The sequence below is a fragment of the Manis javanica genome, chromosome 1 (assembly GCF_040802235.1).
Source record: "Manis javanica isolate MJ-LG chromosome 1, MJ_LKY, whole genome shotgun sequence".
Classification (NCBI taxonomy): Eukaryota; Metazoa; Chordata; class Mammalia; order Pholidota; family Manidae; genus Manis; species Manis javanica.
In genome coordinates, this window is record NC_133156.1 from 11,145,235 (window position 1) to 11,217,323 (window position 72,089).

The 72,089-nt window shown below is 42.8% G+C and overlaps 2 protein-coding genes and 1 pseudogene across 2 annotated transcripts; all 3 read right to left on the minus strand.

The window, feature by feature from the left end:
* Positions 1-631: 631 nt before the first annotated feature.
* On the minus strand, positions 632-9,008 carry LOC118967682 (uncharacterized). Its single transcript, XM_036994727.2, has 2 exons — positions 2,800-9,008; positions 632-1,443 (listed from the first exon to the last, which is right to left on the minus strand). The coding sequence occupies exon 1, from the start codon at positions 6,626-6,628 to the stop codon at positions 5,606-5,608; it is 1,023 nt and encodes a 340-aa protein (XP_036850622.2). The 5' UTR covers positions 6,629-9,008; the 3' UTR covers positions 632-1,443; positions 2,800-5,605.
* A 14,084-nt stretch (positions 9,009-23,092) lies between these two features.
* On the minus strand, positions 23,093-36,390 carry LOC140843079 (uncharacterized). The gene is made up of 4 exons (XM_073211232.1): positions 36,230-36,390; positions 35,320-35,372; positions 34,009-34,761; positions 23,093-27,671 (listed from the first exon to the last, which is right to left on the minus strand). The coding sequence occupies exons 1-4, from the start codon at positions 36,388-36,390 to the stop codon at positions 27,571-27,573; spliced, it is 1,068 nt and encodes a 355-aa protein (XP_073067333.1). The 3' UTR covers positions 23,093-27,570.
* An 8,248-nt stretch (positions 36,391-44,638) lies between these two features.
* Positions 44,639-46,021, minus strand: LOC118967706 (dual specificity protein phosphatase 12 pseudogene; annotated as a pseudogene).
* Between the last annotated feature and the right edge of the window lie 26,068 nt (positions 46,022-72,089).

Consider the following 72,089-nt stretch of genomic DNA (forward strand, 5'->3'; position numbering starts at 1 on the left):
CCATCACCTTACTGTGTAACCCAGTATGGTGGGCTCTCTGTAGCACGGAACATGAAGCCTCACTGGTCTACCTATTCCAGCACTAGGACACTCTTGTCGGCGATCTGCCTTCCGCTCCTGAGCCCTGTTGCCTGTACAAGCAGTCAGTATACTGGACACTGAGCTGAATGATGTACTGGAGCTGTGACAGGGTCCCTCAGACATCACTCTGCCTACTCTCACTCTAAGCCAATGAGCTGCTTGCCAGACGACCAGCCCCTCACACCCCACATCTCAAGCAGATAGCAATGCTGTCCCAGAGTGAACCCACACATGGAACTTTCCTTTGGCCACTGTTGGAGTCAGTCTCTCAATCCTGCCCATTCCCAGCATTCTCCCTCTCCCTACAGCCACAGTGCCATTTGGTCAGGGACTGTGACCAAAGGTTAGAATTATTGAATTGGTACTATTACAGGAATACCAAGGTAAATGATTAAGTAGGGAATAGTTGTTGTTGGCCAGTGTAATTGTGAAAGAAAAGTAGTATTAGGTCAAATTAGTAGCTTTTTCTATTCCAAAGTTCTTTCCCTGAGGACAGAAATGAGATGGCTGGTGAAAGGGCAAAGCAGGTGAGTTGCCTTCCCACTGCTAATTTCGAAAGAACTATTAACCTTGACTTCCCATAACAATGAACGTTTAATTTCATATTTATTACAGATCTGTCATTGTTGGTTATATTTATATAACCTTCCTCGATCTATTTATATTTTGGACCTATACAAAAATTCAGGCTTAATACTGGGTATTTCTTTACATCTTGTTTTTTATTGAACCACCTCCTTCTGATGCTCTAACATCTAATGAGTAAATCCTTATTCAACCTAAACATAATCCTTCTCAATTACAGACAGTATTTACAGCTCAAGAATAACAAACATGAGACAAGAGTCAGGATCGAGGGTTGGTAGATGTTCACTGCCTAGATTCTGGTGTTTACCCATGAAAGTCGTAACTGAGTTAAATTCTGACCAAGGTCGAGAAAGGTGTAAGTACTTAGGGATTTGGTCTGCGCAGGGTGGAGTGCCTGGGTTGGGGAGTCTGTACAACTTGGCTGGGGGTGGGACAGACAGAAGAACAACCAATTTCATCTGCTTCCAATTTAGCCCTGAATCTCTGTCTTCAGGATGGCATGAGAGAAATCCACTGGGTGCTGGGTTTGTGATGTTAGCAGAGGCTGCTTTAGCTAGGATTTTGCAAATGGCAACCCCCGCCCCTTCCCACGTTGCAGTTCCGTGACTGTGGGCCAGGGCTAGCCTGTTTCTGGGTCTGCCTGCTGCCGAGGGTCAGAGCTTGTCGGAGTTTGAAGGTTGACAGTGCAGGCGCCATTTCTCAGCGAATCTTGGAGAAGTGGCTTCCCTGGGGCTGCTCACTGGCTGCAAGCTGCGGTGTGCTGGCAGTTGAGTCCTGTTTGAAATAGTGAGGAGGGGAACAGAGGAGGTAAGATGTTACAATGGACCCTTCCTGGCCGATGGAAAGAGAGGCCCAGGCTGGTGATGCTGACAGGGGCTGCTGTGGCCACAGCCAGGCACCTGCTGTCACCCTCCATGCATGAGGCACTTCTGCTTTTGAGAAATATCTCTGCTTCAGTGGGCAGTTTAAAGGCAGCTTTGTCCTGAGGGCCCAAAGTGGCAGGTCTTTGGCCTCTGATTTAGTGGAAAGGATCCTGGGGTTGAAACCTGAAAACAAAAGCTCTGAGCTTGCTAACCCTTGGCTGCATGACTGGGCAAATAATTTAAATTCTGAATCTGTTTCCTTATCTGCAAAATGGCGGAAAGAATACTTTTTTCCTAGAACTTTGATATGGACCAGTGAAACAGAGCATGTGAAAAGTCCACAGGTGACACACGTGGGTAGGAATGTGCCCTATTTAAGTCACCAACCTCTGGTGGGGACGGGAGAGGGGTAGACAGATCCAACCCATTCTGGTCATAAATTGACTACCTTAACTAGCCACTACCGGGGTCTATTTGTAAACTACAGGTAGATACAGGTATCATTTTAATAATACATAATAAATACTGATAATAGACTACACTTATTTCACACATACAATATACTCAGCATTATGCAAAAAAAAGCTTCATGTGCACTATCTCATTTAATCCATAGAACAACCTCATGAAGACCAGTCAGTATACTCTCAAATTTACCTGTGGGAAAATTTAGGCTCAGATTGCTTCAAGTGGTCAAGGACCACCCAAGTTGTAAGTGGCAGAGCTGAGATTTTGAACCCAAGCAATCTGACTCCAGAGCCCATACTTTGGAGCTTAGAATTATTATTTTGTTAAATGAGCTGAGAACAGTGGAAGTCACAGCACCGTGAAAAGAAAGAACTACGCATGCTTTACCTGACTATTAGCTTCATAATATACACGAAAAACCATAAATTCATAAATATACATGAAAAACCAAAACAACACCCTGTGTTTCTAGTGTTAATCCTATCCTTTTCATCACTAGAAATAGCTGATATTTTTAGCTGGGTGAGGCTTAGGGAATGGCTCTCTCCCCCCGTGGGAGGGTCTTGTGTACATGCTGTTTTGAATAGTCTGTTCAGTTCCCCGTGTCTGACTAAGACCTGCTCCAAGGCAAGACTCTGGTTCAGTCATAGGCGACATTATTTCCAGACCTCGGTACTGCTCTCTCGAGGCTGCAGCTGCACAGAACTGTGCCGTGCTGGAGCCCAGGCGGGCTCAGGACCCTCCGGTGCCCGCCCTGCCTCCCAGCGCCCGACCCGTGGGGAGTTAGAGATCCCCTCACACTAGGCAGGCAGGTCTCGGGTCCTGGGTTCCCGTCTGAAAAAGTTCTTTCCTTCAAATGGAGCCACGATCCACTGTCCGGAGGTTTTGCTGCATGCTTCTCTGCTGAGGTACTGTGAGCTTGAGAACTTAGCCCCCTATCTGGGCCAGGACGGCTCCTTCCCAGGGGAGAGTGCGGGGAAGGGGAGGAGCCCCGGAGGTTGGCCCGAGATAGTGCTGGAAGGGTAAGGGAGCCCCGAGGGAGCAGGTGTAGGGACGCCAGGACGGCGAGCCCGGGGGGCAGTGGCCGGGGCAGTAACTCAGGAAGGCAGCAGAGGAGCAGCCGCTTTGTGACTGGGTGGCACACAGCAGAGCAGGCTTCTCTTTGGTTTTGTTTGACAAAAGGTGAATAGAAGCCAGGGGAGCGCTGACCCCTCCTCCTGTCCCTCAGTGCTGAGGACCGGGGACAAGGGGACAGGTGAGCGGGCTTCAGGGAGGCGCATCCCCGGGTGACCGCCGGGGCTTCGCTCGGGCACGGAGGTGGGGGCGCACTAGCAGTGATGCCGGGGGCTGTCTTCTCCTGCCACGAGAGTCCCCGAGGGTAGAGCAGAGGTGTTAGGGAGGGAGGCTGCTGGAGAGGACGCCCAGACTAGCCTGGGGTCAAGAAGAGAGGACAGTGATTGGCCAGCGGGGCTTACATCTCGGGCACAGATCAAGAATTACAACGATGCACTCGTTCATCCTGTGAATATTCATAGTGGTCCCGTGCCAGAGGGTGGTTTGGCAATGAGCATAGGTGAGTAACACCAAGTCCCCGCCATGTGAAGCGCGCCTTCCCGTGGGCCAGGCCTTGGGCCTGGGGCCCGCGGGAGGACGAGTCGGCAGGGCCAGGGAGGGACTGCCCTCCATAGGGGGGCCGTCAGGAAAGCCCTGTCTAGGGACGGCGTCTGTGCACAGAGCTGACGGGGCACCGCAATGGGGAGGCTTCCCGCAGAGGAGAAGGCAACCCCCGTGGCGTGTGGAGGAAGGTTCCAGAACGGAGAGTCTGGAGCACAGTGAGAGGGGAGAGGTGGGGCAGGAGGGAACGAAGGGCCAGAGCAGGCACACCCTTGCGGTCCTGGCTGGTCTTTCAGCTTTACTCCGAGCGTATTGCCGGGCCAACCACACGCTGAGCACAGAGTGTGGTGACCTGACCTCCGGCTAGGTGGCGGCCGGAGGCGTGCTGTGCTTGGCTGGCCTAAGGCTTTCTACAGCACTGTCCCACCGGCACCCAGGAAGACAAGCGCTGCCCGGGCCTCTCAGGCCCTGGCTGGGTGCACAAGTGAGCTGGCAGGAGGCAGGAGTGGTCTTTGGCTTCCAAGACTCACAAAATGAGGGAAACAGGAGCGAGGTCTGGAGAAGGGACCGTTGTCTCTGGAAACGGGCAGCCTCATCTAAACAGACTCTCAGTACCAGGTGCTCTCCCCCGTGGGCCCAGCAAATGCCCGCCCCTCTGGAAGAGTCCCACCAACCTAATGGATTACACTGGCTGCAAAGAAAGGACGTCAGGTTCAGGGCAGTGGTGGGAAGTGGTCTTCTCCCCTGCTGGACCCTGGGATCCTGCCTCCAGAGCACTGGGCGGGCCTGGCATGTTGATGTCAGTTTCATAACCACATCAGAACAGCATCAACAACTAGGGCGCAGTCAGCAGCAGCTTCCAGAGCCAAATCCATCCAACAAGCAAGGGTGATAAATTCTGATTCTTCCCTTCCTTAACCCCAATGAAGGGCGATGAGGGATGGACAGCAACGGCGAATAGGAGTGTGCACACACCCTCTTGTCCGGTACAGGTACGGTAGGATTGTCCACTGGATCCCTAGGCACTGTTCCAGCCAGACACTCAAGCCTACTGTTTGTAAGAATGTGAAGAGTCAGAGCTGGAGACAAGCTCTGTCATCACTCCATCCAACACCCTCTCCTCTTTTGCACGTAAGAAGATGGTCTCCAGAAGTCGGGGTGATCTGGCCAAGGAGCACAGCCCCAGGGAGGGCAGAGCTGGTGGGGGGCAGAGCCCCTCTGCAGCTCAGTGTCTTGCATCTCCACGCCCCTGTCCTCACTGGAGGTCAGCCCATGAGAAGGAGAAATCCATGAAACCAAATGCCCCAAGACCCCTCCGTCCTGATTAACCCCTCCCTGGCCCCGCCCCTCAGCCTTCCCCCAGGAGCTCATAATCTCTCCCAGGCCCAGGACATTTGGGGGAATGTCCCATCCAAAGAGCTTTGGGCCCACGAGAAGGGGGCATGGGGCTAACAGTTCAACAGCTCTTCCTAGAACAGCATTGGCATGAAGATAGAGTATGTGCCAAGGGTCACAATACAGCAACCTGAGATGTAAGCAAGCCTGTTAGCATTTATATATGCAAATGAGTGTGCAGTCCTTCAAAATACTCCCACTGGTCGTCTGTGTCTGTCCAGTGATGTTTCCATTGTTCAGAACATCCCCAGGCCGCCCTTCAAGACAGAACAGCAGTGCAAAGCAGGCTTCTGAGTCAAAGGCACCTGAGTTACATCTTAGTTCTAAAACATAATAGCTAGCGGTGTGATTTTGGATGAGTTACTTAACCTCTCTGAACCTGTTTCTTCAGTTATAAAATGGATATGATTATACATACTTAACAAAACCAGGCAGTGGGATGTGGTGGGCACAGCAGGTCTAGGGACACAGAAAGCACAGGAGGGGACCTGGTGCAGTGTGGCTCCATCTCACTTCTCTCCTCAGGTCTCTGGGCCCTGGGGCCTGGCGAGGGTCAGCCTGGGAGCCTTCTCTCCCACACCAACTGCAGTCCTGGCTTAGGGCTCTGCGTTCAGGGAAGAGGAAAGACAGTGGTGACAGTAGGCATGGAGATCCCGGAAGGCGACTCCTGTCGGTCCCTGGGACTCTAAGTCTCTAGTGACATGACCACTGCAGGTTGGGGCTGAGTCGAGGGGGGCGCGCAGAGGGAACTGGGAGAACAAAGGGGACTTATGTCCCAAGGAGGCCCACTGCCCATCCTGGCCAGACCTTAACGCCTGTGGTCTGCAGACCCCCGTGCAGGATGCCCTGCAGCCACTGGGCCTGCTGTGGAGGCCACAGACCTCCGAGAGCCCTGGCTTCACCGAGAGCCTCTCCATCTGACAGCATCGGAAAACGGCCTCATGGGACATGCAGTGGGGGACAGGACGGCGCCAGTGCCGAGGAGCAGGCTGGCTTACGAGCTCCGCTCCCTGTCCCCAGGCCGTGACAGACAGGGACGGCCGCTCTCCTTCTATCTCAGCACAACCTGAGGAGTGACTTGGACCTGTGAACAGATCAGCTTGGGTTTCTGAGCCAGAAACACACAGCAACTTGCTTATTCTCTTCGTGACTCCGGCCCCGAAACAAAGCCAACGAAACACTCGAAAACAGGTGACAGTCTCTGAAGACGAGCTCAGAAGATGAGGGACTCTCCGTCCCGTTCCCTCAAGAAGAAAGGCCCACACACATCTCCCCCTGCGTGCAGGGCCCTGGGTGGACCACTGATGCCCTGGCCACACCCCCCTGCTCCGAGCTGGAAGGCAGCAGGAAGACAGCTCCCAGGCCGTGAGAGCAACAGTTAGGCCAGAGCAACAGGCACCGGTGCGCATGGAGGAGGCTTTAGTGCGACAGACACCTGGGGTGGAGAAAGAAGGTGACTCTAAGGCTGTTGGTTCTGTCACTGCTTTACAAGCCCGGGGCAGGTCCACTTGGTTAACCAGATGTGCCAGCTCTGCCCGCCTGCCCCTCTCTAAAACGTCCAGAGCATCTCTAAAGGGCCCCAAAGTGCTCTCAGCTGGGGGTACCACAGACATGGCCATGAAGCTTTTTGGGCATTTTCTTCTGTTCCTTCATCACTTCTGGTTTAACTTTCCCTATTTATTCATTTGGCAAAAAGTGACTAATTTCCTCTATTTGACCGTTTCAACAACCATGAAATGCCAAGGAGCTCGCCCTGTGCCCATCTTCCTATGGCAAAGACGAGCTACTGGGTCTCAGAGGGCTCCTCACAGAGCACGTGCTGGCTGCCCACACCAACAAAACCCCGTGTAACAAACTCCCTAAAGTGTTCAAGCCGCTGACACAAACATGTGCTCTCGCTCTATCTCCTCTCATCCCAGACACCCAGAACCACTGTGCATAGTAAGGAATGACACTGCCAAGGTCATTTAGCTAGTATATCACAATGGCTTTATTCTGAATCTGAGGGAATGGATACACTAAATTCCACAGCCACCTGAAACGAATTTCCAGAGCCTACATGGCCTTGTACCAACACATCCAAGAATACTGAGAGTTGGAAAGTTATTCTGAGATTATTGACTCCACCCTTTTTTGTGACTTGACAAAAGAGAAAACTGAGACCTGGGTGGGTGGGTGACCCGTGCAGGCCAGCGGCGCCTGTGGGCTGGTGTGGGGGCGCTGGGTCTCCAGTGCTCTTCTACCCACCCCCACTGCCTCCCACAGCCCAGCACTGCACCTGGGACGCAGCTCCTGCAGTGCTGCCCAGCCCCCGCACTGCAGAGGGGTGATGGTGACGGCTGACGGGGGGGTGGTGGGGTGCACTGTCCTAGGGCCTCTGCCTGCATTAACGCATTTATTCCTCCCTCCGAGGAGGTAGGTGCTGCTACTTCCGAGGCACACGGAAGTTCAGATGTTTGCCTAAGATAACACGGAGAGAAAAGGAATCAGGATCTGGACCCAAGCCTTTGGACCGAGCCAGTGCTTTTAAACCCTATGCTGTACCAGCGATGAAGGGAAGGATACAGAACAATCTACATAACCCTGTCAGGGGAGGAGAGGGCTGGGGGAACAGTTAAGAACAACCACAGAATGGAAGCTGAGTAACACACGAATGCACACTATTAGCAGAAACAGCTATGCTTTATACTACATACACACATAAGCTACAGTCCAACATCCCGTCAGACTGCTGGACACGCTAGCTTTCTTGATCCGAACCTCAAGGACCATGTAAGACAGGACAGGGCACAATGTTTGCTTTGTTGGTATTGACAATTATATCAACTGGCATAAAGCATTTAAATAATAAATATAAAATTGTAGTCATAATAACTACCATCTGAAAGGCAGCTGGCTAAGTCTACTTTTTTAAAAATGCCAGAGGACATACTTCCGCAAGAAGTTAGGGCCACTATTGCACGATTTGTCAGTGTTACGGTTCTTGCGCCATCGAGCGATTCCCCTTAACACCAAACTGGCAAGGTCTCCCGGGTGCGCTGTTTGTTATTTCTAATGGCTCCCCGTTGACACCTCCAGTAGTAGCTTGGCTGTTATTCCTTGGAACTCTCCTATAAAAACCCACTCAGATGGAGCTAATTTTGCCAAACAGTTGCTTATCCAAGATTATTGCAGTTCCCCTTCAATCTCCCCTGAAGGATTTTCCCTCCTTTCCCGGCTAAGGGAACCAGGGCCCTGGGAGCCACACCAGGGCTGCTGTGGGGTGTGACGGGGACTGTGAGGTGTGATGGGGAGCGCGGGGTGTGACGGGGACCGTGGGCTTTCCCACACCGCAAGTAGCCTGGGAGGGGTCTGTCATGCTGTCCTTGAAGTGATTACTCTCTGGGCTCTTCACACCCTCCTTCGCATCTCCCCTCCCCCTCCGCACGGCTGCCCCCACACAGGGTGCCTATTATGCGGAGTGACCCCACTCCGGTCCAGCTGTGCAGGAGCCGCTGGCTGGTGGCAGAGCCGGACCGAAAGGGGAAGCCTGTGACTGTTACTCATTGTTAAGGATGTCTACATTTTAAGCATATAAACAATCCACAATAACTCTTCTATTGTTGATTCATTTATGTCGAGAAAATCCTATACATTCCTATTCCACGGCACACGCAACAATCCACTCCTGAAAGCATTACCGCTCCCAGCCAGGTTTCAAACGGGGACTGGCCGGTGTCTCTTAAAATTCTTGTCTGATTCTCGGTGACCGAGTCACCAGGCCCCAAACATTACAAACGAGAGCCCCAAACACTGCCTTCCTCTCACGGTCAGAGCTCGAGACGACCAAGCCAGCGGGAACGGCGGCAGCAGGCAGGACCCGCGGACCTCAAACACCAGCGGGCAGGCGCGTGCTCCCGGGACACCTAGTGGCCCTAGTGAGAGGCAGCATCCTCAACCTGCCGCCCACCGCAGGACAGCCCTGCAAGGGCGCTCTCTCTCAAGCTGGTTCACCCTCCTCCTTTCCAGGTGAGAAATTGGAGGCCCAGGACTAGAGTGGCTCACCCAGTTTCACATCCCTAATGGGTGGTGTTAGTACTTAATTCCCACAGGTCATTTCTACCTGAATCATTTACACGCAGAATTCTAGACAAATCACCCATGCAATGGGGAGTGGTTGAATTTCACTGGCTTATGGTTCACTAGGTATTTGCATCTAAATGCAATGATTTTCCAAATTCTATTATTCATCCTTTATTAATCATTGCACTGCTTTATAAAAGAAAAAATTTAAACTCACATCCCAGTCTAACAGAAAAACAGGTCAAAACACAGGAAACTGATCAGGCAGTGCTGCAGCTCTCAAACTATGCAATCTTAATTCACACAGGACCTTTTCTGCATGTCATGGTAATAAAATGCAAGCAGACAAAATCATCTTGCTTCTCAAACACTGGATGTTTTATATCTAAAATAAAAATATCATGGAGGTAAATGCGCTTGTACTGGAGGCACGGATCGTTCCCATAAACTTGAAACAGGATGCTAAATGAGACTTGCTATTTTTTTAGCCTAAAGAGCAGCAGGAGAGAGAAAATTCAAAAGAATGAAGAATCAGAGCTGTTACACAAGGTAGAGGAGGGGGAAAAAAATCAGAAGCCAAGCTTCTTAGGCCCAAAATATCCCTGCGGGAAGCTCAATGGAACAATTTTCCATGGAAAACAGGAGACGGGTCTTAGAAAAAATCAGCCGGGCAGGGCTATGAGCAAGACAAGACATCTATGGAGAAGGAGGGAAGGGCTGACGGGCAGGCGCTGCGGTGCTGGCTGCCCCCACCACAGGAAGGCTGTGGGGTCCAAGGCCAAGGCCTTGAATATTCATATTCTTCTTATAAAATGTGCCTTTTTATAGACAAATTTAGTCCCATTCTACTGTGTCCAAAGGGTTGCTTAAAGCAAGATCCTTTTACACTTTCTATCTGTCCTTGTCCTCAAACCAGCATACGCGGAAACTGGTCCTCATTTGGAAATAGGGGAGTCAGGCAGAGATGCTCTGGGGGAGATTCTCAGCCATCTGCGTGGAACATTTATTTCTCATATAATCAGTTAGAAATAAAAGTAAAACCCAAACAACAACATCCATCTCTCTTTCTCTCTGTTCTGCGGACCTGAACAGAAGTGCGGCTCCATTCTGAATTTAAATATGAGATCGATTCTTAATGACAACCAAGAAACAAAAGCTTTAGGATCTGACTGTGCCCCAGACGGAGGAGCCTTTAGAACTGTGCTTGGCCCACCTACTCTTCCGTCTGGAATTGCATTAAGCACCGAGCCCTGAGCTGCTTGGAATGCCCAGTACAGGAGTCCGTGCGAAAAGCCACCCGCTGCCTGCGGGCGAACTGACTCCCCAACAAGTAGGATGGTTTGAATTCACAGCTGAGAACCTGGGCCTCTAAGGAAGGGTGCCCCAGGGAGCCCAGGCAGGAAGCCGCCCGGCAAGAGGGGCAGGCAGTGGCTCCCGGGGCACCAGGGTGTGGCTGCTGAGCACACTGGCGACCAGGTCGGGTGGCTGCCCCGGGGAGCTGCCCCGTGCCCTCCCCGTGGTCCCGGTCACCCACCTATCAGCATGACCCCCACGATGTTGATAGCACTGCCTTCCACCATCCCTATCCACCACTCCCCCCGACACTGCCCACTCATCCTGAGACTCATCTCCTCCATGGGGCCTTCCTGACCTCCGCTTGCCCTGACCCACCCCAACAGGGGCCATTCTCCTCCCCACCCCGGGCTCCACTGTGCTCGACACGTGGGCATGCAGTGTTTATTCCCCCCACCCTTCTTCCCAAGATCCTCTGCGGGTAACTCCCCCCACCTTCTGGGTTGCCGCGTGAGTGTGCCCCAAGATCCCCACCCGCACCCCCCTGGAAGCCCATGCCCGGTCTTCCAGGAGCCCTAGGGCAGGAGGCCCCTGGCGGGTGGACTTGAGGCAAGAACCTGTCAGTTGCACCTGGTGAAGCTGAGGTGCTTCGAATGCACAAGTAAGTGACCAGGGTGTGGCTGCTGTGGGACAGGTGGGCAAGGGGACCCATCCCCGGCTCCCCTCCTCTTTCCTGGCTGTTGCCTAACTCAGAGCAAGTGGTCCCTGCGTGAAGCCGCACAGTCTGGGCAGGCTCAGATCCTGTAAAGCATAAGGTACCTCAACGATTCTGTATGGGGTTTTTTGTTTTTTGCTTTTGTTTCTACGTTCTCTCCTCCTGTAACCGTCATGTGTGCTTTCCTGGAGGACTGGTCGGGCAGGTACATTTGGCTCTAGGAAGCTGACCAGGCGGCATGATCAGATTTCAGGGAACTAACGTGCAGGGAGATCCGAGTCTTCCATTACCAACTGAGATCTACTTCATGGCTGTTTCCTAATATGTACAAGTGACGTAACAATTCCTCACAACATTCATGGTTAATCTCAGTCGTATGTCTTCCGCAGATGGTTCAAAAAGAGTCTGCAAGCATTCGCAAACAGCAGTAACCAGACTTACCTCCTCCTGGCTTGTAAAGTCCCCTCAGCTGACTATGTTGGCTCCACAATCAGAGGGACTTTCAGTACTTCCCTCAGAATATTCACACATGTGCTGCAAAGGCCTCCATGATAAACAGAACTTCCTCTCTGCCTTTCCCAGTACTTCAATTTTGTGCCTTCCATACTCTGAACTTAGCCAAAAGCAGATACACCCAGGAAATCTATATGGCCTAAATTGCACTGCAGCAATATTCTATTTTTAAAACTCAATATGAACATTTACACTGTCTTAGTATTATGGCTGCTACTACAGTTATCTTACAGTGAAGGAAACTAGATAACCAGAGAAGTGATACATCTGTTTCCAGCCCCCTCATCTGGTGCAGAGTTAGAATTCAGACACTTCTGATCCATATACTGAACTTCAGTAACCAAAGACTTAATAGGCCCTGTGTCCCGTGTGTCTACTTCACTCATATCAGCTTCTATCGTAATTCCATCTCTTTTCCTAGGTCCTTTAAGTTTCTTTTGTTATTTTTTCCTTCCAATTTCTTAAAATGAATTCTAACCTATATTTTAGAAATCCCTTCTGTACTGAAGAAGGTATTTAAGGCTATTTCCTCTAAGTACAACTTTTCCTGGATCCCGTAGTCTTGGAATAAGGTTTATTGTCTGCTCGATAACTTGTAATCTCATCCTAGAATTCCTGTTTGCTCTACAGATAAAGTGTGGATATTTTTTCCAAAGAACCCCCTAATTTCTAAGTATTTAAGATTGGGTCTTTCTATAGTTACTTCATTTTATTGGATTTTGATCAGCTACGGATGGCTCTGAAATATCTATTTTCTTGAACTATTTGAAATGTCCCTTCATCATGAAGCACCAAATAGGATTTTCTAAATTTTATGAATTTTTAAAGGGCAAAAACATAAGTTTACAAGATCTGCTGAATTATGAAATAGGAATATTTAAATCATTTATTACATTTGTACTTTATCAAGTTTTGTTTATATTTCTAAATACCCTTTGTGGTATATGTTTAGGTCCATGTTTTGTGTATATAGGCATATTATTTTATCTGAACAATATAAGGTAAGGTTATCAGTGCAACAGATGCATTAGTCATCTGGGAAATGCAATGTAGCATAAGGAGCTATTACTGCACAGTTGTGTGGTGGGAATGCCACAAGGAAGGAGACACTGCCAAGCATTGATGAGGATGCAGAGAGACTCCCACACTGTGCTGGGGATAGAAATTGGTGCCACCGGCTGGAAAACTGACAGGGTTTACAGAAGCTGATCAATATGCACATCAAATCCACACTTACATCCCTACGTATACATCTAATAGCACCATGTATATACATTTACTGTATGACACGTACAGGAACGTTCATGGCACCTTTAGCCAGAATGTCCTCAAATTGGAAGCCCAAATTTCTGACAGAATTAATCAATACATTTTGGTATTGTATGATAGACTTCTATATAGCCACAAGGATAAAAAATCTATAGCTTTATTTATACACGTTATGGATGAATCTTGCAAATGTTACATTGAATGAAGGAAGCCAGACACAAAGAGTACACACTAGATAACTCCATTATTATAAAATTCCAGAATAGGCGACACAAACCTATGGCATCAGAAGTCTGGATAGTGAACTTGGCCCTTCCCAGGGTTGGGTAGTGACCAGTAGGGGCCAGGAGGAAAGTGCCTGGGGCTATTTCTTAATTTAAATGCTAGTATGTGTGTGTGTTCACTTTGTGCAGATCCCAGCAGCTGCCTGCTCACTTAGGGCTTGGGCAGTTTTCTCTGTGTGTGAGATACTCCAGCCAACATTTTTGGTAAAAATTTATTATAAACAGAAAATGCAATGGTCTATCTTTTTTGCAACGTAGAATTCAAATGTCAAGACAAAGCGTATCAGACACTGCAAATTTCTTCTCATAAATCACTGTTGAATTGTCAGCACTGCTCATTGAGGTGAGTCTATGATCCCATAAAATCAGCAAAATGAGGCTCTAAATGGACTCAGTTTGTCAAGAGCACACGTGTGCTAAATGGCTGGTCACTTGGACGTGGAGGCACGTGTCCTTAGTTCTGGGTAGTCATAACAGGATAACGAGGGCTTTACTGGAGCTGGGAGCCTGGACTGAGGACAAGCCACTTTGACCCGCATGTAGATCTTCCCTCACAAGACGTCATATGAAGTGCTTAGAAATAACTCAAGCTAAAATCAAACTTCAGCATTCTCCGATTTAATTTCTGTTTCCCTTGCACATTGGTTTTATTGCAGTGCCCTTGGTCATAAAGCCTGGTATTCTTTATAGTGTCACTTTATACACCAAATTTATTCCATAACAAGATTTACTCTTACAATATTTGTAACAAAAAATATATATATATATATATTATGTGATCCACCCAATTCCATTTAGTAATAATATTATAGCTTTATGTAGGGCATTTGATGGTTTTGCTCAGTAACAAATTAAACTCAGATCAAAAAATTTTTATTCAAAACGACCACACCCTGCCTAGTTCCAAAACACTTTGGTTCATAATAAAAGGTACATATAAAATAAGGCTGAAAAACACGATTTAAAACCTCGTGGGAAGAGAAGAAAGGAATTTAGGATACTATCAAGGCCACAGTCAAATATTAAATTAAACTCTTTGCTTTCTAACAGACAAGAAGTACATAAATTTCCTAATCTGATAAAAGAAAGTAAGTTGGTTATTCAAAGACAGTTTTCCAGATATTAACTTTTAAGAGGCATGCCAAAGAAACTTATGCCAAAGGTTTGATAGTAAGTGATAGATATTACATGTAGATAGATGTAAAATGATATTAAAAAGTGTCATTTCAGGAGGAAAATTTTTACAAAAAACAGCCCTGGATTTTAGTTTTAGAGAACAAGTTCCAATAAAATACAGAAGTACACAGAAATAAAGTGAGATTTGGGATTTCAGCAGCAGAATCGCACTGGGCTGGCCAGGCAATGTGGCTGGGTCGGCAGGTCAGCCCCTGAGGCCACTCGCAGTCACAAGTCAGGGGTGCCCTCCACCTTTTATGCCTTAGTGTTCCTACCAGGAGAAAAATGGAAATATCAGTACTTTGCCTGCCTACCTCACACTACAGCCATGTGTGAAATGCAAAATGTTCTTCTGATGTAAATCAAGGGTAATTTCTAGCAGTGCCATGAAAATGCACTGACCCTCCCCCTCCATGTTTCCAAAGTTGAAAAGCAGTTAAAATTTGTCATTTTCCTTTGTCTTGAGGGTGAATTCATCTGTTCCACTGACTGTCCTTTCCAATTTTGTTGGGAAGGGCATTTGTTAGAAAACCTCAGTGTGTGATGAATCAGCACAGAATTACAAAAATGTGACCTTTCACTGTCAGCTGTGCTTGCCCAATATTCTGTCCTTTCCTTCCCGCACAAGTCTGTAAACAAACAAAATTCCCCCACTTAAAGTTACAAGAGACAGAAAATGTGGGAATAACTTCACTGAGGACCTTTTCCTCCAGAAAACCATGCTCTTTCCCTCCAAGCTGACAATCAAGGATTCCAATCTCGAAATTACCAATGAGCCCAACTCTGTGTGTGTTCGTGTGGGACGTGTATGCATGTACCTGTGTGTTCCCATACATGCTGCGTGTGTAACCATCAAACAATGAAGGCCCTGGGGGCGGGGGTGGGGGGGGGACGGAGCATTCTCTTTTCCCTGAGTAGACCAGTGGTTGCCAAAAACCCTTTCCTGAATCTCCCGAACATCCATGACCACTGCTGTTGACACTGGGAGAAGTGGGTATAGTGTTTGATTTTTAAAGACAGCATTATTCAAAGCTACTAAGACAGTAGATCTTAAAATTCTTACCACAAGAAAAAAATGTCAGTTAACCATGTTAAGTAGACTTGCAGTCATCATTTCACAATTTGTCAAATGATGGTGTTGTATACCTTACACTTATACACTGTTATATGTCAACTATATCTCAATAAAACCGGAAGGAAAAAAAGAATCATTTCATCACTGAAGTACCTCTACTCCTATGTCCCATGTGTGCCCCTGCCAGAGCAAGTGTCCATGGTGGGGCAGCCGAGGTCAAGCAGGAGGGTGGCATACCGCTGAGTAAGAGGGAGGGACTCCTACTCAGTAAGTGGGGCAAGTTCAGCTAAGATACTGATATCTCTCTGCCCATGAACGTGAGCTGAAGGACCGCGCCAGCGGTGATTTGTGAGAAAGATCAATAATTTCATCTGGCAAGCTGGTGAGCTGTGAAAGCTGCAATATTATAAACAAACAGCATTTAAGAATGTGGCTCAGCAGAACTCATCATTGGCTTCCCATTTGTACTGTTTAATTTTATGTTACTTACCCCTTCTTCTCCCATTCAGTTAGTGTTTACAGTTCTCGCTGAGACCAGTGTTGCATACCCATAAGGCTTCAGGGCAAACCCTGTGAATCTAAAATCTAGGAATAACGATTCACAAAACTGCCTTCTGAACACACCTTCTATTTCACAGTCTGGATGAATCCCCTGCAGCCCAGGTGCCTGCCACACAGAGGATGCCATGGTTTTTCAGCAAATGTACCTGGGGAAAGATTCACCCCTTACTAGGGATAGTCCGCATACCTAAAACGTGAGATCTACGCGGCCTATTTTGTGTCCCACACATAATTCCATAAGCAATTCGCATTACATTTTCCAGATAAGATGATGAAAAGGTGAAGGCTTTGTGTCCAATACACAAATACTGACCTTCACGGCTCATTCTGATGCCACCTGGCCTTTGCGCAGCTGTGGCTGGCCCTCAGGCCTCTCTGCCTATCCTCAGACTGAGAGCTGGCTTCCTTTCTCCCTCCCTCCCTGTGGCACAGTGTGTGTGACCACCTCCTGATGTGAGCGAGGCCAAACCGATGTCCCTGACCCACCAGCCCTCCCATGCCAGGCTCTCCACACCCAGCCCTCACCCCCATACTTTCAACTCACCCACATTTGGAGGCATGAAAATTGGAGCATGCACTATGGGGAGAGGGGAGAATAAAAACACTAAAAAGAAAGTCTTTCTTAAAAGCACCACGATTTCCTAACCTCCTCCAGACTTGCGTGTTCCTACTATCTTTAAACCTTTGACCCACAAGCTACTTGATAAAACCGATACTGAGAGTTTTGTTTAGTGTGTATGACATACAACAACATCCTTTACACCAGGGCTATTTACACGTGGGTGTCTGATTCTGCAGCATTTAACTGTGACATAGGCACCATACACCATGCTAATCTGATCCAGGTCAACATTTTTCAATTGGGAAAATGAACTTAAAAAGATGTTTTTATTGGAAAGAAAAAAGAAAAGAAGAAAAGAAATTTTTATATCCAAAAGTCAGGTTTAAAACCCCTTCATTTAAAAAATCCAAGCAACTATATGACATTGAAATTGTCAGGAGATTCTATGAAGAGAACATATCACTTGTATTATAAAAATCAGGCTTTCCAAGGTTTCCTGTGCATCTTGAGCATACTATGTGTTGAACCAAGCTACATGGGTAGATTTGAACCATTTCCCCTCCATCTTACAATGTTCCTATAGATAAGCTGGCACTTGCAACTTGTTCTGTTTGTTGTTTGCAAATAAAACTGCCTCTGTTGCTGTGTCTACGTGAGGCTATAACTACTGATCTAACAGCACCAACTCCAACCTCCCCTCTCTCTGCTCGCTGCCACCATGGTCCACAGCTGCAGCATTTTAGTTTGTATTTTGATCTAATACGAGCAAAAGTTTCCTGTGATTGGCCAACCACAGTCTCTAGTCTCAAAAATCGAGGAAGAGTTTTATAAAGGAATAACAATAAACAATTAGCAAAAGCCAGAGAGAAGAGGTTTAAAGTACTCAACGGTTTAAAATTGGAATTCCTGAAAGCTCTTCTTTTCCCTTTCAGTTGGCAAAACTTGTGTCTGCACCAGAGGCATCCCAGTTGGATTTTCTCCAGGTAATGTCTCCTCATTAACACGGAGCCCTGGGCCCTATAACATGGGTCTGCTCGGGCATTGCTTTCTGCCTTCCCTGGGGCCTGGTGGCTCAACCTACAAGTCTTCCAACATCCTCCTATTGGGGCGTTTTCAGCCTCCCCAGCCTCATCCCACCTTAGAACACAAAAGTGGGGCTGCACCTGGCTTGGCTTCACGGTGCTATCGTGAGTCTCTGCCTCACACTCTACTATTAAAAAGAATACAGATTGTTAAAAAGAAGCTGGGCAGCCACAGACAGGCTTTGTTTCCAATCTTGGCTCCACCACTCAACACCTTGGAACTTGACTTCTCAGAGCCCCGATGAAACTGGGCAAAGTAAAGTCTGAAGTCCTTAAATAAGAAAATAGCCTTGTTCAGAACGTGGCAGAGAGTGAGCTCTCACAGGGAGGGCTACCTCCTCCTCCTCCCTGGTTCCTCCCCAGGACCAGAGCCCTAACCTACTCTCGCCATCCAGGCCAGCGAGAGTAGTGGGCACCTGCCACATGGTCTGCCCTCCAGGTATCTCAGCCCGGTCCAAATTTGGGGAATTCCGCCTGAACAGCCTTTAGCACAAGTTTAGAATTGCTGTGAAAATGCTACTCCAGAAATGCTCATATAATCAAAAGGAGCTTGGGATCCGCCAGACATAGGCTAGGCTCCAGTGTCCCTGCTTCTGGGGCAGCAACATGCAGCCTGGCCTCCACTGATCAGAAGACTGTCATCCTACTTTGACACAGGATAGCAGCCCAAGAAGGAAAGGCCAGGGCTCAGCTTCTCCTGCATGGGGACAGCACCCAAGGTAACTGGAAGGGTCCTTTCTTGGGGCATTGATGACAACAATAATAGATGCCAGGAAATCAAGTTCTACTAGAAGACACAGGACCAGAAGCAACTACAGAATTTCCCCCCATCCCTATCACATGCATGACTGGGGGCAGAAATGACAACTTACTAAAGGCAAAAAAATAAATGCATGACTTAGCGATCCCTTGATGGAGCAGCAAGAGACAAAAGAAGGTGTGACCGAAGCAAAACGTTGACTGCTTCGGAGATCTAAGGCTTTCTATTGAGTATAAACAGAAAATTTCCTTTTATGAAACCTGATAATAAAAAGGAATCTAAATAAGTCTAAGCACTTGCCATGTTTTGAAATTCTAATTTGCAAGCTGAACTGTCTAAACCCCTTCAGATCATTAAACTTATAAGAAGTTACGAATCAGTTTCCACTGCTGTGTTCTCTGAGCAATGGGCTTCTACCTACGATTTCTACTGCCACCAGGCTTTCCTCCTGCCAGGAAATTCTAGAAGAGGGGAGCTGACAAAGCCAGTTTGGTAAATTAGTAGCTGGTAGATGACAAGCAGCTGCAGCCACATCTGAGTGCAAGGGCAGACTTGAACATGGAACAATCGGGAGATTGTTTTTAGATCTCTGGCGACATCATACACCATGAACCTTTTATTCATCATCTGCATGGAACAGAGAAAGGGCCACTCATGATGCACACAGCCAGATCAGGGAGTGATCTGGGTTTTATAGCAGGAGCCTGCCCTTTCCTTGTTTGCAGTGGTGTAAACAATAACTTTTTTATTGTCTCTGATAAAGGGTGCATGAGAAGCAGACACAGTCACCCCTATTCCCCTGCCTAGGTCACTGGGCTGCCTGTCTGGACCATTACCTGGGACAAGCTGGTTCCTTTGTGTTTGTAGGTTGTTTTTAACCCAGATGAGAATTACATGCTGTTGGTGAAATGCAGAGTGCTGAAAGCCCACCTAATCATTCAGTGTTGTACTTTTTGATGGTAATTGGGATTTCCTAGTTCCCAGAGAGCCATGATGTGGGGGAAATTGAAGTTCCTATGGCCAAGATCCTCACCTGACGTGAAACTACTTGATGATGTAACTGGCCTGCTGCTTCCACACCCACAGGCAAGAAGCTATTACTGACTCAGTCACTGTATAAAGAGCTCTGCCCAGTGTTCTGGGCAGAGGCAGAAGATAGAGAAGGATTACAGACCTGCAGACTGTTGGATGCAGACGTGATTCTAGTGCTCGATCTATCACCGGAAAAACAAAGCTGGCGACAGTAAACCCTTTTACCCAAAGAACGTTCCATTGTCATTCCTCGGTCTCACGGAATCACAGTGAACTTGCCCAGGACTAAAAGCCATTGGCAAGACACATGAATTAGATCAAAGGTGAGCAAACTCTGGCCTGTGGGCCAAATGCAGCTACTGTGTGACTTTAAATAGAGTTGTACTTGGATACAGCAACACCTATTGTTTACCTGTGCGCTGTGCTCATGGAGCAATGGTACAGTGAGTAGTTGCAAAGAAACCATGTGACTCTGTCTTGCCGATGGGCTCCAGCAACTTCACTCTTGTTTTAGTGAGACTTAAAAATGACAATGGAACATTATTGGGGTGAAAGGGTTTATTCCCAGCTTTATTCTCATAGTGGCAGACCAAGTACTAGAATCCCGTCCACCTCAGAGCGAGTCTGCATGCAGCAAGCTGGTCTCTGCCTCTGGGCCTCTCTACCTGCACCCATCTCAGTCTCTGTTCTTGGCACTACCACCACTCCAGCCTCTGCTCTCCTGCAGCGGTGCAACCCAGGGCACCAGGAGGAGCTCTTTACATAGAGTCAGTAATAACGTCTTGCCCACACGTGGGCAGTGACAAGCCAACCAGGGCCAGGTGAGAAGCCTGGCCAGAAGAACTTTCATTTTTCTCTACAGACCCCCAAAGCCTAAAATATTTACTATTTGCCCTTTACACAAAAGGTGTGCTGGCCCCTAGTTAAGTTGCTTGTATTGCTCATCACTAAGGACCCAACTTGCTAAATGTTGTAATCACATGTCCTGCTTCACTGGCAACAACTACAGGCTTGCAAGGGGCCAGACAGAATCGAGGGGGTGACCCAAGGGCTCCCTTCCAAACACAGACCCCAGTGGGATTTCAAAGGTGATGAGATGGTTGAAATTCCAATGTGAACACAACAGAGAGCAGGAAAAGCCCACTGGCACAGTCGAGGAAGGACCTGCTTTTGTAGTTGAGGCTGTGAGGAGGGACAGTGTGTATGAACTTTCCTCACCCTGTTGTAGCTCATCTTGGGTTAAAAATCTCCAAAAGACCAATCAGTGTATACTTGTTGAGAATATAGTTTCAGTTGTGATTTACTCTTTTGGGGAGCAGGGCGGAGTGGTAGTACTTCTGGAAAATGACATATACTCATCTGTGACAGATTTCCACAATTTCATTGATAATTTCTGGGGATTCTTAGATCCTCAAGAAGCGAATCCATGAGCCCCAGGTTAGAATATTCTGATCACTTTTTTTGCTAGTTGTGGGTAAAACAAAATTTTCAGAGCATCGTCAAAGAACTGGTTTTCAAATAGCTTAATTAACAATTAGCAATCACGTACTTGGCAATTAATTTAAAATTGGCAGCATCTACGAAGTGCCAAATAAGTGGTACAGGCATTAACATTATAGGAATTGAGAGAAGAGGTTGTTGTTTAAGAGATTATTGAGATGGCTTCAAAACAGCAATGTGATTTGTCTAAGATCTGAAAGGACAGTCAAGTTTTCGATGAGCAGCAAGGAGCAGGGAGAGGCAGGCTTCAAGAGCCTCCAGGGCTTTGAGGGGTCTCAGTCTCTATTTCTTACTATGGGCCCCAGGCGCCTAACATTTCCCTCCAAGACAGCGACCTAAAGAATGTCCCAATGTTGCAGCTTCAGAGCAGACCTCTGGAAACAGCCCTGAGCCTCAGACCTGGTCTGTCACCACTATCCCAGCGTGCCTTTGGGTCAACAGCATATCCTGGCCAGAGTACTTGGCCTCATGCTCTGCTCACTGCCTTCTTTAAGTTTTCAAATAAAGGGGCAGTATTTTCATTTTTGCACTGGACCCCACAAATTATGTAGCCAGTCCTAGTCCTAGGGGAAGAATGGGCCCAACAGTAAATGATCAAACATGGATGGGAAGAAAATAGACTCCCCACCCCTCCAAGCTGGAACACCAGTCTATAGGGTGAGATAGCTCCAGTTCTTTTATGTGCTGTACCAGGACTTGTCACCAGTCTTTATGAATCGATTTAGTCTCCTTTGAATGAAGCATGAAGCTAATGATAATTTCTAACTTCTTATCTAGCAAAAGATGTCTGATCTTTCATTTGTACAATTAAAACATTCATTACTTGTGTCTTTTCCTTTACAGCTTGCTCTGTGTTTACTTCTGCACATTGCTAAAACATTTTGCGTTAGGCCAGTTCCCAAGTGGAGTCTTTGATTCAAGAGCTCAAATCCTTTGACAGGCATGAAAAGCTGGCCCTTCCCCCATTCTTGAGCCTCATGACTTTCCTTGCATGGATGATTCAAAGCAATTTCCTTGCTATTGGAGACTTTGTTTTTCTTCTGAGAACTAAGAACCTTGAGTTTGAATACAGTGAAAGCAAGCTTGGCTGGCACCGGCAAGGCTGGAACTGGGTTTTGAGGACAGGCTAGCACAGCGTTTCCATTACTTGAAGAACAAATTTGAAATCTTCCTTGGGGTATATATGCAAAATGTGAAACAGATGAGCAGAAGGAATATGATGCTAATAACCCATATGTTTTAATGATACCTCATTCAGGGGAGCCGACTGTTTGCTATAAAACATCTAGTATTTGAATCTGACAATTAGGAAATCAGAGCTTGGCTAAGCTGAAAATGGGTCGGAAGTTCTAGAGTCCAATTCAACTTGCTTTGATGGGAATGATGAGCCATGTAATTTAGTCATCCAGACTAGATGAAATGGGGAAGTTTGTGTGGTTCTAAAAGATTAAGAATTGAGATGTCTTAAGTCAGTGATACTGAGAGGCCCTTGACCTGCATCAAGGCCCCAACTGTACCAGCAATCTCATTAAATGTGTCACTACCCTGTACTTGAAGTTACCAAAAAAAAAAAAAAGTCAGCTTCACTTAGAAGTGTCCATGATGATGTAGTAAACCTTTAAATCTCAACCTCTGAGTGCACATCATTTTAATATTCTGTATGATGGAATGGAAAGTACTCTTAAAGCACCCTCACTGCATACAGAAGTGCTATGATCTCAATAGTTTGAGTTAAGCCTTTTGTTTTCAGGGGACACTATTTTTCCTTGAAAGAATGAGTGACAGGGCGGTGTGGTGGGCTTGCCTGCGCCAGCTGAGGGCGCAGGCCTCTGGGGCTCGGGGCTGGCCGCTGCCGCTCAGGGCAGGGCAGGTGCGCCTACAGCGTTTCTAAAGTGACCTGTTTACACCAACTTCATTGGCGGTGGTGAAGACACCTGTGAACGCTCTGGTGACTCTCCTTGCCGGGGGCCAGAACATCGGGTCAGAAGTTGAGCTTTCCACTATTGAGAGGGGAAAGAGCTGCAGCTGCTCACTGGAGAACTGAAAGATCGAGATAAAGGGCTCAATGATATGGTCGCAGCACATCAGAGACAACTTCTTTCATGGGCAGACGATCAGCAGAAAGTGCTGAACGTTGCAGCAAATTGGGAGGTGAACTATGTCAAAGAACTGAAATAATCAGGTCACTCACAAAGAAGGTAAAAACCTTTGAATCGAATCAAATTTAATGCCAAACGGCTCTTCACAAGACTCAGCTGCAGCTTCAGGAAACGGCTCAAAAGGCAACTCATTCCTCTCCTCTCTGAAGACCTTGAGGCTAGAAATGAAAATCTCAGCCGCACAATAGTGGAACTTTCTGCTCAGGCAGGACAGTTGCAAGCTGGAGAACAGTCTCTCACTACAATGATAAAGCTAAGGAACAAAGATTATTATTGAGGCAGTCAATCACACTGCAGACTGTTCAGGTAAATTGAAATGTTGGAGCATATCTTGAGCGATGCTAAGATGGTGAAGACTTGTATCGAGAAAGAAAAGCAAGATTATAAGCAGAAATTGAAGGTACTTAAGATTTAAGTCAATAAACTAAAAGCAGAGAGAGAAAAAGGGAAGATGAGTTACTGGATATCGCAAAGTCAAAGCAAGAACGCACAAACACAGAACTGTGTAATCTGATACAGAGTTTAGAAGTCTCAGAAGAGTCAGCTCAAAAAAATACTTGTTTCAGTAATTGAAGAAAACAAAAGCCAACTTTATTGTTCACTGTGATCATGGAAGCCAATTTCTCATCTGTGTGGAAGACAGGAAGCAGACGTCAATACCTAATACTTAACGTTGAAAACAAAAAGAGGACTGTAATCCTTCATAAGCAACATTGAATACCAAAGGGAAGCAGAAACTGAGTTAATTTTTAAACATCTATATTTTGTTTGCTTTAAGTTAACCATTTTCACGTGTAAGAAATCAGACCTAACTGTGTAGTATATACATACAGACTTGGAATTATGCTAAAAGAGAAAAAGACTTCTCTGTAAAGATGCAAGCTATGGTTAAATACTAGAGAAGCTCTTTAAAAGTGTGAACATCAAATAGAGAACCCTTGCATATAAAATGCTATTTTCATTTTCTTGTTTTTTTAAACCTGTGCATACATTTAAATTATAACCAAGAGTTTATCAGAGTCAGCTCCAAATACATGAGAAATAGTATTCTTTTGAGGTTTTAGCTCTGGTTTTTGCTGTGTGAAATAGACATAAGATGGTATAATATAACATTTTTAACTGGAAAATACTCCTCAGTTACTGACAATTGAGGTCCTTCTGTCCCAGAGCCGAGCAGAGCCCCATCTTGTCTGGGTCTGTGATAGTCCCATCTACTTATACAAACAAAAGCTTTATGGAATATCAAGTTTTATATGCACTTTTTTTATCATTAAAGACTAAAATAAAACACTTAAAAAAATGACTGACAGTTAACTGTGGTTATTCAGATTTGGGTGTTTGTTGGGTATTTGCTTAAAAATCTGGTCACTGAAGGAAAACAGAAGGTATTTGTTGCCAACACTAACATTCAAGTTTAAAGTAAAAATTAGATTATTGAAAACTTGTGGCCAACACCATGGACTTGATAGCTTCTCAAAATCTCAAGGCTTTTCTGATGAGAGAGCTGGTGATATTAACATGTGCTCTTTGGTTCTGCATAATAATGAAATGCACCAACATTTGGAGTATCTGCATAATTCAGTGAAGAATTATTACTTAATTCAGCCCATTTTTTTTTAGTAATCAATGCATGTTGCCACCAAACCATGCACAGGTAAAAAAAACACCCAGTGAGAGAGTTCAAGTAGGACACTGGATTTTCTGTAACAGTATGAATCTGAAACCAATGTGGCTTCAGGTTCCACTGCAACTCACCTGTAAGAAACTATGCTTGTCAAGAAACTCAAACCCACCATTGAAAGGGCTGTATAAATACTCCCCCTTTGTCCACTTACATATCTCTGTAAAGCCAAACTTCACAATTTTATTTTGTAATGTTGTAAATATTAGTAGTCTAGCACATTCTGAACAAAAGCTCTTTGGGATCCTCAATTTTTAAGAGCGTAAAGGGGTCCTGAGATCAACAGAATTGAGAGCCCTTGCCTTATATGAACTAGACACAGTTAGTGATGGTGCATCTCATGCGTTTGCTTCCCTGGCATGTTTACCTCATGTCTGCTGCTTATTTTTTTCTAAGTTAGGCTGTGTGCTCAGGAACTCCTGGCTTTAAAGGTTCCTTCCACTCTGTTCCACATCTCCATGGCAGAATCTAAGCCATGATAACTCAGGAATATCAGTTAGGGAGAGTGTCTGGACTGATGAAGAAGGGGACCAGCATTCCCAATCACTGTACCTATCAAGATCTGTTAAGAGTTCACTGGGCATTAACTGCCAGGCAGTGCTACAGGCTCTGAAGTAAGCATGTAGCATGATATGACAGAGTCCAAACAATTTCCTGGAGAATACTTGATCCAGAGCAGAAAGGATATTAACTTTTTTTTTCATTCCTGCCAATTGGCAGTAACTATATTAAGAGGAGCAAATGAATAGTTTCCCGTGGGTTTGAATTTAGATTGTTATGCTACTTGATTTTCCCACTCTTGAGTTCCTTGCCCAAGACCATAAATCCAAGAATTTCCCAGCATCATTTCAGGAGTCTAAACAGTGTCTTAACCAGCTGCTGAATGTTGATGGTCTCATGATTCCTTCAAGGAATTTTTCTGTGGGTGGGGGAAACCACCGCCTATGACTCTTCATTGAATATTGAAAGCTTGCCTGCAACAATGAAAGGAATAGTGTGGAATTCTCAGAATCTCAATACAGAGAAACTGCCTCCTTTCCCATAAATAAGGATGTGACAAGCGAACTCTCTATTGCCTTCTTCCTTTCTGTTTAGTGAAATGACTGTTTTTGATAAATGAGAAAAGCAAATGGATGGTTCCAATGACTGCATGCACTCAAGTCATTTCTCCCAACACTGACTTCCTGGTTGAACTGTGGCACTTACCTGTTGCATGATGGTTAGAAACAGAGCCAGGGTAAAGGTAATTTTCTCTAGCGACACACTAAGCAATATCCTGAACGTAGCTTCGCTTCATGTGGCATGACCCTGGGGAAATGCCAGGCATCCACAGGTCCTCAGCACTACTGGTCCCTGCTGCAGGCAGGTCAGGTATCCAGGGCTTTAATGAGCCCCATGAAACTGAAGTCAGAAACAATGAATTTTGTGTTCAGTTTATCCTTACTCCCTTCTGCATCAGGGTTAATTAAAATAGTCAATTGACTAGGTTGAGTGGAAACCGGTGGGTTAGCAGAACACTTTGGACTAGAGAAGACACCAGAAAGACTTCTGCATACAGATCAAATTAGCATACTCATTAATGGAAATAGTTTCTCTCTAATATTGTGAGCATCTGGTCATCAATGAGAGAAACCATGTACACTTCTGGCCCTATCAAAATACCGATATGAAGGAGCTGCTTTTTTCTTGCCTCTGAACTAGACTGCTTTTGACTTTCGTTTTCATTAGGTTTTTTTAAGTTCTATTTTCTGAGCAGTTCTGTTCAATTTAGTGACTTCACACATAGCACAGAGGTGAGGTGAGTGTCCCTGCTCTTAAATGGTATGATCAAAGCCTGCAAGTCCAGGGACTTCCATCAGTTACCCAACATCAAAGGATTTGCTGCAGGCTCCTAGGAGTTAAGTATCTTTAAAGAGTTAAATTAATATCTTATTTATGAATAAGGTTAAAATGTGAATTTCTTCTTTCTTCCAATGAAAAAAAGTATCTATGAAGCTTACCTTTCCAATCTATTCAAACTGAGTCAAAGAAATGAGTCAAATGCTCCCTGGCCAAGATTATATCAAATGCCCCAGTATTCCCAGTTTTAGTGACCCAGAAAACCAAGGTGAAGTCTCAGACCTACTGACGCAACTAAACTGAATTCAAGGATGAAAACCAGACCCTGCACAAGGGCAGTCCTGTGGGGCAGGGCCACCCTGATGTGGTGAGTGTAGCACTCCTATTTAAAAGTTTGGTTCTATTTGGGGGAATACTTAACTCTCAAGTGTGAATTGTTTTGAGGTGATATTGCTCATGAAGGTTCATGCTCATAGCATGAAGTTATATTGCTAGATTCTCCCATGTTCCCAAACTTCTGATGCCTTATTCGCAACCCAAAGCCTCTGTACTCTCCATTACTACAGGAAGGAAATGAGCAAACAGCCTTTCCTCACAGCCCCCATGGATAAATGCAAAGCAAGGTATTTGTAGCCACTCCCTGCGAAACCACTGGCCGATGCACAGACAGACTGATTCCGGCCACACTGCACGTCCGCCTAGGGCCATGTGGTGGCTCTTAGGAAACAACAGGGCCCAGAGTACTCAGCACAGAGGACCACGTGGGTGAAGAACCACGTGCATATGGAGAAGAGTGACCCAAAGAAGCACCTTGCCCAGAGACAGCATGTAAATACAACACAGAGTTCCTTGGAGACCTAGAAATCTAATCAGGTTAGAGTTGGCGTCCAATGGCAGTTTCCTCAGGTCTGCAATGAACTGAAGAACATTGCAGGGAACATAAAATAGAATTTTCAGTTGTTGACTGAGCATCACCTGAGAGAGAAGACCCAAGACGATCAATTCCTCAAGGGCAGGTCGTATTCATCTTTGCATCTAGTGCCTGGCACAGTGACCGGTATGTAGCGCGTGCTCCACAGCTGCTCACAAGTGGTCTGTTCTATGATAGAAACCTCAGTTATCAGAAACTTTAATTTTACCAGATGTCCCATAGCCTGTAAGTCATTTATTTTTCCTTAGGTCCTTTCATCTTCCTTTTTCTAGTTCAAATGTTTCAAGCATATGTCTGGTCACCAATGTGTTTCGCCCATTGTCCTGATACCTGCAAAGGCCCCAGAGAATGCCTACAAGTATTCTAGTTACTGAAACAGACTATTTCCCCAAAATTAACATACTGGAATTCTGGCTGATGAGATTTGTTAGCATGACTTAGTACACTAGAGTCAGGGCAGCTCCAGGTAAACTGATGTAATTCAGTTTCCAAACCAGTAAGCTAAGGACAAGACCTTGGTCTGTATGAAATCCCTCAAGAGACCAAAGCAAGCTGAGGTGCTGACCAAGGGAGGCCAGCCTCATACAAACCAGTGCGTCCACCGAAGGACTGCCCACCAGCAGCGCTTCTGACTATAATTAAATAAGCAAATTACAGCTATAAAAACAAGTAAAATGAGCTTTAACACTTTTTGCCGCTTTGAACGGTACAAGGTATTGAGAAATGGAAGAGAATGTAGCAAACTGGGTGAAAATATAGGTTTATTGATTAGCAAGGATTGAATTTGGTTGTTACTCTGTGAATGTAAGCAAATTTTTTGAACTTTCTAAATCTCAATTTTCTCTGTGAAAGTGAAATAATAATATCTGTCTCATTAGGTTGTGAGGTTTGAAAGAGAGAATCTACATAAAGGTTTTAAATTTCTCACTGCTGGCAGTATAGTGGACTAGAGATCCTAACAATCCTCCCACTATAGAATACTTAAGAATGTTTGATTCGATAAATATTTTTTTAATCTTTAAAAGTATATGGATAAGGTAGCAAGAGAGTAAAGCATTCCTCTGAAATCAGGAACGTAGCTATAGAATGAATCCAAGGAAATAAGAGATGATTAACATTCAGCTATCCTGGTAGCATCTTCAGTCCCAGAGGACCTAGAGCATTAATCTTAATGGAAACATGGGTGTGCAGATTACCAGAGACTACTACAGAAGGACAACACAGAGAAAAGCCTGTGCCCTCCGAGAAATGTTAAACAAGGGAGAATGTAAACACCTGATCCAAGCAGTAGACAAGGAAAGTTATCTGTCTCGGTCTTGGCTTTTAGTAGAAGGAAAAAAGTCTCCCCTAAATCAGGTTGTCAGATTTAGAAATAGGGAGCTAGGTTTTCTAGGGAGGAGAAACTATTACACATGTTACTATAATGGTGGATACATGTCATCATACATTTTTTAAGATCCACAGAATGAACACCAAGAGTGAGCCCTATGCAGACTGTGGTCTTTGGGTGATGATAATGTGCCAGTGTTGGCTCATTGACTGTCACAAAGGTACCCTTCTGGTGGGGATGGCTGTGTGGCTACAGAGAGGAGGGGGTCTGTGAGAAATTTATTTTTGCCCTGAATCTATAGTTGCTCTAAAAAATAAAGTTTATATACACAAATATTTGGCACTCAGTTAAATCTGAATTTTATAAAAGTAATATCCTTATACTAAAGCATTATTCATTGTGTATGTGAAACTCAAATTCATCAAGACTATTTCATATGGCAAACCCACTCCTGAGAATCCATGACTCTGGGCCAGCCTTCACATGGATTTGGGTGCTGGATTCACATTATCTGTCTTAAAACCTGTCAGCTAAAATATTTATATTAAATAGATCCAAATTTGTATTATCCCTAGGTGTCTGGTAAAGGCAAACATAACTTCTACCTGTAAAAATGAATATTTTCAGATGTCAAAAAGTTCCCACAAATACATTTTAAACAAATACAACTTAAAAATTTTTTTTAAATACAAGGAAATTAAAGAGCCACAGGAAAAAAATAGTGGACCAGACTCACCAGGCTTTATCAAATACAGGAAATAAAGTCTGTACATGTTTAAAGAAATAAAAGAGGAAATTGAAACCCTAAGCAAGAAAAATTTCTTAAATGACCAGAAACTTTAAAAAAACAAACTTAAAATAGAGCAATATAATTATTAAAATGAAAGCCTCAAAGCAGCTGTTCAATAGCAGGTTATGCATAACGGAATGAAGAATCAATGATCTGTAAGACAGAATCCATCACAGAGAGAGAGAAAACCATGAAGGAAGGTAAAGAACACTGACCCTTGAATCAGAAAACCAACGAACACTCACCTGACATTCCATCAGTGGGCAGCAATGGCCGCAAAGGAGAGGAAATCAGAATTTTCCAAACCAGATAGAAGTTATCAATCCTCTGAATTAAAAAGTCCAGAGAATACCAAGCAACATAACTTTTTAAAAATCCACTCCTAGACACATTACAAAGAAACTTAAGAATGCCAAAGTGAAAGAAAAGATTTCAAAGCAACCAACAGGAAAAGAGAGATTACCTTGTATCTCATTAGACACTCAGCTGACTTCACAACAGCAAACATCGGTGTCAGAAGGACGTTATCAACAGAGTACTAGGGCAAACAGCTACTAGTTGAGAATTTGCACCCAGCAAACCTATCTTTTAAGAATGATGGCAAAATATGGACATTTTCAAATAGATGCATTCAGATAAATTGTAGTCAGCTTACCAGTAAGCGACCCTCCCCAATAGACTTCTAGAAGAATTTACTAGAGGAGGAAAGAAAATGAGCCCAGATACAAAAAGGAATGATGAGCACAGAAAGTGGTAACCACATCAGTAAATCAAAACAAACGTTAATAGGATAAGATAACGGTAATAGTCTGACATGTAAGAATAAAAACAAAACAAAACAAATATTTACAACAACACACATTCGACCAAAATCAGGTCTCACAAATTTTGATAAGTTGTGCACATATTCCCCCATCTTCATTTGTCCCACTCCTGGACGTCCTCCCATCCATTCCTAAATGCCACCTCCCCGTCCTGCCCTTCCCAATGCTGTCGCTCTCTTTTGAAACACCACAGCATTTTGTTTCCATCTACAGCTCTTGTATGTCTTGTTCTGCTCTATAATGCAAATGAACTTACACACAGACATACACACCTATATGAGCCATCTGAATCATCTGTTGATATCCCCTCTTAGAAGAAAGTGCCTTTTCAATAATATGGACCTAAAAGTATTGAGTTTAACTGCGGGATATCTTAATTATATGTGTAACTTTTGTTTTAATAACAATAAAAACTATGCTACTCCTTATTACATTGCATTATATTTTATATATCAGATTATCTATACAGTTTACACCAAGGTTTGTTGAAATTCAAATATTTAGTTTAAGATTCAACAGCTCCCTCTCGTGGCCCTTGAGGGATTTGGACTTGCTGGCTGCAAGAGTTAATAGTCAAGCCAGAATTTCAATTTATTTTTGGAACTTAAATTTCAAGTGGTTCTCAACAGATTTCAGTTTTGATGTTATTAAGCACTTACTGGTGACTAGTAAATCTCATTTAGCATAAAAGTGTCATTTTTACTCTAAGAATAAATATAAGCAGTTATTCAAATTTACTTAAAAGGTTTCCATCTCAAATGACTATAAAGCTGCATGTAAAAAATAGTAACATATTTAAGGGTTAATAAATATTTCATTAAGGTTAGAAAGCAAGTTTTCAAAAAGTCACATACAGTTTTCCAGTGCATGAGTGAGTATATCTGAGAGCTCAGTGACCATACACAGCACTGTATTTTTGCTTTCTTCATAATTTGGAACAATATTAATTACAAATCAGTTAAAAGATTAAGTATTCTACCTATACAATCAAATGTTCAAGCTTGAAATGGAAAGACTTAAAGCAAGGAACTAAGTAAAATTCCAAAACATTAAACCCAAAAGTATAGCTCTTACCAAGGCCCAAACCCCTCAAAGCTATGGGCCGGGCGTTGGGGGGGTCGGGTTCATGCCAACAGGGAAAAGCTATTTGGAGGAGGCCTACTTCTGGCTGTTGGCAGGTCTCTGTGCTCCAAAGGGGGCTTCTTAAGGCAGGAGATGGGGGCAGCCCATTGCACAGGAAGGACTTATGCTTCAGTAAAAGTAACGTCTGAATTCTGACGTGCGACAAAGCTCCAGCCGGCCAGAAGACTCTAAAGAAGGACTCCAGCGGGAGGGAGGCGGATGTCGTGAGCTCCAGCAGACCTCAGAGGCTCCACAGATGACAAGAAGAAAGACAGGGGCTGCACCCATAACCCTACCTGCGGTTGCTAAGGCAGCACCATTTGGAAAAATTAAAAGTCTGTGTAATAGAAGCTTTTCCTGTATGAGGACTGTCTCTTTCCCCTGGGTTCCCACTGTTGTACAGACCTTCTCAGCTGCCTAGGATTCCAATAATCATTCCCAAACATCATGATTTTTATGAACAGATCTATAGTTTCCACCCTATAGTTGTATTTCTCAATAAAATCTGACCTCAGAGAAGCATTTTCATGAAGGACATTTATTCTAATTGTGGAGGATGCACAAGAGAAGGAAAGAGAACTTCCTGTTTGGTCAGTTAGATACCCATTTAGCATCTGACATTAGAAAAGGTTTAGAAAGTATATAAATTATCACTAAGTAAAGAGATTTTTAAATAGTAAGTTTACCAAAGAGCAAAATGGAACAATGAAAAACATGTAGGAAATGGAACTAATTCTACAGCTGTGAAACTTGCAGTGATTACACAGGATGTTATCAAATGCATTATACAGCTCTTTTCTTTTTTTCTTTTTTTTTTTGGTATTATAACATTCATTAAAATAATGCTATGGGTTAATAGAAGCAAGCAAAGAACCAAAGAGTTAAAATACACAGCATGAAACTACTAACGTAATAAAGAATAGACAAAAATACATGACAGCTGTATGGCAACATACAAGCAACACTCCCATCTACCCATGCTAAAACAGTACATAATACTGTCAGAAAAAAAAGGCTTAAAAACTACACATTTTAGTAAGAAATAAATTCAATAAAGAACGATAATACTGCGAACCAAGGCATTCAAAAATTTCAAAAGTCATGCTTGTTTTCAGTTTGATCCAAAATTTTGTCAACTAAATTTTCAAAAGTTTGTTCACAGCTAACATTACTCAGAAATGTCACACATTTATTTCATACATTTACTTCCCCATAAAAGACCTTTGATACACATCTGAAATGTGCAGGTTTAACATAGATGAGATGAAACTGGATCAAATATCACCTAAAGGGGTTGAATGTCACATATTTATTCAACCTACCAGACAAAATTAAAATCAAAATGGCACAGCATATATTGTAAGTATATCAACTGTATGTGTAACAGAAACACACAGCAGTGGCACATTAAACCAAAGCTAGCTGAATACAAGACAGTGAGTGTCTATTGCCTAGTAAATAAACTGAAAACTTTTCCAAGTGAGACAAGATGATGGAAGTCACCACGCAGGTGCTCCCTGAACTTCCTGCTGACCTCTGACTGTGAAGCTGTGCATGTGTCAGAGGGAGCGAGCTGATGAGCTGGGGACCCACTGCCACTTGAGATTTGCCACATCTGGTCCCGAGCAGTTACTGATTATCTACTTATGTGTTTAGATGTAGCTCTGTGCACAAACTGCTTCAACTACAAAACCGAACTTCATGAGAAACTGGAAGCTTACAACTCACATGTAGTTGAGTATCTGTATGCACAATGATGCTTGTTTTTCACATTCTTTTCAAGTTAAAAAAAAGTATGTGGGAGGGTGGTGTGGGGGGCGTGGGGGCAGCTTCAGTTAAAACCAGCAGAGATGGATTACCCAAGTGATCTGGTGTATGACAGAAAGTCTGATTAAGTTTGGGTCATTTAAAAACACTGTTTTCCAGAATGAAAATCACAAAGTTTCACTTCTGTGAACAAGGTTGTTAAGTATACTATTACCTCCAGTTAATAATTAAAAAAAAAAAAACACCTTAACACTCCCAATCCCTTTTCCGAATGAAATAAAGCTCTGATTTTGTCTGTAAAGTGATGTTGGGATCACACATCATTTTCATTTCAGAATCCTTTGGGCTAATATTAAATAGCACAATAACCAAAGCATTCAATTATGACTTGGAAAGAAAGATGTTTTAAAACTGTCAGGCATTAGAAAAGTTATCAAACATTTTTCACAATATCAAATTTAGCAAATTTGTATCAAGATAACGTGGCAAAATTCATATAATTCAAACCATCAATTCATTCGGCTCCCCTCCTGTCTTCTCTCACATGCTGGGCGACGGAGGGACACGCATCAGCTTGTACTGAGGGAGGAGCTGATCTTACCAGACACTCGATAAATGACCATGAAGGAAAACAAGGCACTTTCTTTTCTTTAGACTTATTCCAGTACTCACGCAATAAAAAAGAAAGACAAAAAGGCCCTTCCAGTGGGGTCTCTGCTCTGCTCCGGGCGCCTCCCACCGCGGTCGGCCCGCGGGACCCTTCGCGGAGGGGCTCCCGGGCGGGCGCGCCTCTGCTCTGCTCCTCCTCCTCTGCATCCCTCACGGCGCCTGGGCCGGGGACCCTTCTTTGGCCTCCGGTTTCCGCTCCAAGCTGTTTAGCAGGAGGTCCTCCAGGTCCCAGGACTCTCCCAACAAAATTAAAATCGGGATACTCCTTCCCAGGCACAGGAAGTCCCTCCCGCACCTGAACAGCAGGCCCCGCGGCCCCGGCGGCTCTGCCCGCCTCCCCCCGCACCGCCGGGGCAGGTGTCGGCGCGCCGGGCAGTCCGCTCTTCGCTCCGCTCTCCGCGCGGCGGCCGCTCGCGGGGGCCGGAGACGCCGCGGGGGCTGGGCGGCTGCTCCCGAGCCGCTCGTCGGTTCTCGGCGGCGTCAGGTCTCCCGGGGGCCTCTCGCCCCTTACCTCCGTCTCCCCGCCCGCAGGCCCGGCCCCGCCGCCGCCACCCCCGGGGAGCACGGAGGGGGAGCACCGACCGGCGGCCGCTCGGGACCGGCACCCCGTCCCGCCCCACCCCCGCGACGGGACGGCCGGACGACACGCCCCCCGCGCCGTCCTCGCGTGCGCAGGCCCTTCCCACCCGCAGCCCGCCGCGCTCCCGGCCGCCGGTTCAGCACCGCCCTCCCGGGGCCGGCGGGCGGGAGGCGGGTCTCCGCGGCCGAGGGCGGGGCGGGGAGGGGCAGGTTAGAATGAGCTAAACATAGTCACAATTAGACTTTTGGAGGCATTTTCTATATGCTGGACACTGTGCTAAACCTTAGAGACAACACCAATTCTCACCATGCCAATACTGTGTAGGGAAGGGCAGCCCCAGCTGACAGGCTCACAAAGAACAAATTGTGCCACTAAAACTTGCAATAAATGAAGCATTTGCTTTCTAGACATGAATGAGATGTGGCTTAGTCCAAGAAGGTCAGAGAAACTGGCTTTTAATACACATGGAACAATCCACTGATAAATCTCTTTCAGGACAGACCACAATTTACACAGAATATAATTTTTATAAGGTCAGATGCTTCAAACTAGACCAAAGAGAAAATCTGGGCTGCAAGACTCAGTTAGAAAGTGGGAATGGTGCTATGCTGACAATGCGCAGTCCCTAACCTACACTTTCTGAGAAACAAAGAAAGGACCTGCCTGTTAGGAAGGATGTTGTGGGCTGCCTTGTCCAGTCAGGTGCAGCCTCTAGTCCCCTCCTGTGAAATCACCTGCCTGGTGGGCGGGTGCGGAGGTGGGCCTGGCCGCAGGCTTCCCGAAGAAGCTGGGAAGGACATGGGGGGGCGGGACACCTGGGGGGGCGGGACACCCTGGCAGGATCTGGGTGGCTGCGAGTGGCTTTGAGCAGGCCCTGGCCTCTGGGACTCAGAGCACTGGGCTGGCCACCACACACTGGGTGCTGAGGGCCCTGCAGAGCCAGTGCCCGGGCGGCATGAGCACTGATGGATGTGCCCACTCCAGCCCTGAACCGTCCCTCGTGGTGGTCTACCTGGTGCCCACCACCTGCAATTGTCAGTGGGCCGTCCCAGGGGCCGGAAATTCTACCACGACCTTTGACCTTTGGAGATGTCTCCAATGGTGGAGGGGTACTGACCGGTGGAGGGGGCTTTGTGACACGTGCGCAGGTGACGTCACAACTGCAGTTGTGGGCCAACTAGCTCACTGTGTGCTTGGCCACGAGAAGAGTCAGAAGCAATGGAGACGCTCTCCCAGCTTCACACTCTGGTTTCAGATCCTTTGGCGCACAACTGATTGACCCTATGGGCAATTTTCTGTCTAAGCTCTGGGTCCCAGCCCGCCGCCGGCCTCTGTTTCTCCCACCCCGGGAGCCCCCTCCTGCCAGGGAGCACCCCGCCGTTCCTGTACCTGCTGACTGCCCTGGTCACCTGCTGATCTGCCCGGATCGTGGGCCGCTATCAAGGGCTTTTTCCATCCAGCCACGGACGCGGTATCCTTTCCAGCAGGCCAGATGCTCCCCTATGGGCGTCCTGTGCTCCAACAACTGGACAGACCCGCCGAAGAAGCGCGCGCTCTCAGCGCATAATTACAAGATATCCGGACACTTAGGAGCCAGCAGCACCCCTTCTCCTGCAGGGCAAATGCGGAGGCTCCTGCTTTTACGATGTCAGCAGGGAGCCAAGGCTAGGAAGCCAGTGCCGGCCAGTCACCTCCCGCTTCCTCGCCCAGAAGTGGAGGTCCACAGAGAGCCTGCAGAAGGGGTGACAGAAGAGGAGGATCACGTAGAGCCCGCAGGGCAGGATGATGATAACAGGGGCCCCCATGGCAGTGGGGATATGTCAGCGACATCCAGGCCCCCAGACACCAGCAGGGCTCTCACGTCCCTGGAGTGCAGTCCTGGGCCTTTGGACCATCACCCTGGGCCCCCAGAAGATGGCTCGAGTGAGATCCCCCAGATGACTCGGGTGGGCTCCTCCTCCGAAGACCACAGGGCCACCACCGCTTCTTGCAGCCCGTCTGGAGACGTTCCGCCTCCTGGGAGGCTTGATCCAGAAGCAACAGTGCCCTCTGACCCCGGCCCACGCTGTTCCCCGCTGCCAGAGCCGTCCACAGAGGAAGGGCCGGGTGGAGACCACCCGCAGACTCACCACCGCCTGGGAAGGAGATGCAGGGAACGAAGCCCGCCTCCGGTACAGGGCAGCAGGGGTAGCCTGAGCGCCGGCCGCTCCCCTGCCGGGGCTGGAGGAGGGGGGTCAATGGTCGTCAGCAAGGACACTCGCCTGGGCAGCTGTGCGGCTGACCGCGGGAAGCGGAGCCCGAAGGCTGGTGGTCCTGGAAGTGATCCTCCGGGCCTCGGACTCAGTGCAGGGCAGGGAGAGGTGCAGACAGACTCAGGGAGCCCGGGGGTGGGGCAGAGAGGCGGGGTGCTGCCGAGAGGGAAGGGGAGTCCGCGCCCCCGGCGCCCTGGGCCCAGCCCCCGCCCCACTCGCCCTGTCCCCGTCCTGCCCGGGGTCCCCGGGGCGGCGGCCCCCTCACTGAAGTGCAGACAAGGCGGGGCCCGAGGGTGCAGAGCTGTTCTCCGGATCACAGTCAGATGCCTGCTCACCAAGTTTCCTGCCCTTCCAGAGAAGCCGCCCTTCCCGAGGCTGTGTTTCCGGGCTCCCTGTGGCACCCCGAAACGGCCTTGGCGTTAGTTCTCCCCTAGGGAACCCCAGTGCAAGTGATGTGTGTCATTCAGGGCAAGGCAGGCTCTTTCCCCGCCCCTGGAGGCAAAGCGCCTCAACCCTTCCGAGAAAGAGGAGCCAGAGATGAAAGAGCCCCGGGCCCCGGAGTCCCCCAGGGACAAAGTTGCTCACAGCTGGGAGCATTTGCACGGAACTGTCCAGGAACAAACGTAACCAGACCTCTGCCCCCGGACGTTCCCGCAGAGCAGGTCGGTGTAGAGGAGGCTTGGGAGCGTCCCCACTAGGATTAGGCTGCAGCCGAAGCCGCCCCACGGACCGGGAGGAGGAAGCAAGTGTGCGGTGAGATGCACAGGCTGCAGGCATCGCTCGGCAGCACAAGACATTAATCACTCCGAGGGGAGATGCGCCAGAGCCTCTTCAAACAGCAGGCTTCTAGTAAGTTACCATGTTGGCAGAAAAAGACTTGCCTCCTTTACCACACGTTTCCCTTAAAGTGCGCCCACTGGGGGAGGGGAGGCATTAGGAAACGGCCGAGGCCTGCAGGGTGAGGACAAGAGCAGACAGGGTGTCCCTGAAAGGATGACTTCACCGCCGCTCCCAAGGCCCGCGGTGCAGGTGCCACACCTCAGCCTCCCGCTTCCCCTGGGCAACGCGTGTCCCCCCCGCCGCTGGGGAACCCGGGTAATGACGTGCGGGTGGGAGTCCCCATTACCTAGAGCTCCCTGGGGCCCACTGCCTGCAGCATTCCCCCGCACCGGCAGTGCTGACCACCGAGGGCAGCAGTGCTTGGCCTTCCTGGGCGGAGCGACTGAGGGGCGTTGGGAAGTAACGGGACCGCCCCGACGAGACCGAGGTCCCTGGAGGTGACGGCCTACCTTCCGAAGGACAGGCCAGGAACTCAATCAGAAAATAAATGTCAGATCTGATTACGTCAGTGGACTCCAGTAGACACTAGCCAGGTGACATTTCACCTCCGCCTTTAGGGCAAGGCAAGAAGGGGCTTCTAAGTCAATAGTGACTATTCCACTCCCAAATCAAATTTCCACTAAGACTTATACATAAAACTGCACACAAATCTACATAACTGCCCACCATTCTCAGGCCTGCAGGAATATGTATGTTAACACAAAGCGCCCAGTGATAAATAAGAAAATTCTGACACATTTGGGACCTACCACCTGGGTTAATAGCCATCTACTAAATCAATAATGCTTATTGTAATGATTTGTGAGGAGACATATTGATGAGCATTGTGGATAAAAAGGTAACGTGCTATCTGTTCAGTCCTTAGCTTTTATTTCCAGTCTGAAGAAAATGGTGATGAGTGCCACCAGTCAACACAGAGGAGACAGGCACTGGGAAATCTCCCAGAACATGCTTTGCTAAGGGCTTGTCATTGTTACCGCTTAAGCCACGATTTGCCATGAGATAGGGTATTTCTGTGATATACTGGCTACATGAATTGTGAGACTAGCATTCTCTTTTCTTTTCTTTTTAAATGTTTTATTAAGGTATTATTCATATACACTCTTATGAAGGCTTTTTTGTTTTTAATTTTTATTTTGGTATCATTAATCTATAATTACATGAGGAACATTATGTTTACTAGACTCCCCCCATCACCAAGTCCCCCCAGCTACCCCATTACAGTCACTGTCCATCAGCGTAGTAAGATGCTGTAGAATCACTACTTGTCTTCTCTGTGTTGTACAGCCCTTCCCGTGCCCTCACCACCTACATTAAATTCTGATAACTTTTTAAACTAAAAATAACTCTGTGACTTGAGATGTAATACAGAAATGGTTAGGGAGGGAATAAAATTGGTCTCAAGTTTGCTCACCAGGCAGAATTAGAATGATGTTGATACTGATGTACTTTTCTTGTTACTGAAGCAAAATTGGTATGTAACATGATATCGAGTTCTGGTGTAAAACTTAATTTGACTTCTGTACACTACAAAGTGATCACAGGCCTAGTTGGCAACCATCACCATTCCACTGACCACCTTTACATCCTCCCCCCACCTTTTGGTCCCCTTCCACTTTGAACCACCTCTCTGTTCTCTGTATCTATGAGTTTGGTTTGGTTTGGTTGGTTTTTTAGATTCCGTATATAAATGAAGTCATGGTACTTGTCATTGTCTGACTTGAAGTTTACTTCACATAATAGCCTCAAGGTCCACCCATGTTGTCACAAATGGCCTATTTCCTTCTTTTTTATGGCTGAGTAGTATTGCATTGAATATATCTACCACATCTTCTTACCAATCATCAATTGTTGCACACTTTAGATGTTTCCATATCTTGGCTATTTTAAGTAATCCTGCAGTGAACATTGGGGTGCAGATATCTTTTCAAATAAGTGTTTTCATTTATTTCAGGTAAATATCTAGAAGCAGAATTGCTGGATCATATGGTGGTACTGTTTTAATTTTTTGAGAAACTTCCATTCTGCTTTCCATAGTGGCTGCACCAATTTATATTCCTACCAACAGTGCACAAGGTGTGCAGTGATATCTCATTGTGGTTTTGATCTGCATTTCTCTGATAATTTAGTAATGTTGAGCATCGCTTCTTGTAGCTGTTGCCCATCTGTATGTGTTCTTTGGGAAAATATCTATTTAGATCTTCTGCCCATGTTTTAAAGATTGGTTGTTTGGGCTTGTTTTGTTTTGTTTTGTTTTAGTGGTATGAGTTCTTCATACATTATGGATATTAACTCCGTACCATATGTATGATTTGCTAATACTCTCACCCATTCAGTAGGCTGCATTCTCATTTTGTTGTCAGTTTCCTTGCTGTACAGACCTTTGTAGTTTCATGGAGTCCCATTTACTTATTTTTTCTTTTGTTGCCTTTGGAGTCTGATCCAAAAATTCAATGCCAGGACTAATGTCAAGTAGCTTACCATCTGTTTTCTTCCAAGAGTTTTATGGTTTCACGTCTTATATTAAGTCTTTACCCCATTTTGAGTAAGTTTTGTTTATGGTATAAGGTAACGGTCTGATTTGTTTTTTGTGTGTAGCTGTCCAGTATTCCTAACACCATTTACTGAGGAGCGTGTCCTTTCCCCTCCATGTATTCTTGGCTCCTTTGTCATAAATTAGCTGCCATATATATGTGGGTTTATTTCTAGGCTTTCCATTCTGTTGTACTGACCTGTGTATCAGATTTTTTAGGCCTATACTATGCTGTTTGACTATTATATATTTTAATATAGTGTGAAATCAGAGCATGAGACCTCTAACCTTGTTCTTCCTCAAGATTGCTTTGGCTCTTTGGGTCTTCTGTGCCTCGACACAAATTTTACAATTATTTGTTCTAGGTCTGTAAAAAAAAATGCTGTTGGGATTTTGATAGGGATTGCATTGAATCTGTAGTGTGAGTAGTTACAGACATTTTAATGATATTAGTTCTCCCCTTCCATGATCACAGACTATCTTTCCATTTATTTGTGTCTTCCTCAGTTTCTTTCACCAGTTTCTTATAATTTTCAGTGTACAGGTCTTTCACCTCTGTTAAATTTGTACATAGTTTTTTATTCTTTTTGATGCAATTGTACTTGGGATTATTTTCTTAAATTCTCTTTCTGGTAGGTCATTAGTAGTATCTAGAAAATGCAACAGATTTCTGTATATAGATTTTTGTTTCCTGCTACTTTACTGAATTCATTCATTCTAACTGTTTTTGGTGTAGTCTTTAGGGTGTTTTATATATAATATCATGTCATCTGTAAATAGTGAAAGTTGTACTTCTTTCCATGTTTCGATGCCATTTATTCCTTTTTATTGCCTAATTGTTTCAAGGATTTTAATATCATGTTGCATAAAAATAGTAAGAGTGGTCATCCTTGTTCTTAATCTTAGAGGAAAAGCTTTCAGCTTTCCCTATTGAGTATGATGTTAGCTGTGGGCTTGTTATATGTGGCCTTTATTATGCTGAGTTACCTTCCCTCTACACCCATTTTGTTGAGTGTTTCTCATAAATGGATGTTGAACTTTATCAGAGGCTTTTTCTGCTTTTATTGAGATAATCATATGATTTTTATCCACTGTGTTGATATTATGTATCATGTTGATTGATATGCAGATGTTGAAACATCCTTTGATCATGGTATATGAACCTTTTAATTTATTGTTAAAGTTGGTTTGCTAGTATTTTGTTGATGATTTTGGGGGCATGAGTTTAGGGGCACTCCCCTCCTCTTCAGTTTTTAGGAAGAGTTTGAGAAGGATAGGTTTAAATTCCCTTTGAATGTTTGGTAGGATTCACCAATAAAGCCATTTGGTTCTGGACTTTTGTTTTATGGGTGTTTTTTATCTTAATAATTCAGTCTCCTTACTAGTATACAACCCGTTCAAATTTTCTATTTTTTTCATAAGATTTAATGTTTCTGTGAATTTATCCATTTCTTCTAGGTTGTCCAAATTATTGGTAATAATTCTTAAAAACTGTCTTTTATGACCTTTTGTATTTTTACTGGTGTTTTACTGGTATCAGTTCTAGTATCTGCATTTTTGTCTGATTTGAGCCCTCTCTTTCCCTGTGAGTCTGTCTAGAGGTTTATCAGTTTGTCTTAACTTTCCAAAGAGCCAGCTCTTAATGTCATTGATCTTTTATAGTGTCCTTTTAACTAACCTCATAGAACTGCTTTCTCTGCATCCTACAGATTTTGTGGTGTTGTATTTCTGCTTTCATTTCAAGTTATTTTTTTATTTCTTCATTGACCTATTGAATGTTCAGTAGCATTTTTAATATCAACGTATTTGTGATTTTTCCAATTTTCTTCTTGTAATTATTTTCTAGTTTCATAGCATCGTGGTGAGAAAAGATGGTTGGTATGATTTCAGTTCTTTTAAATTTACTAAGATTTGTCTGTGGCCTAACATGTGACCTGTCCTGGAGACTGTTCCATGTGCGCTTGAGAAGAATGCACAGTCTTCTGCCTTTGGATGGAATGTTCTGTACCAGTTGAGTCCTCGTGGTCCAACATGCTATTTAAAACCAACGTTTCCTTACTGACTTTCTGTCTGGACTATCTATGCATTGGTGTGAGTGACAGATTAAAGTGCTCTACTATTATTGTATTGTCATTTTTTCTTTTTAGCTCTTGTTATATTTACAATATGTATTTACATTCTCATATATGTTGGGTGTGTAAATACTTAGAAATGTTACACCCTTTTGTTGGGTTGACCCCTTTATTGTTTTGTAATACTCTTCTTTGTGTTTTATTATGATTTGTGTCTTAAAATCTAAACTGCCTGACATAAGTATAGCTGCACCAGCTTTCTTTTCATGTCCGTTTGTATGGAGTATCTTTTTCTATCCATTCACTTTCAGTTTTTGTGGGATTTTACATCTGCAGTGAGTCTCTTGTGGGCAGCATATAGAAGGGCCTTGTTTTTTTCTTCATCCATTCAGCTATTCTATGTCTTTTGATTAGGGGATTTAGCCCATTTACATTTAAAATAATTAATGATAGGTATGTACTTATTGCCATTTTAATTGTTTTCTAGATTTTTTTAGTTCCTCTCTTTTTCTTTTGCTGTTATGGTTTGGTGACTTTTTCTAGTGCTGTATTTAAATTCTTTTCCCATTTTTTATGTATCCACTTTAGGTTTTGCTTTGTGGTTACTGTGAGATTCATATATAACAGTATATATATGTACACCAGTCTTTTATTTTTATTTTTATTTTTTTTACTCCTTTAAAAAATATTTTTATTCAAAAAGTACAGATAATTATGAAACACATTTGTGTGCCTATCACCAAATATTAACAAATACTATTTATCAGTTTTCATTTCAGATTTTTCTTAAGAAATTAAACATTACAGGAAAAGTTAAACTATGCTGTTTCCTCTAGTTCATTTCCCTCCCTCCACATAAACAATTTCTATTATGAATTTTCTAAGAATCATTCAAGACCATTTTTATTTTTACTTTTATGCCATGTTTAAATATGTTTACAGATACATTTAGTGTTGTCTGGGGATTTAAAAATTTACATAAACATATAATCCTGTTCTCCAAATCATTTTCTTATTCAACATTACTTCTGATTTTTCATGTTTAACTGTTACATGGTACTTCCTTGAATATACATATGTCACAAATCTTTTTTAATTTCCCTACTGATGGACATTTAGGTTGTCTCATTTTTTCACTGTTCCATGAAATATATCAGTGTATGGGTCCTTGGACACACATATGAAGGAATGTATTTAAGAAACATTCTGGGTCAGTCATACAGTAGGAGCATCAGCATTTGCCAAATTACACCAACTTACACTCCAGCTGGCCGTGATGCTCTCTGCTCTGTTCTCACCAAGATATGGCCAGAATTTTACATTTTTTTTGCCACTGTGAAGGGTGGGACTATACATTTCCTAGACAAGTAAAGAGGTGGTGCATCTTTTCCATCTTTATTAAACCTAATCTCTTCTGGGAATTGCCTATTCTGGTCTTTTGTACAATTTGCTATAGGATTTTCTTTCTTACTCATTTCGTTTAACTGGTGTGTATGTTCCAAGTACCTTCTCCTAGGTTGGCTTGTCTTTTGTTTATGGGGTTTTTGTCCTCTGTTTTAGTTTCAATGTAACCAAATTTATCAATCTCTTATGATCTCTGCTATTTGTATCTTATCTAAGAAATCCTTCCCTCTCATGAAATCATTAAGATTTCCTTTTAATTTTTCTTTCCATAATTGTATAGTTTTGTTTTCCCCCTTTTCTTTTTCTATTTGGTTATTGCTGGGATATAGTAACACCTGATTTTTGTACCGCACTCTCGCATCCAAAAACCTTGCTAAATTATGTGATCCTAACATTTTGTCTTTAATTCTCTAGGACAGTCTATGTAGAAAAGTTTACTGTATGCAAGCACTATCATTTTAAAATTTATTTTTAACACTGTTAATTTTTAACCTTTAATATGTAAAATGTCGAACACGGAAGACAGTATGATGAATGAATCCCCTTGTTCCTAGCACCCAGCTTCAATTGGCCATTCTTGTTTTATCCTCTTTCCCCATAACACTTATTTTTTATTTGCTTTTCTGCCTGAATGTTTTAAAGCAAATCCCAGGTATCATGTTATTTCACCTATAAATGCCTCAATATGTATCCTGACAAAGAAAACTTGAAAAACATAACTAAATTGTAATCACATACCCAACAAAATTAGTAATTCTAATATGCATTCCATTTTTAATTTTTTGTCTCAAAATACCTTTCTACAATTGGTTTGTTTAAATCATGTCCAAACAAGACTGTCACACTGCATTTGGTTTATATATTTTCTTTCTTCAAACCATGCCATTTGTTGAAGAATTTGTCCAGGAGAATTTCCCACTTGGTGATTCTGCTGATTGTAGCTTCTTGGCGATTTGTTCCTGTAAACTCCCAGTTAAATCTAAAGGCTTGATTGGATTCTTTGGTTTTCTCATTTGTTTTTGCAGGAATACTTCATAGATACTTCTTGCATCCATCAGCTTGTTTCTTTCCCAGCTATTAAAGGTCACAAGTTCATATTTTTCTTGCTTGTGATCCCAAAACTGGCAGCATTTTCACCTCATCCACTCTCTTCTTATGTATTTGAAAAGCAGGCATCATCCATCTACCGCATGAGCACTGTTCACCATACCAATCGAAAGAACCCAGCTTGGCATTGCATTTGGGGCAAAGAAGCTGTCCATCCATTACTCCCAACAAAGTGGATTCCATCCACTGTACAGGTTCAATGAAATAAGATGTACATTGAGCCTGATTCCCTGTGGTAAGCATGAAAGATGGTATCATTTTCCTGTGGGCAAAAGCTATAGGACCATTTCCTTTATTATGATACAAAATGCTTGAACTTTGAAATAGGAACCTCCTGCACTTTCTACATTGTAGAGAACCTCATCTTTCAATCCTTGTGAAAGGGTGGTTGGTTTAACAGCAAAGAGTTCTTGAGGTAAGTTCTGCAATTCTGGATACTTTTCTGTAACTTTTGTAAACGGTGCTGCATATAAATTGCACTAGAGGTATCTCCTTCATATCCCATTTCCTGCTATAATTTCAATTGCCACTCACACCCCGCATTCATCTTTGCCTCTGGCTGATAGTCTGGAGGTTTTCACAGGCTTTTTCAAAGGTAAGAGGGTCCGTCTTCCTCACGAAAGCAGCCATTATAGCTACACTTCGAGCCACTCCTGCACGACTGAATTAGAGACCAGCGCAGCAGCACCGCACGGCCCTCGGCGCGGGCCTGGCCAATGGGGGCCCCGCGCCGGTCCGCGGCTGAGCATGTCGGTCTCGCGTTTGTCCGGCGCCGGCACGAAGAGGCTCCGCGGACCGCCGACCCCACTTGCGGTCTGGCGGTCGGGCCCAGGTAGTCCACCGTCAGCACCGCCGGGACGCCCGCCCTCCCGCGGCGCTCCCGCTCCGCCGCCGCCGCCGCCGCTCCGCGCAGAGGCCGCCCGGGCCGCACTGCCGGCAACCGCCCAGCGGAGCTCGCCCGGCGCAGGCAGCGCCCGGGGCTCCCGCAGCCGCGGCCCCGCCCCCAGCCTCCGACGGGGCGGCCCCGGGCCAGGCTGGCCCCGCACCCAGGAGTCTGTTTTCCATTGTTAGTAACCAAAGTTTAACACAGTCTAAAGAGTCTACATTTTTATGCCTCTCCCTCACATTTTATGTTTTTCACGTCCTATTTTACAACTTTTTATACTGCATATCCCTTATCTAATTTTAATTAAAGCTAATTTTCCCTCTCTCACCTTCTAAAGTTCATACTCGCTTCATAAGGAATTATTCCCTTATCTTTACTATATATTCACCTTTTCTAGGGAGATCTTTATTTTCACATTTTCTTTTTACTAGTTAGTGCCTTTTGTTTTCAGCTTAAAGAAGTCTTTAATGTTTCTTATAAGGCCAGTTTAGTGGGGACAGACTTCTTTCGGTTTTGTTTGTTTGGAAAACTCTCTCTCTCGCCTTCAATTCTGAGTGACAGCCTTGCCAGGTAGAGTGTTCTTGGTTATAATTTTTCTTCCTTTCAGCACTTTGAATGTATCATGGCTTCTGGCACTCAAAGTTTCTGCTGGAAAATCTGCTGATAGTTTCATGGAGCACGGCGTGGTGGAGAGGGGAGAGTTGTCTCTTTCATGTACCAAGTGGTTTTCTCTTGCTGCTTTTAAGATTATTTTTATCCTTTGACATTTTAATTGTAATGTGCCTTTGTATCCCTTTCTTTGGGTTTACCTTATTTGGAACACTCTGCTTCTTGAACCCAGATGTCTGTTTCTTTCTCTAGGTTAAGAAATTTTCAGCCATTATTTCTTCAAATAATTTTTCTGGCCTTCTCTCTCTTTTCTCCTTCTGGGACCCCCATCATACCAAAGTTACTGTCCTTGACATCCTAGAGGTCCCTGTGGCTGCCTTTATTTTATTTTTTCCTGCTCTGTTTGGTTGAGTTCCACTGTCCTGACTTCCAGGTTGCTGGTCCTTTCCTCTGCTTCATCTAAACTGCTATTAACCCCTCTAGTGTTTTTACAGTTCAGTCATTTTATTATTTAGCTGTGTGACTTATTTCAGTACTTTCTTATATTTTCTATCTCTTTGTTCAAGTTCTCACTGTGTTCATCTGTTCTTCTCCCAGGCCACATGAGAGCACAGGGGCAGGGCAAGCCCACCAGCACAGAGCAAGGTAGAGAGACCACAAAAATGATACCCACTAGTACTAACAAGATGGAGTGAGCATGCAAAAATGGCACCTACCAGTGCCTCATTTCCCAGAGAACATCCCAAGAGTTGGAGTGCCTGATGTGGAGTACAAACCTATCATTCTGTGGGGAAAAACTGCATATTTGTAAGATCCCTCATTATTGTGGGTCACTGTGCCAGGACTAGAATTCTAGTGAAAAACACATCTCTGCCCCTCCTACCATCTCATTGTGGCCCTGTTATCCTTTGTTCTGAGGGAGCTCTTCAGCTAGTTTTCATGTCTTTTTCAGAGGGAATGATCCACATGTAACTGTAGATTTGAGTGGAAGTGAGTTCAGGATCTTTCTACTCCACCACCTTCCTAATGTACATTTTAGGACTTTTTTTAAAAAATTCTGAAATAACATTTCTCCAGGATATTCTAAATTCATGAATATTTTTTATCAATTCAAAGATATCTGTGAGCAGTGGTATTCTGGTAAATATATTTAATGAGCAGCCCTCAGGAAGAACAGCCTTCATTTTTAGCATTTAATAATTAGTAGTGTAAATACTCTGCTAAGCTAATTTCAAGGCACCAGACATGAAGCAAAGGTGGGAAGATGTGTGCACAGTAAACTCACAGCTAGTGTGAGCCGTCTCCAGGGTACCATGGCCTTGAAACCCCAGATAAGGAAAGGTAGATTTTTCCCATTGCTTCCAATGAATCCACTAACTTATAAACTATGTAACTTGTTCAGAATGCATCTGTTCAGAATGTACTATAAATTTTTAGGTTCATAAATTTATGTCCAGTATCATGGTCCAGATTTTCATAGCATAACAAGATCTCTAATTTTAGATTGAGAAAAGGTTATTATTATAGAATACACTTATGTTCTTCAAAGGTACTATAATTAAGACAAAAACAGCTTAAAGCTGACAATGCATAATTTAACACTAAGTATATAGTACTTAAAGCCTCAGAGCCTAAAGAAAAAGTGAAAGGAATGAGTTCATGATGCTTTTATTCTGTCTTTTCTACTTCTCTAATTCAGTGTACACTTGCAAGTAAAGCATTCTTTTAACATCCTAGTTAGTGAATGAATGTCATCACACTGCACAGTGTAAGAAAAGTCAAAGGACAAAACATATCAGTTAAAGACTGTTTATTCTCCCAAACTTGAAATGCTTCAAATTTTAGATAAAATTGTTCTTTGACCTCAAAAGACACATGACATTGATAAATTGATATATCCAATACCTTCAGAAAATGTTCTATAACAGACTCTTACCACATAGAAGCCTGAAATCAAACTCTGCCTTCATTCTTTTAAGGTTAATGGGATAAATGTAGACTCCAAAGCAGGTAGTTTTCTAACAGTGACAGTTTTTCTTCCACTGAACTAGGACACAACTCTTTTCCATCCCATGTATGTGTCCATTAAATTGTGCCATGACAGATAGTACAGATCTTTTAATATGTAGAAAGGTGAATAAAGATACCAACAACATACTAAAATTCATGGAGATAATCTTTCTCAAATGGTTTAGTCAGAAACAAATCAAGGATAGCACTTCCATTTCTTTTTTCAAAGAAAGTATATTTTAATCTGATATTCTTTCAACTGGTACCTTGCCCAGGAAGCTATTGCTGGCAGTTTGATCAAAGCACCATGTTTTTATGAAAAAAGACTGTCATAAGTTATTGTCTTATTGTCCAAAGATGATATTTTTAGATAAATCTAAACTTTTGATACAAAACCATTGATCACATTAATTAGCTCCAGTATCTGAAAAATATTAGGAAGTATTAAGTATGATTAACATTCTGAAAGGAGTATGGCAGCTGAATTTTAAGTTCCTCTGATTATTGATAATGAAAAAAACTGCCATGGATGTATCAAAGCAACATTTCACATAATTTTTCAGGTCTTTTAAGTATCAGAATGTAGGTTGCCAGGTCTAATTTGCACAAACAACTTGAATATAGGGAGTCTCAGACTGAAGCAAGTGCAGGAACTAATCAGCCCCTGCCTCCCTTCTCCTGCACAATCCTCTGTACAAACAAATGCTTCATTTGATGCATCTTTTCAAGAAGCGAGCCACTCAGCAGGTAATGAAAGGTGCTTTGCAATCCCACTTACAACATTAAGCTACTTGTTACTTATATAAATTTTGTATGTTTTTAACATTAGATTTATGGAAAATTTACAACAGAGATCCAAGAAATGGAATTTCTTCAGTTCTCTAAAGGTTTGAATTTTATGAGAAAAGAAGACTTTGCTGAGTGGCTACTTTTTTTCACTAACACTGAAAATAAAGACATTTATTGGAAAAATGTGAGAGAGAAGTTGTCAGCAGGAGAGGTTGGTATGGCCTTTTTATTATGCCTGTGATAAAGATGAAATATTGTTAGACATATTTATATAATTGAAGTAACTTCCAAATTAACCAAAATATGTTACTCTGGTGTTTAAGCATAAAATCAAGTTGAGAAATGTTCTCCACATACTGTTTTCTTAAGAATGAACTATTACCTAAGAGAGACTAAGTATAACAAACAGGAGTTTTGCATTGCCAATAATGTCAGGAATAAGATAAGAATGTCCACTATTACCATTATTACTTCCTATTATTCTAGAAGTCTCAGCCAGTACAAATTAACAAGATAAAAGAGTATAAAATTTGAAAGATGACAGTTGTCTTTGTGTGCATATGTGTGGAAATATGCCCAGAGAACCCAAGAGAATCAAGTTGAAAAACCATCAGAAACAATAAATTTCAAGAAAGTGCCCGTTACAATGCTAGTTTTAGAAGTAGCTCTCCTGTGCACAAATTGCAACTTAGGAAATATAATGGCGTGTGTGTGTGTGTGTGTGTGTGTGTGTGTGTGCATGAGGTGCATGAAATGATATTTACCAAACTATTAATAATAGTTGGTATATTGCAGTAGAATTCAAGTGACTTTTATTGTTCTAAAACATTTTGAGCATGTGTTTTAATATAATGCTTTTAAAGCTATTTCTTTAGTGAGGAAAAATAAAATAAAATATAGTGAAGGTCCCGTTTACAATTACAATAAAATATGTAACAATTAGAAAAAAATTTAACAAGAAATAAACTTTAAAGTCTTGATGTTTATAAAAGAAAACTTACCCAATTATAACAACATCCCTTATTACTGAATAGGAAACCTTAGTATTATAAATACAGCAGTTTTCCCTTAAATTAATCTATAAACGTAATGGTTATATGGTCAGATCCACCTGGGTTTGCTGCAAATTAATCCTGCAGCCCCCGAGGCTGACGTGAGGATGGGTCCGTTCTTACATGTCCGTTGCGGGCTGACGCCCACAGAGCCGCTCAGGTGCCCAGACTCCAAGGCTCTGCCGTCTTGGAGCTTTAACATCTGAAGAAACACCATCCTCAGAGGCTGTGGAGGAAAAGAAAGGAATGGGTCACAATCCAGCAAGTAAGTGCCTGGAAACATCACCCTTGGCTACCGGCCAGACTAATTACATGACCCACCTAACTGCAAGGAGGTGAGGTGTAATCTTCCGTGTGTACAGGAATCGGGAGAGAACCAGGTATTGCTGATCACCAATGGGTTTCAGTGAAAATGCCATCGGATTCTCAAGAAGGGGCCAGACAAGCCATAAAAGTTTAAATGAAGACTGCTTGTGGGGGTGGGGTGGGCACACGGAAAGTCCCCGTGCCTTCTCCGCAGTTTTGCTGTGAACTTAAAACTGCTCATAAAAAATGAAGTATTTTTTTTAAGAGAATGCCAATATATTAAAATGTATCATCAAACACTGGTAAGTAAAATAGTTTGTTACTGACAACGGAAATTCACACACATCATTGAACAGAATGTAAAGTCTAAAAATAGACGCAAATACACAGGGAAACTTCGTATATGTAAACTATTGCAGATTAGTTGGGTAAAAGAAGAATTATTAATAAATGGTATTAGAAGAATTTACTAGCCATCTGAGGGAGAAAATGAAGGTAAATCTCTACCACACTCCTTACTCTAAGGATGTTAACCCCTTGTTGGATATGTCATTTACAAATATATTCTCCCATACTGTAGGATGCCTATTTGAAGAACAAGGACTTTTAATTCTCTTAATTCTGTCCCCAGCATCCATCAAGAGCTGGCATATAGTACTGCTCAGAAAATACGTGACACGATGAAAGAAGGAAAAAGAGAAATACCAGTAGTATCCCCACATGTGCAGGACCCTGGTGTTTCAGCTTCCTGTTACAGGACTGGGCAGGGAAAAGAGGAGCGCTCTCTTAGGAACCCTCCTAGGAGAACTACAAGACAGCTCTGGGCTGGCTCTGCCTTGCACAGGGAGGGCGAGTGTCAACAGAATCTGGCCAGTTGTTCTAAATGTGGTTGGAAAGCAGAACAGGTGCTAGAGATACAAACACTGAAGTGCCCTCCCAAAACTTAAAATAGGTGTAGCCTCAGGGAGTTAAACTATAAAATCAAAGCATATGAGGAGGGTGAGGTCAAGGAAGGTGGGAGTGTAGGGCAATCCAAGAATCTGCCCCTCTACCTTAACAACTACTGAACTGGCAGGAACTGCGTGAAGTAACTACCATGGTTCTCTGGAGCCCAGGAGAACAGGTCAAGCATCTGTGGGGAGCTTGATGAAGAGGCGGGTAACTTCGGAAGAATTTCAGCCTTTTGCAAGGTTGCAGTTAGCAGCCCAGCAGCAGGCAGCTGTGGAGGTGGCAGCCTACATTCCTGATGAGGCTTACTGAGCCCCGGTGGGCAAAAAGAACTTTGTCCCCCAAGGGTCAGGACTGTGCTCTGGGAGCTGATTGCTGCTTTTGATCACTGAAGGGCCAGCACAGAGTTCAGCCATTGTCAACCCCACACCCACGGGCTGAAGCAGCTCCCCAGCTATAGGGGATTTAGAGAGACAAGACCTTCTCCCCTCCTCTTGGGAGCCAGACATTTAAGGAAATCTTTGTTAGGCCACTAGCTGGCCACAAACAAAATGGAAAAGAAGCTTTAGTGACCTCACAACAAGAAATATACACTTTGCAGAAATAGGGAAGCCAAAAAACAAGGCTGGATATAGCCCACAAAAAGCAAAAACAAGCAATCCCTAAGGAGTGGGAGAATTTGATTTCCAGATTTCCTACAACAAATATTTAGAATGTCCAGTTCTCAACAAAAAAATTCAAAACATATAAAGCAACAGGCAAGCATGATTCATTCACAGGAAATAAAGAATTTCACAGAAACCATCCTGAAGAATACCAATACCAGATACTGGAATTAACAGTCAAAGACATCAAACCAACTTCATTAAATATGTTCACTGAGCTAAAGCAATCATGGACAAAGACTATAAAGGTAATCAAGAAAATGATGTCTGAACAAAATGATAATATCAGTAAAGAGAAATTATGAAAAGGAACCAAGCAGAAAAACTCACTAGAGCCATTAAGTGACAGACTTGAACAGGCAGAAGGAAGCATCAGTGAATCTAAAGATAATGCATTTGAAAGTATGCAGTTATGAGGAACAGAAAGAAAGAAAAATGAACAGTTTGAGGAATCTGTGGAACAGTATCAAATGAACAAGAGGATGCATTATATCAATCCCAGCATAAGAGAGAGTGAAAAGGAGGCAGAAAAACATTTTGAAGAAATAATGGCCGAAAACTTCCCAAATCTCATGATAGCCGTGAATATACACACCCAAGAAGCTCCACAAACTCTAATCAGGAGATGAAACTATAAAGCTCTTAGAAAAAAACACAGGGGATAAGCTCTTGACATTGGATTTGGCAATAATTTCTTAGATATGAAACCAAAAGCACAGGCAACAAAAGAAAAATATAGGTAATTTGATCATCAAAAATTTAAATGTGTTTGTATCAAAGGAGACTCTTAAGAGAGTGAAAAGAATTCACAGAATGGAAGAAAATATTCACAAATCGCATATATGTAAGCAGATTTTAAAAACAGAAAAAGGAATTGAACAGATATTTCTCCAAAGAAGATATATAGATGGCAACTTAGCACATAAAAGTGCTCAACATCATTAGCCATTAGAGATACACAAATCAAAACCAATTCACATCTATTAGGATGGCTATTATCAAAAAATTGCAAACAATTGAGTTTGATGAGGATGTGGAGAAATTGGAACTCTCATACTTTTTTGGTGGGAATTTAAAATGGTGTTACCATTCATGGTAAACAGGAGGTTCCTCAAAAATCTAACCATAGAATAACCATATAATCAAGCAATTCCACTTCTAGGAATTCAAGAAGATACTTGCATGCCAGTGTTCTGTACATCACTATGCACTTGGCCAAAAGAACACTCAAATGTCCACCAACAGATGAATTTAAAAACAAAATGTTGTGTATATGTATAAAGAATATTATTCAGCCATAAAATGAAATGAAGTTCCATACATGCTACACATGGATGACCCTTAAAAACATTAAGCTAAGAGAAAAAAGCGAGACCGAAAGAAACTAATAGCTGATGATTCCCCTTATATGGGTGCCTAGAATAGGCAACTTCACGGAGACAGAAAGTGGGTCAGATGTTACCCAAGGCTGGGGAGGAAGGAGAATGGGGCGTTAATCCTCAATGGTTACAGATTTAAGTTTGATGAAAATTTTTGGAAATGCATAGTGGAAATGGTTGCACAACGCTCTGAATACAATGCCACTGAATTGTACACTTAAAATGGCAAAATTATCATATATGTTTTACACAATTTTAAAAATTAGTAATATACCAATAACACTGAATTGTACCCTTTACATGGGTGAACTATATGGTATGTGAATTATATCTCTATGAAACTATTTTTTTAAAAAGCACAATATATAATATAGACAAGGTTAACCGATGGGTGATAGGTTGAGAAAAAGTGTTTGGAAATACCAAAACCCAACAAGGGATTAATATCTAGATCAGTGGTCTCAACCTAGTGAAACCCGATACCCTCCACACCACCACCATTAAAAAAAAAAAATTTTGTAATGCCCTTTTTACTATCATGAAATGAAATTCATAAGCAGCATGACCTTATTTTTTAAATAACTTAATGCACTAACAAAGAACAATTTATAATAAAATCACATGCAATGAATATGTTATTAATATGTTCTAGGCACTACTATACTAGAAGATAAAAAAGAATCCTTATATATGTTTCTAAAGTACCTCCTAGGATCAGTACATGTTGAATATATGTAACAACAAAAACAAAACAAATGAGATTCTCAGTAGAAAATCAGTACTTGGAATTCTACAGCCAGCAAAGTTATCCTTCAAAAGTGAAGCAATCAAAGATTCTCAGACTTTCTCAGACAAAAATTTAGGGAATATGTCACCAGTATACTGCTTTGCAAGAAATTTTAAAAGAAATTCTCCAGAAAGAAGGAAAATGGATATAGGTCAGAAACTCAGCTCTACATAATCAAGGGAGGGCACTGGAGAAGGAAGAGATGAAGATAAAATATTTTGTTCTTTAATTAGTCTAACAGGTAACTGCTCAAAATAATAATAACAACGATGTACTGGGTGAGTATAGCTTATGATGAGTGAAATGGCAGCAATACTATAAGGGACGAGAGGGAGGAATCAGGAACACCGGTGTGACATGCCTGCACTGCCGTGGACTACATGGAGTTATTTGAAAGGAGACAGATTCGTTGTAAATATGCATTGCAAGCCCTAGGGTAAGCACTAAAACGTCACCTGCCGTAGGTTACTTTCAAAGGCTTCCTTCCCACAGCAATACAATACGACCCTTTCCCATGTTCTCAGGGCTCTAGCACCCCAGCCTTGACTCTCCCAAACACCCATCCCACCCCCTCCTCCTTCAGCCATGAGGACATCCTGTGTTTCCTGGAACCACCCCGAGCTCACCTGCCCCAGGGTGACTGTCCTTGCCCTTCACCTGGCCTGTGATGTCCTGAGTCTCGGTCCCTGGACTCAGAGCTCTGTGGGACTCACTCTCCCACATAACTCAGCTCAACTTATATTTCAAATTCACCTGTTCTTTTTCCACTTTTGTTTATTATTTTGTTTCAAAGTTTCTTGTTCGATTTAGACAGAAGTTACTCCTTCAGTTACCTCTTTGGGCACACTGTATACTGTTTCAAAAATAAGACTGCCTCATAAAATAAATTTTACTGCGAGTGAATTTAAGTTCTGATGGTTTATCATTTGCATTCTTTCTTAATATTAGATTTATTTGTTTGTTTTGGAATTGTGGTTTAATTCCAAAGTTATGAGTTTGTGTTTTTTTCTTCTTCACTCTTTCCATATTACATGGCTTCCCTAAACCTGTCTAATAGTTTCGTAGCTGCCTCTTGTACCCTTGTTTTTTCCTAGTCTTCACTTCAGAAACAGAATTTAAAATGGCTTTATGAGGTTCCTGGCTGGTGGTAACAACGGGGACACCACGGATCCAGTCCCCAGGCCAGCCGGCAGCTTGGTTCACTTCCAGTCAGGGAGCTGCAGTGTGTCCTCCATTCTCCGTTAAAGGCCACAATCCTACTGCTTGATCAGTAGTTTTTTCTGTTTCCCTTGTTGGGGGCTGGGGAGGATCGAGGGTGGGGATGGAGGTTTGAGCCTGAGTTTATCTCATCGGTTTTCTATTTTTCTATTTATATCTACTATTAGTATGTTTTTGGAGCAGAGCGGGTGCATCAAAATTGTCTGAGGTCGTAACAGCTTCCTTATCACCTTATCCACCGCCACACTCTAATTCAAGCCACCACCACCTCTTGCTTACATGGCTGCAACAGCATCCTAACTGGTCTCTCTAGTCTTTCTTCCCTTCAATCCATTCGTCCCACCATGGCCAAAATGATTGTTTAAAATGTAATTCCACTCACCTCACTGCTTTGCCCAAAGTCTCTAAATGAATCTGTACTGTCACAATCAGAAGCTGAGTAAAATCATCATCCCAACATAGAAAAGGAAGGAAGGTGTTAAAGACGCTGGCTCCTATTGTTTACAGACCAGGAAATATTAACTCATATCTAGCCACTAAAGATAGAGACATTCTCAAAATGTGTATACTCACTGGAATGATCTCAAGGACAAGGAACCAGATCGTAAATGTTTTCTAGATCCCATATAGAATCAACACCTTCTTAGAACATGTGACAGTCATTGAGAAATCAAAAACTAATGTGATCTTGTTGGCTGCTCCAAAATGAAGACAGCTAGATCACAGCAGAAGCCTTCAAATGCCCCCTCAACAAATACTTACTGGATATTTCCCACTTGCAAGGCACTGTGGAGAAAACAGGATGTATAAGAAATACTTCTACCTTCAAGGGTCTTAGTAGGTAAGTTAACTACAATTAGCATAAAAATCTTCACCTATTGTTATGGGTTGGCTTGTGTTCCCTCAATGATGTGTCGCAGTTCTAACCACCAGTACTTCAAAATGTGACCTTATGTGGACTAGGATCACTGCAGATGTAATTAGTTAAGATGAGGTCATAGTGGAGTAGTGTGGGCCCTTAACCCAATATGAGAGGAAGAAATTTAGAGACTTAGACACAGGAAGGGAAACTGCCAAGTAACAGTAAAGGCAAGCTTGGGGTGATGGAGCTGTTAACTGAGGAATACCAAGGACCGATGGCTGCCACCAGAAGCTACGAAGGGGCAAGGCTTCTCCCCTACGGATTTCAGGGGGACTGTGGCCCTGCTGGCACCTTAATTAGGACTTCTAGCCTCCAAAATTGTGAGACAATAAATATCTGTTCTATTAACCATCTTTGTTATGGCAGCCCTAGAAAACTAATAAATGTGTAATAGCAAAATGGCATAACAGAGAAATCATGTTCAGCTGATGTGATCAAGAAAGACTTCTAGAGGACATGGCGTTTGTGTTGAGCTTTAGTAGGACGATGCTGATTTGCAGACATGGCAGGAGAGGAAAAGGCATTACGGTCTCCACGTCAATCCAAATTCCGTCTCGGGGCTTAACCCTCTCAAGGAGCCTCTCTGGAAACCAAACTGAATTTGCTCCACATTGATGCCTTGAATCTACTGTCAACTTTGCCACTGCCTAATATGACTTTCAAGGTATAAAATCTGGAAGAACGAATTATTTTACACAGTTTATTACTTCTCGCACTAGTGTACAGTGATAAAATATTGTTTGCCTTTAGTACCTTTGTATCACAGTTTCTGCTTCATGGAGACCTTGGATAGAAACAGCTAATTAAAGTCTTAGTCTAAGTAAAATAGGCCCGACAGTAACAGGCAATGCGGTTTAGAATTACTTGTGATGTTTTCAACCTTGTATTAGGATGTCTTTCTTCCCAGTGATGTTTCTAGGTTCTGTTATGATTACAGGCATAATTGTTTGGCAAACCCTCCAGTTGTAAATAAACTACAGAAATTTCGTTTCCAAGTTTCAGGGCAGGACAACGGTATTGCTCCCCTTTTCACAATTAAGTCTTAAATTCGGGTTTCAAATCAAACTGACAAGACTCTCCATGGCTTCCATCCTAAATGACAGGCACGGGTTCCGTCTGAAAAATGGAGTAAATCACTTGAAAATACAGGGGTCTTAGCCAGAGACGCTCACCGTTCAAAGTACGAGCTCCTCGCCTGATGTCCAGTTAGGGCCCGACGCCCCAGGATAGCGAGTCCTGGGCACTGAGAGCCCCAAGTCCAGGAAGGGGCCAAGGAAGAAAGCCGGCCCAGAGCCTCGCTCCAGGGGTGCGGGTTGGGGTGGGGGTTGGGGTTGGGGTTGGGGTGGGCGGGGAGGGCGGGGCTCGAACGGCAGGACGCAGGCGAGGGGCGGGACCCGGCTGGGCGCAGCGCGGGGAGGAGCCCCGGACCGTCGCTTCGGGGGGCCCAGCCTGGGAGGCGTCTGGGCCCTGGAGCGCCGCACGAGCCCGAGGCGCCGGGAGCTGCACCCGCCGGCGGGACATGGCGCCGTGGACGTCCTGGCGCTGCTGCCAGCTTACGGTGGGCTGGGTGCCGGTGCCCTTCATCACCTGCGTGGGCGTCTGGTCCTACTACGCGTACGTGGTGGAGCTGTGCGTGTGTGAGTACCCGCGGCGGCGGGCGGAGGGCCGGGCGGGCGCTCCGACGGGGACGGGAGGCGGGCGGCGGGCCGCGAGGGTGGGCGGCCGCCCGGGTGGAGGGGCCCTGCCTGCGCCGCACAGGGGAGGCCCCTGGCCCGCGGCTCTGTGGCGACCGCGGCGGCGCCCCTGAGCTCGGGGTCCCGGGCAGCGCCCGGTCCTCCGCGGAGGGGGCCAGAAGCGGGCTCCTCCCCGGGGTGGCCCGGCGGCGTCCAGGCTGTGTGCGCGGCCGGCTGTGCTTTCGCTGGCGTCGTCGAGTGGAGACGTTCCTCCCGGGTTGGTCGTCGGAACAGCTTGAGGCGAGCGCGTTCCCCGCGGGGCGGCGGTTGGCGGGCGGCTGTCCGCGGTCTCTGCCGAAGGCGGGCTCGCCGTGGACAAATGAGCGCCCGCGTGCGCGTGTCAGTGGCGCTTGACCGATTTTGAAGTTCATTTATTTCACCGCAGGTGCCTTATACACAATGTTTTAAGACAGAAAGAATGAGTGACACGATATATAAGCCCAGTTGTCTTTTTCTTGGCTGTTTCTTATGGAGGTTTATGTTTTTTCCATCCTCAGATTTTGACGTTCTGTTTTATTTTCGTTACTGCCATTTGTCTCGTTAATTCTTGATATGCAATTTCTCACCCGATTCCCCGGAAAACAGGAGTAACGTTGCAGTGCACTTCAAGAATTTGAGTACTAATTCGAATAGACTGTTAAAATGGAAGGATATTGGTTGTCAATCAAACCTTGTTCAAGGGCTACTGCTGTGTTTGTGGTAGTAACTGATTGGTCTATCTTAATTGTTCATAGGCTTTGAGTGTGCAGCTATTTTACACTTAAACTGGCCTTAGTCTGTACATGTCTGCTGCTTATGTCAATTCTTCGTGAAAATTTAGGACCAAATGATCTGTGGTGTTTGTAAAAGCAATCCTTTGCCGTCTCAATGATCTATTCTTAATCTCCAGACTCAATCCACAGCTCTCTAAAGGATCACTATTATACACACTAAAAAAGAAAGAGCCACATGAGATACACAATAATTGTGTGAATGAAAAGCTGTACCACGCACTTGCAACTGGCAGAATCAGAACTCCAATTACAGCTCTAAATTTGTACAGCTCTCAAAGAAATACTTGGTTAAATCAGAGTTCTACATGTGGAAGAGAATACTTTGGCTTAGAAGGTTTCAGGGTGGGTTTTTAAATGAAAACATCCACCTCAGAAAATTATCTTTTACCTATGGAACATTTCATTTTGAAGAATGTTATTCTTGTAAGTAGGCCCAAATTAAATTAGTTGTGGAATGTATTTCTACTACATGAATATGGTTAATCTGTTGAATATTATTTAGTCTCATCGTTTGGATACCAAAATGTTTGCCAAAAATGATGTTTGAATGAATTGAAATTGATTAGATGTAGGTATTTCTTGAGGCTTCTTATAGAAAGTGACAGTAATCAGGATTCTCATTAGTTATGGAAATACTTTATCCTATTTTCTTTGAAGTGGGATCCATTCCAGAAGTTATACCAGTCTTACTTAATTTTGTCTGAAGATTATTCTCAGCCTTATTCTAATTCCATATTGGTTATGAAGTAAGGCTTCTGAAGGAACAATTACAAGGGTGCATCTTTGTTGAAGTGCACAGCTTAACCTATGGGTGGTTTTGTCAAAAATATCAAAAAGTGACCTTAAACTTAAAGGGAAATGGACATGAGAAGCACTGTGTGCTCTTAGGGATGGAGGGGACATTGCATTTGTTCTTTCCTTTAATCCTTTCAGTATCTCAGCATAAGTATCTCTACAGATGTTCGAAATGAGGCTGAGCAAATAAGGTCGTTTGGTTAGGTCACGCAGTTATTGAGTGGCTGTTCAAGGTGATGAATGCCTTTCCACTCTGTGTGTAACTTTCACCGAGCCAATAGGATCAGTAAAAGTATAATTGGTCCATAATGGGAGGTAAGGTGTGGGTTAGGTGATTGTGTTTGGAGATTATGACCTCATTTAGGCTGTAGGCCCATCCTTTAGAAATCATAGCCTAGAATTTCATTAAGTATCAATTAGGGCACATTGCTTGGCAGAATTTTAAAATATTCAGTGGTGAAAAGTCTTAGAGGGCAGGCATTTAATACTTCAAGTTATCTGAGTCTAATGAAGGAGAATTTGAGAGTTCTGCAGTGTCACTCATTCCACTCTCACATTAAAACTATCTTCTATACGTTTTCATAGCCCAGACCCTCCCACTGAAATATATTTATATATAGCTTTGCTTTAAATTGAGTGAGGTGTTATAAAAGTGCTATTTTAATGATTTTTATAGAATTTTCCTAGCTTTTGGTATTCTTTAGGTGGGAGAGGATAATAATAATTGTATATCTTCACATGTGTTCATTGTGTTCATTTAGTTAATCCTCATAATAATCTCCATAAAGTTAAGTAATGTGTGAAGCATATATGACTAGTAAATGGCATAATCAGAATTGTTACACAAGTGGTTTGGTTCCGGAATACATGCTTTTAAAATTAACTGCTATTGTTTACCTGGTTATCCAGATCTGGACACTCAGGGCACATTTCAGTCTTATCTGTGATCTATATCTATCTGTCTGTCTGTCTGTCTAACTATCTATCTATCTATCTATCTATCTATCTATCTATCTATCTATCTATCTATATCTATCTATCTATCTATCTATCTATCTATCTATCTATCTATCTATCTATGAATCATCTATCTATATCTCATCTATCATCTATCTATCTATCTATCTATCTATCTATCTATCTATCTATCTATATCTAATCTATCATCACCTCACAGGTGTGCTTGATACCAGCTCCTCTTAATCCTTGTATGATTTAGGCATTTTCACCAAAAGGCAGATACTTGCATATGTAATTTTTTTAAGAACTAAGAAAGACTGGGACCAGACCTACGTGTCTGTGGAGCATATGTTCTCATCTACGCATTTTCAGTTCCTTGCTTTATTTTTAGGTATATATATATATATATAAGGTGGTTTTCTCCTAAAAGGTAGCAGAAGGTTCCTAAATACTTGAGACAAAATGCCTGTCCCACAGTAGGACATTTGAACAAATAAATTGTTTATGAGAAGCCCTCATTCCATCCCAGCCTTTATAACTTCCTTATTTTGTAATTCTATACACACACGCACACCCATACACACACAGTAATTTCTATTACTAGAAGGAGTAATATTAGGGACAAAATTAAGGAAGAAGTAATGCATCTAAGATGGCCATGTAACATAAGCAGAGAAGTTATGATTAAGTAATGAGAAGTATTGGGCCTTGATTTTAAATTAATTTGAAATTCTCCTTTAGTTTTCCCCTAAGGCTGATATTTAAACATGAATTTAATTATGGGCAGATTGATGAATTTTTCCACTTGGGTCAAGATGGGTATTTTTGAGGAAGTGCTGTTTCAGGTTCCCAGGGTTTTATCAGAACTCCTTGTCTGGTCACTTGGAGCTGTTAGTAATAAATGTACCTCTTATTGGGCATATGGAGAATCTTAGGGCTTAAAGAGATTTTAAAGATGATCTAATCAACACATTTATTTTACTACTGATGAAATTGTTGCTTGGAAGAGCTATGTGGTTTGTCCAAGGATAAATATGCCTTTTATCCTCTTTTGGAGAGAAATACATAGAAATGTAACTCCTGAATTTATGTACTAATATTTCCTGTGTCTTTTTCATAATTTCTTCAAATTTTGAATGAGTTAAGAAAAAAGACTTAAGCATCAATATTGAGCACACTGTCTTGACACAGTTTGATTCCAGTGTTTTCTACTGATTTCAAAAGAACCAGCTTTTGGTTTCATTGATTTTTCTCTCTTGCTTTTCTGTTTTCTATTTCATTGATTTCTTGTATAATATTTACTATATCCTTTCTTCTTTTACTTTGTATTTAATTTGCTTTTTTTCAAGTTTCTTAATGAGGAAACCAAAGTCATTGATTTGAGACCTTAGGTGTTTAGTCCTATAAATTTACCCCTAAATACTGCCCTATTCACATGTCATCAATTTTGATATGTTGTATTTTCATTCAGTTCAAATTATTCCCTAATTTCACTTTTGACTTCATTTTTGACCCATGGGTTATTTTAGACCTAATGTGCTATTCAGTGTGTAGTTATTTGGGGGTTTTCCAGCTATCCTTTTGTTACTGACTTCAAATTAAATTCTACGTGGTCAGAGAACATACCTTGTATGACTTCAGTCCTTTAAAATATATTCAGGCTTGTTTTATGGCCCATAATGTACTCTTTAATGGAAGTGTTCCATGTTAATTTGAGAAAAATGTACTCTGTTTAGCTGTGTATTTTGTTGTTTGTTGGGTAGAGTATTCTATTGAGTCATAATACTCCATAAGTGTCACGTAAGGCAAGTTGGTTGATAGGGTTTTTCAAGTCTTGTGTTCTTGGTGATTTTCTATTTCTTTGATCAATTAATTATTGAGAAGAGGTATGGCTATACTTGTGAATTTGTCTCTTTCTCCTTGTAGTTTCATCCATTTTTTGCTTCATGTATTTTGCACCTCTGTAATTAGGCACATAAAATGTTCAGGATTGTTTTGTCCTCTTGATGAATTGACCCTTTATCACTATGAAATGACTTTCTTATCCCTAGTGATATAGTTTGCTTTGAAATATACTTAGGCAGATATTAACATGTCCACTCATCTTTCTTTTGATCAGTGTTAGCCTGGAATGTCTTTCCCTTTCCTTTTATTTTAACCTGTTGATGATTTTATATTTAAAATGTATTTCCTGTAAAGCAGCATTCAGTTGGGTCTTGCCTTTTTAATCCAATCTGAAAATTTCTACCCTTTTTCTTTTTGTATTGAGGTATAATTCACATATATCAGTTTCAGGTGTACAGCATAATGATTCAGTATATGTATATACTGCAAATTAACCACCACAATAAGTGTAGTTAACATCTATTTCCACACAGTTACAAATTATATTTTCCTCCTGCTGAGAACTTTAAAGTTATTTAATGACTTTAAAATATACAAAACAGCATTACTAATTATAGTCACCATGCTGTATAATCTCTGCTTTTTAATTGGGGTGTGTGACCATTTATATTAATGCAAATATTGATGTGGTTGGGTTTAAGTCTTACATGCTTTTTTTAATCTGTTCTCTTCTTTGTTCCCTTTTCCTCCTTCTGTCTTCTTTTGAAATAATAAATTTTTAAGTGGTTTTAGATTTGAATTTTTTTATTCTGTTTTCTCCTCTTTGTTGGCTTTATTGGCTGTAACTCCATTTTGGTGAGTGCTTCAAGTATCATAATGCTCCATAAATGTCAAATATGCATATGTCTTTTATTTACCATCGTCTACCTTCAAGTGATACACTACTTAGCATATAGTACCTTATAAAAGCATTCTTCCACTTCTTCCCTCCCAGCCTTTATGCTATTGCTGTCATGCATTTTGTATAATTCACACCATATTTCTATTTGTTTAAACAGTTTATCTTTTTAAGAGATTTAAGTAGGAAGAAAACTAATCTTATATATTTACCTGTGTGGCTACCACTCCGGTACTCTTCATTTTCTGTCTGGGGGCTTCCTTTAACATTTATTGTAATGCAGGGCAGTTGGTGAATTATTTCAGCTTTTGTATGTTTGTAAAAGTTTTTATTTTTACTTAAAAAAACTTTATTAAGGTATAATTTATATAAAATCTACTCATTTGAGATGTACAATGTAATGATTTTTAGTAAACTTACCAAACTGTGCAGTGATCATACCCATCCATTTTTAGAACATTTCTATCACTGCAGTCAGATTTCTGGTGCCCATTTATGGTTAATTACTCTTCCCATCCCTACCTCCAGGCAAACATTAATCTATATTCTGTCTCTGTATGCCTTTTCTGGACATCTGTGTAAATGGAGTCACACAGTAAGTGGTCTTTGCGTTCACTATCTTTTACATGTTTTTGAGGTTCACCTGTGTTGTAGCATGTGTTAGTATTTCTCCCCTTACTCTCTACTTTGCATTCTAATTTTCATTTTTTGTGTTTAAAACATACAGTTTTGTTTAAAGGAAGTATTTATAGTTAGCCTCCACAAATCATTTGGCCATGAATTAGAATATAAGTAAAAAGTATACACTTCATTATACCATATTTAAGTATTTGGAAAAATCCTGCTTACAAGACTTATAGTGTGATTTGGGTCCTATTCACTTTTGTTCCCATAGAAAGTCTAGTTCCTAGGAGACTTTCAGTTAATACATTTGAATTGAATAGAATCATACTCTTATAAACTCCCTTGACTCATGTCTGAGTTTGATAGAATAAACAAACATCCACAATAACAATGCTAATTAAATTATAATTACTAAACATATTTCAATAATCTTTGGGGTTAAAGGCTGCATGGTATTGCTTATCAGTTCTGCAGTCTTTGTTTTGGACTATGAAACAGTGATTCCTTGAAATTATGCTGATACAGTTTAAAAAAAATCCAGCTCCCAAATGTGGGATTCACATATAAATCAAGTATAAAAATCAAACAAATAATCATATCTGACTTGATTGTTTATAGTTCATGATGCTTGATCAAAACCAAAAGTTGCTGTGATATGACTGCCCTTGCACTGTTCACCATGTAAGAACTTACTCACTATGTAAGAACTTGTTCACCGTGTAAGAACTTGTTCGTTATGCTTCAGAAGATTGGAGACTGTTGAGATTTAGGTGTGGGGTTGATTAATAATTGTGCGTTGAGTACCCTATACAGAATTTTATTGTTGTTAACAACCATTTGATCAATAAATATGAGAGATACCCTCTCAAAAAAAAATCCAGCTCCCTTTGAAGAACAGAGTTTTCTATTGGGGAACTTCTATTGAGTTAATCTGTTCTGTTCTGTTCTCTAGATACTAAAAAGCAAAGTGGTCTGAGAGAGCTCTAAAATATATATATTTTTTAAAAGAAAAACCTAAAACCAAGTGAACGAAAGGAGTTTTTATATTTTTTTCCATATAAACAGAACCTCCTTTGGGCCTTCACTGCTTTCTTATAAGGCAAAAAATATGGAAGGAAAAGGTGCTGGGCAATTTAGAAACCAGGTCAGATTATTTGGGAGAACATTATGTCCTAGTAATGCAAATCACACTTTCCTTCTCCTCTGACCTTTTCCACTTTGTGGTAGAGAAAAGAGAGCATGCTCAACTCCAGACTTTAATATCTAACTATCTACTTGATATCTCTGCTGGGATATCTAATAGTCATATCACACTTGCCAGGTTCAAAACAGAACTCTGAGTTTTTTTCCTCTTTCTGTCCTGAAACTGCCCTTTCTACCCTAGCTCAGTAAATGACAGTTTCATCCTTCCATTTCCTTGGTTAAAAATCATTCCATATACAATTAGTCAAGAAATCTTGCCATTATATGTACTAAAATCCAGCAGCTTCTCACCATGACCGCTGCAACTGTATTCGTTCAACCCAGTGTGATCTCTGTTTTGTGTGTAGTTGCAAACATGGCCTCAGAGATTTGCACCTCCTCCCTTCAAGAGGTAGGTGGGGTCTGTTTACCCACCCAGTGCATCTGGGCGAGCCCTGTACTTCCTTTGGTAGAAGGTGATATGTGAGATCTGGAAGTTAGGCCCTAAGACAGCCTGCATCTTCTGCTTAGAGCTTAGATCCCTACGCAGGTGTGTAGGGAGTTCTAGGCCAGAACATATGGAAAGAGAAGCCCAGCCAAAAGGAGCTAAATACCAAAACCCCTGCTGTGTGAATGATGCCATCTTTGACTCTCCCAGTTGACTGCAGCTAGTAGAAAAACAGCCCAGCTGATCATATAATCCAAATTGCTGACCCACACAATTGCAGGAAATAATAAATGGGGATGGTTTAAAATCTCTAAGCTTTTGGTGGTTCATTATGCCACATTATCACCTATGTCACTGTAGTGCTGTCATAGCTTGTCCCTCCCTCACCACTCCACCCCACTCCTAACTGTACGCTGTCCATTCTCCGTGGGGGCAGCCAGAATGATCTCTTTGAAGTCAGGATCAGACTTGTCACTCCTGAGAACCTTGGCTGGCCTTGCCATTGCCTCCTTGTCTCACTACTTATCTGAAGTAATTTCCTTTCCACTCTTAACCTTTTACTTGTTCTACAGCCACCAGACTGGCCTTCTTGCTATATTTTAATGCCTGTTGAATGATCTTAATAAATCATTTAACCTCTCTGAACTCATTCGCATGCCAGAAAGTGGGATAAGACCTGTCTTTCAAAATAATGTAAAGTTCTTAGCAGAGTAGGCTTTCAAGTGTTACTGGGGAGTCAGGAGATTTAAATAGCCACGGGCGTACTTTTTCTTGCCTTCCCTTTTTCAACAAGAGGGTTGTTTTTTTCTAATTGTTGGTATTGTGTGTGTGTGTGTGTGTGTGTCCCCACGTGCACAGAGTCTTCAGTGAGGCAAGGAGCACATTGTTTGCTTTTTTTTTTCATATTCCTTTTTTAATTGGCTGTATTTGAAGATCATACTGCAAAAGCATGTGTATTTTTCTATGAGCAGCTGGTAGTGTCAGGATTATGTGTGTGTTGTCTAAGGGAGGGAGCCCTTCTTAGAGTGACTCTAAGGAGATTAATACCTGACACTACACTATTCCCGTAAGCATGTAAGCTGCACAGATTTACGTTTTGCTGAGATATGCAGCACATCTTGAGCAGATGGACGCCTACACTTAACTGAAATGGGAGGTCACGAGTAATGGTGGTTATGGTTTCATGGAGAACAGATTTCTCTAAGATAGAGATGCATGGGTTTTGATAAAAAGTTCTTAAAAACCTGTTTAAAACATGTTTGTTCTGTGTATTCTTTCACTCTTCCAGTGCTTCATTATACTTAATGATGTGAACTTAGACTCACCAGATAGAATCACAGGAGTAACTTTTATTAACACTTGAACATTAACAATTAAACAACATAGAAAATCAAACATGAAACATGAAGTCTTCAGGCAAGTTTTTAAACTAATTGCAAGGAAATGATATGATTAGCACTGAAGGAAGTAATACCACTACACCAAAATGTCGATAGTGTGTGTGTCACTGGTATGATGAGAGACTGATATTTTTTCTTCCTGATACTCTGATTGTCATTTTTCTAGAGATAACTGGTATATTTTTTGTAAGAACTAAAAAAGGAAGAGTTAGAGGGTCTTGGCTATGACAGATAGTGATACTTGTGAACACTGGGCACAATGTGCAGTGCACATGTGCAGGAACCTCTGTCAGTAGAATCTTCCTCTCACTCCTCAGAAAGCCAGAGTGAATCTTCTACAACCCAAGCCTGGACTATTACTTCTCTGCTCAGCGCCCTCCAGGGGCTTTCCTCTCTGCTTATAATGAATCCAAGTGTCTTTCTATAGGCTTCCGGGTCCTGAATGCTCCAGCTGCTGCTCTGCCCCTGGCCCATCACTTCCTCTGCCCACTGTGCTTCCGCAGACGTCAGGTCTTCTGAGCCATCGGGTCCCACCTGAAGGCCTTTGTGTCTCTTGTTCCTTCTGCCTAGGATGCTTTCCTCCCAGATTTCATAAGGCTGCCTCTCTCCATATAGAGACTTTTTCAGTATTCACCTATTAGGATTTTCTGAGTACCCTGTATTAAAAAAAGTACTTCCTCTTTCACTTTCACCCTGCCCTCCTTTGTTTTTTCTTCATAACACTGCTTGACTTTGTGTTTCCTGTTTCTGTCCTCAGTAGAGTAATATTCACTCCTTTATTTCCAGAACCTAGAACAGGTCCTATATAATATGTACTTAGTAGATGTTTGTTGAATGAGCGTATTGATTTTATAGCTGCCAGTTCCCATGCTGGTAGAGAAGGGAGAATTGGAATGTATTCACAAACAGAGAATTCAATTAATTTCAAATTACAGATACACTCCTGATCTTAAAAATATCTTTATGTTAATTTAGTCATTTAACAAACATTGAATGTTTATGGTGTCCCAGGTACTGTATTTGACACTGGGAATACAAAGCTGTATAAATGTACGTGGTCAGGTGCATTTGGACTTCATTTAGTAGCCCTTATCTTTAATGACAGTGCTCATTTGCATATTACACGTTTTAAGAAGTGCTGCTCCAAGTACGTAACTTTGTTTAACCTGGTGTTTTTCCAGATTTTATTTATTTTTGCCATAGAATTCTTTTTTTCATGAAACATCTACTTAAATACTTTTAGACTTAGACAATTGTTGACCTTTGGGAACAAAGCTCTAATAGTGGTGATGGGGGTTGGGAGGGATAAGAGATCATTTCTGAAGCAGGACTATGCTTCTGGAGGAAGTGGTGTTACCAACAGAGCTGCTAATTCTTTCTCCTTTTGTTATTATATTTCTGTAGATGCCAAAAAGGTCCTTAAAAAAACCAGTATCCTATTTCTGATTTAAAAAATAATGAAACAGGAATAAGTGGATAGTTTTCAAACAAGATTGCACACATGCCAAATACTTGATCAGTTTCCACTAAAACCAGAAACAAAGATGCTTATGACTATGGCCATTGCTCTATAACACTGCATTGACAAAATCAGGTAAGCCACATTCAGTCAAGAAAAAGTAATTAGAAGTATAACATTGAAAAAGAAATTACGCTATTTCTATGTGTAAATGATGTGATTGTATATGTTGAAAAGTCAAGAGAATAAATAGGAGAAAACTTCCTATATATGCACAATAATTTAGTTTGAGTGTATAGTGGAAGAGAAGTCTTCATTCCAGTACATCAAAAAGATAATACTTAAGAATAAACCTAGGAAATATGCAAATCTGTAATAAGAAACATTCTGAAAAACACAAAAGTAGACTTGAACAGATAAAAAGATGTTTCATATTTCATGTTCATGGATACAGTAACTCGACAAAGTTTTGTGTTTTCTACAAGTTGATCCTGAAGGTCATACAGAAAAAGATACAAGTAAGAACAGTCAGGAAACCTCTGCACAGGAAGAGCGATGGGAGGCAAACCCCTCCAGAGTCTAGAGCACAGAGCCTCCGTAGACTGTGCGGTTGGTGCGTACGTACCAACTCCGCTTTCTGTTCATTTTTGCTGTGAACCTAAAACTGATACAAAAAAGTTAAATCCGTTATGAAAACAATTTTTTGTTTGTATGGTGTGGTGCATGCACAGACATATTGGAACAGAATATGGAACAGAATAGGATATCCAAAATAGTGATGATAAAAATTTAGAATATGGTAAAAAAAATAGAGGAAAATATGGTACAGCTGTTTGGTAAGAGAGAAGATTAGGTCCATATCCCATGCTGTATTCTAATAAAAGCTACAAGTAGATAAAATCTTTATGTCTTCTTTTGTTATATTTTTAAACTTTTAATTTTAAAATAATTTCAGACTTGTAAAAAATAATACAAAGACTTTTCATATGTCCTTTACCCAGTTTTCATATATCATTTACCCAAATTCCTTAAATGTTATTCTTTGCTTTCTCATTCGTTCATTCTCTGAAAGATTGGAGAGTAAGTTGTAGCCATAACATACCTTTACCTAGAAATATCTCAGTGTTATTCCCTAAGAACAAGAATGTCTTAGTCTGTTCAGGCTCCCATACAGAATACCACAACTAGGTGGATTATAAACAACAAAATTTATTTCTCATAGTTCTGCAGGCTGTAGTACAAGATGAAGGCACTGGCAGATCTGGTGTGTGGTGAGAGCCTACCTCCTGGTTCATAGACGGCTGATCTGCTGTGGTATCGCATAGTGAAGGACGAGGGGTCCCTCTGAGGTCTCTTTTACAAGGGCACCAATCCCACTTATGAGGGCTTCGCTGCTATGACCTAATCACCTCCGAAGGCCCTACCTCTTAATACCAGCACATTGGGCATTAGGATTAGCATGTGAATGGGGGGCACAAACATTCAGTCCAGAGCAAAGGACACTCTTTTATATAGTCAGAGTGCTCTTATCAAAGTCAGGATGTAGCATTCATAAAATACTGTTCTCTAGTCTGAAAAAATAGCACTGATAAAATACTCCTCTCTAGTCTGTGAACCAGCTGTCTCACTAATCCCTGGTCGCTCTGCAGCCCACCCAGTCTGGGACCCCATATTGCAGTCAGTCGTCATGTTTCTTTAATGTCCTTTAATTGGAAGAGTGCCTCAGTCTTGCTTTGTCTCTCATAACTGTGCCCTTTTTAAAGAGTCACAGCCTTGTATTGTGGAATATTCCTCAAATTAGGTTTTTCTGATGTTTCCTCATGATTAGATTGAGTATGCATTCTTACAGGAATGCCACAGGAGTGATGCTGTGTCACTGGCCAGACAATTTCCGGCACTGTTAACAGGTCACCACCTAAGATGCCAGATGCCAGGTTTCTCTGCAAAGGTGCAGTTTTTCTTTGTAATTAGTCCATATTCTCGTAGACTCACATACACCATACAGGTCTCCTTCAAGGAAGTACTTGCTGCTTGGTTGTGGCAGGTGCGGTCAGCGGCCACCCTCCAGCTGGCTGCTCTTTCAGCGTGACTCACCTCAGCCAAGGCCACACCCTCGCTGGGGTGGCCTGCAGCCGGGGCCCCTCGCCCCCACGCCTCCCGGCCTGGAGCCATGGCACTGGGAGGCCTGCACCGCAGTCAGGCTCCTCCCTTGCCTAGTTCTGTGTCCTCCCCCTTCCTGTGATGTACGGTAGTCGCTAGGAAATATCTTGTACTCCAAACTCTGTCCAGAATCTGAGTGAGGAGAACTCAGCCTTAGACAGGCATTTCTGTGGGGGAGTACCTTGAAACAGTAAATCTGTTGCTGATTACTTACTCTTTTTAGCATCTATTGAGGATTCTTGCTTGAAACAGTTACTCTGCCGCTTGCTAAATGGTGATTTCTTTTAATTCCATAATTTCATCTACATTTAATAGTTAAATTCTACTATAAGGAAGAATAAACATCTTCCCTATTCATTGATTCATTCATTTACATCAGCATGCTCTCATGGGTTCTTATTTTATGGGTTATATCTATCATTTATAGTTGCTCAAATTGTCCCAGAATTGGCCAGCAGGAGCCCCTGCATTTTGGTTTCTGTGTCTTTTTGACATGCCTCCATCATTTGTTCCTTCCTTCCTTACTGGCACCATGAGATTTTTTGGACTTATCTGATACTTTCCCTGCCCTGGAATCTGCCATTTCAAAATGGACTAAATCTAAATGTAAAAAATGAAAACATTCACGTACTAGAAAATAACATGATCTTATAACCACGGATAGAAAAAAATGGGAGTGAATTAAACAGTTCACAGAAAATAAATGAAAATGGCTCATGAACATACAAAAAGATGCTTTCTCTCACTTATAAATGTGAAGTAAAATTACCCTGTGATATAAAAAGCTTGAAAACATTTTATTGTGTAGACTGTGGAGAAACAGCCTCATGCATTGCTGTAGGAGTATAAAGTGGTACACAACCCCTGTAACAGAGTTTGGAAAGAGCAAATTTACTTTTGGTCCAGTAATTCAACTTTTAGGCACCTACACTGAAAATAAACTTCTGCAGATAAACAACACATGCACAAGGTTATCCACTGCCACATTGTTTGTAACAGCAGAAAATTGGAGACAACCCAAATGTCTATCAATAGAGGCTTGATTGTGTAACTGGAACACCAACACAACTGAATACCATGCAGTGCTTTGAAAACACAAACAATGATTGTCTCTATGTTCTGATGTGTAGTGATTTCTAGGTACACTAATTGAAAGGAGCAAAGTATGGACCAGGGTATGTAAAGGAAGCAATTAAATAAAAGATAACTTATCTGCTTATTTTGTTAAAAGAAATACTGAAAGGGTAAGACAGATACTAATAAAAATGATTACCTGGGGTGAAGGTTGAGGAATAAAAGCTAGAACTTTATGAATATCTTTGTGTAATTTTGACTTTTAAAAATGTTTATTTTTTATGTGTCCAAAAAATAAAATTAAAACAGAGAAAAAGCAAACTGTAAAACGTGAAATCTTGAAACAAATGAACTTAATTTTATATAAAAGTTGA

What these genes read in the sequence shown, in the direction of transcription:
- LOC118967682 (XM_036994727.2), bottom strand. Translation starts at nt 6,628, where the DNA reads ATGGCCATGTCTGTGGTACCCCCAGCTGAGAGCACTTTGGGGCCCTTT.
- LOC140843079 (XM_073211232.1), bottom strand. Translation starts at nt 36,390, where the DNA reads ATGGGGGCCCCTGTTATCATCATCCTGCCCTGCGGGCTCTACGTGATC. An exon ending in CTTGGCTCCCTGCTGACATC is followed by an intron (nt 35,373 to 36,229) that starts GTAAAAGCAGGA and finishes TGTCCTTCCCAG; the next exon opens with CTTCTTCGGGAAGCCTGCGG. An exon ending in CGCACCCGCCCACCAGGCAG is followed by an intron (nt 34,762 to 35,319) that starts GTGATTTCACAG and finishes TCGGCCGCGGAG; the next exon opens with ACCCGCCTCCCGCCCGCCGG.